This window comes from Ursus maritimus, unplaced genomic scaffold (genome assembly GCF_017311325.1).
Source record: "Ursus maritimus isolate PB19 unplaced genomic scaffold, ASM1731132v1 scaffold_17, whole genome shotgun sequence".
NCBI classification, from domain to species: domain Eukaryota; kingdom Metazoa; phylum Chordata; class Mammalia; order Carnivora; family Ursidae; genus Ursus; species Ursus maritimus.
In genome coordinates, this window is record NW_024424119.1 from 30,758,638 (window position 1) to 30,819,585 (window position 60,948).

At 42.7% G+C, this 60,948-nt stretch overlaps 3 protein-coding genes across 3 annotated transcripts in view; 1 reads left to right on the forward strand and 2 right to left on the reverse strand.

Annotated features, from left to right (window-relative positions):
• The window catches only part of PLPPR1 (phospholipid phosphatase related 1), a 113,624-nt gene extending 92,284 nt beyond the window's left edge, over nt 1–21,340 (forward strand). The window contains exons 4-7 of the mRNA XM_008707888.1: nt 7,152–7,402; nt 10,842–11,018; nt 14,903–15,034; nt 20,509–21,340. Of these exons, the coding sequence (XP_008706110.1) occupies nt 7,152–7,402; nt 10,842–11,018; nt 14,903–15,034; nt 20,509–20,541 (593 nt within the window). The 3' untranslated portion in view covers nt 20,542–21,340. The remainder of the gene's footprint in view (nt 1–7,151; nt 7,403–10,841; nt 11,019–14,902; nt 15,035–20,508) is intronic.
• A 12,256-nt stretch (nt 21,341–33,596) lies between these two features.
• Nucleotides 33,597–38,353, reverse strand: BAAT (bile acid-CoA:amino acid N-acyltransferase). Its single transcript, XM_008708022.1, has 3 exons — nt 37,894–38,353; nt 37,425–37,627; nt 33,597–34,190 (listed from the first exon to the last, which is right to left on the reverse strand). Exons 1-3 carry the CDS (start codon nt 38,351–38,353, stop codon nt 33,597–33,599), a joined length of 1,257 nt encoding a protein of 418 aa, XP_008706244.1.
• Nucleotides 38,354–50,596: 12,243 nt separating this feature from the next.
• LOC103678524 (bile acid-CoA:amino acid N-acyltransferase-like) lies at nt 50,597–57,304 on the reverse strand. Its single transcript, XM_008707890.2, is given in 4 exon segments — nt 50,597–50,752; nt 50,754–51,194; nt 53,515–53,717; nt 56,321–57,304. Coding segments are annotated over 4 exon segments (1,329 nt in total). The 5' UTR covers nt 56,850–57,304.
• Nucleotides 57,305–60,948: the final 3,644 nt, after the last annotated feature.

A 60,948-nucleotide genomic window follows, 5' to 3' on the forward strand; every position in this document is an offset into this window, starting at 1 on the left:
TAAATAAATGAATCTTAAAAAATATGGATTTAGAGCCATACTATTTAATTTCTTTCTTTTTTTTACGCTTTTATACACACATTTATTTTAATATATTACAAAGGAAATATCAATTCTGGAATATACTTTTATACGCACATTTATATTAATATATAATACACATTTTTTTACTTTTATACTTTTATATACTCATTTGTATTAATATATTACAAAGGAAATACCAGTTCTGGAAGCACAAAGAAGCATTGATTATACCAGAAATTCCTGAAATTTGTATCCGAAGCATCTGATTGGTCAACTAATACCTCCTTCCTTACTGTTCTTAGAAGTAGGCGAAACAGCATAATGGATATGTAGAGTATTTTTAAATACACATGTAAATGTCAGTATGTATAGCACATGCCTCAACATGAAAACACATAATACATACTATTTAATTTCTAATCCCATCTCTTTTTGGTCAAGTTAATTGCCTCTCTATGCCTCAATTTCCTCATCTGTGAAAGGTGGACATACTAACAGTGTCCGCCTCAAAGATTTGTGGTGGGGACTGACGGAACTATATTCTAAAGCATGTGGACCAATATCTAGTACACACCAAGCACAGAGTATTAGCTATCCTTTATTATCTTTATTGTTATGACCTAGTTTCCATGGCACTCTTATTCAAACATCTCATCCGTGCAGTACATCCTTGCAAGGAACTGGGACGAACATGGTAATCACAGATAAGTCTCTTCATTAGGAAACTTTCAGTGTGAATAAAGCATCTTAAAAAGAAGACATTGCACCATCTTTCCTTTTCCCAAAGAAATGGTTGTTTCCTGAAAGAACGGTCTTCACAGCTGAATTGAGAGCAATAGCTCAGTAACTTTCTTGACTGAGATTTTCCGCTAAGGATCTTAATGTGGCAAAAGTGAAAGCGAAAAGGAACTCCGTGCATTTCTTTGTATCTTGTATTCCATTTACAGTGGGGGTTTGACGAAAGAGGAGATTTAAAATTAAGAGTTGGTGATGGAATCAGAATGTATGTTGAGGAGACTGAACATTAGAGTTCCCTAGGGGCTCCCCTTCCACTGTGGAAAATGGCACTGGTGAACCCATGCCACTCTTGTACTTGCCTGTGTGGGATAGGATTTTCATCCATTTTCCCACTAAAACAAAGGCTAGGAACTGATGCGTTCCTTGTTTTTCGAACATCATAGTAGGAAAGCTATGACAAAAGATTCACGAAGCTGGTTAAATTTTGAACACGAGAAAATGTCAAGCATTCTCAATGTCACTCAGCACAATAGTTCTTCATTCTTCTCTTTCACTGCATTGTTTTGCTCAACATAGACAAAAGAGCAGCCCTCTTTTAGAAATGTTTGATAAGAGGCTGAGAACATGTGTTGAGGGGGGAGTGGGATTCCCTCCCCCTCTTCAGAGACTACTGTTACCACGCTAACCCAGATAACTCATTTTTATGTCTTTTTCAATATCCTTTTCTTTTTGAAAGTTCTAGATGTTCGTTTTTCCACATGAAAATAGGTAGGAGTCATGATTTCATGTGCTCCTGTGTTAATATTTAAACTGACAACCATTGCAAGTTCTCAGGATCAGAAATGTCAAAGATGCCTGAGTGTAAAACTGTACCCAAGCTGATCGTGATTTCCAGTTTCCTTGCGCTTCACAGATCTCCCTGGAAGGAAGTCTCTCCTGTTGTGGAGAGCAGGGATCTCCATATTCCAATTTAAGCTTCTCTTTTCATTCTTGCTGCACTGAAAATGGAGAATCCTTTAATTTCCAAATGATGACTTACAAGTTTCCTGACTCATAAAACACTTACAAAGCCCCAGTTTTCAATTATCCTCTTTATTTGCTAAGTGCCTAGCAATATGCTGGATTTTGTGAAGTTTATAAAAAAAGAGACCCAGTCCCTCCAATTTACATGCTAAATGGTTGGAAGTCAACCCTGTGTTCAATAGGATCGGGGACGTGAGACACCAACAGGAGCCAGAAAATCTGGGCAAGTGCCTATGCTTTTTCATCCTCTTCTCCTATTATCACTCTGAAGTTTCTTTAGCAGTCCATTAATTGATTCACAAATAAGTATTAAATGTTTACTCTGTGCCTCATTTGATACTAGGTACTTAGGATGCAACCCTAAAACAGGTGTGTTCAGTGCTCTTAGAGAGCTTGTATATTCTACAGTTCCAATGGGAGAGATGCTATCACTAATCACACAAATGTAAAATTCTTCCTGGGACAAAGGGTACGAAGAAGTAAAATAGTATTATACTAGTCTAAAATAGGACTATTTTTTCTAAGACCCCATGTGATACGTGATTGTTTGTTTCACCCTGTTCACTCTTAAGTAAGGCAAGACCCAGCCACAGCATTCATCAGCAGAGAGAAGTGTGGCTTGCTCTTGGCCTGCTCTTCAGATCTGCAGCTTGAGAGCAGGCTGGTGTGCACACTGCAAGTCCGGTCCCCAGTTAGCAGACTTTCTGCCAGAGCTCCTCAGCTCCGGTGAACTGGCATCTCCTTGAACCCCCAAGCTGTGAGCCTGAAGAGCACGCACAACTACAGGGCCCAGCGGCTCTCATCTCTAGAGCACGCGAGAGTGCTCCCGGAAGAGGCTGCTGCCTGTGCCTCTGCACCTCCCACCTAGCTGTCACCCAGGAGTGTATCTCTGAATACATTTAGAAGAATGAAGAAGGAGAGCAGACAGTTCCAGGCAAATTCAAAGAGCAGAACTCATCCGGTAGAGTGACCACAGCCATATTTCTGAGCAATCTCAATCCCGAATCTCTGAGTCTGGACCCTGCTGGTAGGAGAGAAAGGAAATCTCTTCCTAGGTTTTCTCCCCTGATTTCTGTCTTCTAAGGAGAAGTTTGAGTTCTTTCTGAAGTAAAAGTCTGTGTGTGTGTGTGTGTGTGTGTGTGTGTGTGTGTGAGAGAGAGAGAGAGAGAGAGAGAGAGAGAAAAAAAACCCACTCCATGTCACTTACGATAATGGAAACCCCTTCCTGATTCTCACTTTGGGTTGGCATTAGGAGTTTCCATCTTTTTTCGTAGGCATCATGTATACTCTAGTAGACAATTGCGAGATGCTTTACCAGGGGCGATCAAGCAAGGTGCCATTTTAAACTGGAAATTACACATTTATAGTTGAATATAGAATAGCTGGCCTTCAATTTAGAGGTTCCCCCTAAGGTCACAGGACCTTTGTGGCTAAAAGGAATTTAGTCCTTCCCTCACCCCACCAATGCCTCCTCACCCCAATACCACCCTACTATCTGGGGCTAGGCTTCCTAATGAAGGTCACCTGTGTGGAAAGCTGTAGCATCTGCCTTGGCAGCCGGCAGTCTGGTTATGTACTTTGACCAGTTTTTTTGTTTGGAAGGCCTAAAGGTATCCCGCTATGGGTCCTAGTATCTTTTTCCAGCATGCCAATTATCTGTGGCTTTGTTAGTTCTCCTTACGCAACTTTCCTGGTTATGTCACTGCTCCTGCTATGTTCACGGTTGAGTAAAAGGGTTCCATAGCAGGAACCAGGTCCCAGAGTTTTACCTCCATGTCCTAAATTGCTAGCGATCAAAGATCCTAACTTGTCCCGAGACAGACTGAGATCAGATGGACCCAGATAGAATCCTGAGGGGAAAAAATAAGGACTTTTTCATACCTTTGTCTTCCTCTTTCTTCATCCTTTGGGTGGTCTGACAGGTCTCCTATTTAGGCCACAAAGAAGATGCACGCTCAGGGTTCCTTAGCTGACCTGTGTCATCCTGACAGGGACCACAGACATCATCATCAATCTCTTTGTCCTAATTCCAGGCCTTTCTAGCCTCCTGTCCTCTCAGCATTCTAATGCCCGTCATCCCTTAGGGATGGGGGAATTTACAGCCGCTTACTCCATACCACACCAGAATGTATGAGCCTTGTGAGGTGGCCCTTGGGCTCAGCCAATTTGTCCCTCCCTCTGTCCTTGCTAATATTATAAGCACCCTATTCTGATACCATGTGAGGTGTGAAGCTTCTCCAAAAGGCTTGCAGGGAGGGATACCTGAGCTATACCCTGAGAGGGATGGGACATACTTCATCTTGATTTCCAAAAATCTTTCTGGAGGCTTCTATTGCCCTGCCCCTAGGTTTGACAGCCAGTGTGAGGCAGAGAGTATGAGGATGCCTCTTCTCTGCCTCAACCACAGTTCTGGTTCCTCCTTGTGGGTCACCCCAGCCACACCCTCCCCTGCGTTAGGGTTGATTTTAGAAACTCAGTTGTCTCATTCTCCAGACCATGGCTCTTAGTCGTCCCATCTAGCCTTTTTGGAATACCAAACAAAGCAACAACAATATCAACAAGTGTCTCAAGCACATAGCTCTGGCAAATCAAAAGCATTTATTTTAGACTATTGTGTTGGCTATAAATCCATTCATAAATGTGATCAGCTCCCCTGAAGCAAGGAACACTGTTGGGAGCAGATTCGTAAGATAAAGAGAACCCACTAGGGAAGGTTATAGGAATGAAAAATGTATCGGTTAAAATTTCAAAAATATGACCTCACTGAAAGAATTTTTGACACCAAGGTAGGTTCTATAGACATTTTAAAAACATCTCCTTCAAATCATACGTTGCAATGCAGGAGACCATGCATGGTGTTCCACCTGACCCTAAGGACAAAAGTAGCTACTGTGAACTTCTGAGGCTGGGAAAAGACCCATAAGGAGCTCAGGGTTCAGAGCAATGGCCGAAGTGTCTTACTAAAGCCCTGTAGGATCTGACATTATCTGTGAATCGCTGCCGCGGGTTACACCGCCCTTTGTTGGCGCAGCTTGTGTCAGGCAGGTGGATTCCCGTGCTGCCACAGGGTCCTTCTGAAGCTAGATCAAATGCACCGGAATGAAATGTTTGGAAAGCAGGTGCTTGTGAAGCCATCAGGAAAAGCAGAGATGGATGATCCTAAGAAGGCAGAGAAGAAGAGAGGAAAGCCACTTTCTGCAAAAATATCCTGGAACAATAAAGAGAAGAGCTGCCCACGGCAGCATCACCGTGACTGCGGAGCTGGCACCTCAGACACCGATCCAAGGAGCCTGGAAATCCCATCTCGGAAAGGACACACCCACCCTGATCAGAAGCGCTTCTGACAAATAAAATGCCAGAGGAAATTGCTGTCACTTTTCCTTTTTCAAATCATAAATTACCCTAGTTTCCTGGAAGAGTATGCCCAGACAGACTTATTGCCCCCTTGAAAAAGCCAGAGAGACCTGGTCTTTAAGAATCTTGCTTGAAGGTGTAAAAAAAATGTCTAACCATTCAGACTTCCAGAACCTGGGGGTGAAAATCGCCACGAATGATCAATGATTGCATACTGTCAGAGGTCAGACCCTCTGAGCACAAGCCAGCTGATGCTGTTAAAAGAGCCAGTTCTCATTGTGATAAAGCACATTCTGGCAAAGCCACAAAAAAGAAAATTACAGCAATCAATACAGATCAAAATGAAAACCGGACGAAGGTTCCAGCCAAACTTGTCTTCACTTCTGCTGTAATGGATTACTTTTTGGGTGCTGGTATCAGCACAATTTGCAGATCGAGGACATTGAATATGGGAGTCCAAGTTGGGCAGAAATTTAATTGAAACTATAGCAGATCCTTGACATTTACGAGGGTTAACACTGCCTCTCACACTTGCCAACTTCTCCCATAACTGAGCTGCATTTCAAAATCTTTATCCCTTCCAACAACTTGTACGTAGCTCAGCTCCGCAGCCCCTCTTGATATTTTTAACAGACAATAGTCCACTGATAAGCTATAGCTGTACTGTATAGACTTTGAAAGAGTTCACAGTGAAGCTTCCTATAAGGAATTCTGCTTTACCATGTTCAATCTTATTGGGACTAATCCAGTGGAATTTGTCAGAGGACAGATAAAATCCAGGAAAGATAGACTACCCACAAGATTCTCCGCCAAACAGCAAAGTCAGGGTGGCAGGAAGAGTAATGCCCTAGTGTCCCAAAATGTCTGTATCCTGATCGCTGGAAACTGTGGGTTTGATTCCTTATATGACAAGAGGGAATTTACAGGTGTGATTAAATTCATGCTCTTGAGATGAGGAGATGATCCTGAGTTAGTCAGGTGGACCCAATGTAATCAAAAAGTCCCTATAAGAGGGAAGCAGGAGAATCTGTGTCAAAGAAGGAAGTGTGACAACAGAAGCAGAAGTTGTAGTGATAGGATTACTGGAAGCAGGTCGCAAGACAAGGAATGAAGGCAGCTTAGACACTAGAAAAGGCAAAGTATGAAATCTACCCTCGAGCTTCCAGAAGGAGCACAGCCCTGCCAGCACTCTGATTTTACCCCAGTGAAACCTGTTTTGGACTTGAGACCTCTAGAGCTATAAGAGGGTACACTTGTGTTGTTGTAAGCAGCTCAGTTTGTGGAAACTTGTTACAGCAACGGTCAGCAATGTTTGTCTTTAACACTCGTCCCTTCTCATTTTCTCTGCCCAACATCAAATGAAACATCCAATTCAATCAAGGTTTCTGGAAATGGACTTTCTTCTCTCTTTTAAGGATAACTCCCTCACAACTCCATTCACTCTCAGCTGCCATGATGTCATAGAAATCCCCTCAGAGTACTTGCATTTCCAAACAGGACTGGGGAGAATATATTTTCTATGGGAGGGAGGGGGAACTAACTGCTGTTGAGTAGCTACCGGGCACCATAGTGGGTATTTTGGACCTATCCCATGTCATCTTTCCAACTTCTTCATGAGGTATCACTCCCCCAACCATATTGTGACTGGGGGTCCCAAGGTTCGGGGAAGGCAAATCGCTTATACATGGTGAATGAGTCAGCCATGCTGGGGCTGGATGGAACCCAAATCGGTAGGACTCCAAAATTCTAGTTCTTTCCATTAGAACATGCTGCTTCTGCCTTACTTATACAAAACAATAAAATGCGAACAGCAGAATGTCTGCATCAGTTTGGAGGAAATAATGATTGGGGAAGCAGGCACCAGTCCCTGCAAAAAATGGAAGTGAGGGGACCGTTTGACTCTGGTGAGATCCTCTTTGATGGGTTGTTGTGGATTCTCACCGCTATGTCTTCTCTCGGGGACAAAACTGTGCCAACGTCACCATTCCTGATCATTTCCAATCTCCTTGTAGGGGTATTTGCCTTCGGACTTTTTGCTACTGACATTTTTGTAAACGCCGGACAGGTGGTCACGGGGCACCTAACGCCATACTTCCTGACAGTGTGCAAGCCGAACTACACCAGTACAGACTGCCGGGCACACCACCAGTTCATCAACAATGGGAACATTTGTACTGGGGACATGGAAGTGATAGAAAAGGCTCGGAGATCCTTTCCCTCCAAACACGCTGCTCTGAGCATTTACTCCGCCTTATATGCCACGGTGAGTATGACAGTTGTGCTGTCACCCCCAAGACCAGCATCTGGCTGGGATGTGAGTCCCTCTGCCCTCCTCACCTTCATTCTCTCATCGCTGTCACTTAGAGTGTTACATGAAACACATGACAGCGTGTTTCTCCTGTACAGCATCACGCGGTTGCCCCCACCCCCCCAACATCCCAGGGTAATATACCGACCTGCCAGAGGCTAATTAATATGGCAATGTTGATAATCTCTTAGTCAAATCTTCCCATTTTACAGATGTGGAAACTGAGGCCCAGAGAAGAGCTGAGAGCCCACAGTTGGAGCTGGGACCCAGGCTCCTGGCACCATATCTGGGATTCTCCCACTGCCCACAACAACACTCTTTGCCAAAGTTCTCATTGGTTCCAGAACAGCACACATTTCTCACACCTGCCTACAAATTTGCAGGTGTGGGCCTTCATGCGCATGGCTGCCTGGGTAGTGCAGCAGACCCGGGATAAAAACACAGCTTTCCTCTGCTCCTCCCGACGCTCTTCCTCTTCATTTAGCCAGAACAGATGGATGATCCTACAAGACCCCCAACGCCCAAAAGCTCCCTTCTCACTGCTCCCCAAATCATACAGGCTTTGATTGCCCCCACTAGCGTATAATGTTCTCTTTACAGTTTTTGCTTTCATTACAGAAAAAACCTAAAGTGCGTCCCACATCTTAAAATACAAGAAACAATGGCGTCCCTTTTATTTCCTTCTCTTTTTTTTTTGGAAATGACTTCATCTCCCCTTTCTCTGACCTATGCTTCCTTAGAACTAGGAGTATAGAAGTATAGAAGGAATCCGCTCAAAGGCTGGATATCCTATGCCGGTACCTGTGGAAGAGCAACTATTGGTCAAGACCACACCTTTTCCTTACTTGCGCTTGTGTTCCTGGTGTGACTAGTCTAGTGATTCTCAGTGAAAGGCAGGGGAAGGAGAAGGCGAGGAAAGACCCCTTTAAAATAATCCATTCTTCCCAGAGGTTCTGAGCAAGACTCACCCCACTTCCCAGGGGAGCAAGTTCCCACCTCGTCCAGTGAGAGTAACTGCACTCTCAGCTGAGAGTCAGCCTCTGATGGGAGAGTGTCCCTGACATCACCTGGATGCATACATTCAGGGTGGAGGGAAGGTGACTGGCTACAGGGCTGGTCTATGAAGTAGTTTAAAATAAACTGCTGAATATTCTCTTTAAAACATGGTTCCTTTGTGTCACATTCACAGGATCACATCTGTAGGATGAATTTGTCAACCACCAATTACCCAAAATTAGCTTTCCTAGTTATTCCTTTAGGTCTACTGTTTAATGAATATGTGATAAAAAATGATTTCAGCTGCCCCCCCATTAAGGAAACATGCATGTAGATAATAGAGAAGCCTCAACTTACAAAACAGATCAATTGTAGCTTGGTAAGCCTTCTTTGCTTTATGATAGATGGATGATAGATGATAGATAGATAGATAGATAGATAGATAGATAGATAGATCAGCAGGCCACATATTTTTAAAACAGTTCTCAGGCATTCAGCATATTCTTCAACTTTCAAAATATCCATTTGTTCTAAATTATCTAGAACTGAAGTTATATGAAGCAATGTACTCTTGAACCCTTTTCTGTATATTGATCAAACCCAAGTCACTGCTGTATGAAATTTGCATAACACCATTATAAGACTAAATCTGTTACTCATAATAATTGTTTCTCATCAAATGAGATATAAATTTCTTTTGAGAAAAAAGAAATCTCACTCAAATGCTGCTGTATCACATGTTTTCAAGGATTCAGATATAATCCAATTCAAATCATGCCCCACAGACGGACTATAATCAGATAAACCCTGATACAAGATTCCAGTTGTGTGAACACTTTTTGAGCCCCTATTATGTGTGAAGTGCTTCCAGAAATTACTCAACAAGGATCTCCTAAGTACTAGTTAATACTGTGAAGAATACTAACCATAAGCCCATGCTCTTAATAGTTTTTAATCTTATAGGAAGTATTTATAAAGGGTATACCTTAAAAAACCCCACAAAAACATAAAATACTCAAGTTAAACATATCTAGTATAGATGTTAAGTAATATTTCCTATACAGTGTCGGAATTGTGTCACAATGTGGTCTCATTTGTGTAACTGATCTAACCACAGTTTTCTGTAGGGCATCTATCACACATAATAGAGAATCCCGTCCACCTGTATTCACACCACTGTTGTGAATTGTGAACTTAGGAAATTAAGTTTCCATGGTTATACTGTAAAATGCATCCATTTGAACTTGTCTGTGCTCAGACCATACAAACACACTATAGAGTATGAGTAGTAGCATCCTGTTTCTCAGAGTTGCAAACTCATTTGTCAAATTTTTAAAGAAATTATGGGATGGATCAGTAATGCCCTCTAGTGGTTTCTTGTAACCATTGCCAAAGGTGATTAACTTAACTTCTTTGAAAGAGGCGCTAGGCCATGAGACGGGCATTTGATAACGAGCCTCTGAAACTTTAAGAGTTTTGGTGATGGGTAGTAAGGAGGGCACGTATTGCATGGTGCACTGGGTGTTATACGCAACTAATGAATCATGGAACTTTACATCAGAAACCATGGATCTACTGTATGGTGACTAACATAATAAAAAAATATTATAATAAAAAAAAATAAGAGTCTTGCCCCACCCCCCACAATGGACAAGAACAGCCTACATCTCAGGTGTCATAAATTGCATCATCCTTTCCTCAGGTCAGATCTTCCCAACCTTTCGGATGTCGCAGGACCCATAGAAAGGCTCAATATTTTAAAACACGCTAGAGTAACAGCATGGAGCGAGCCCATCCATCCCAGCTGTTCCGAGGAATGAGAATCCATTTCCCAGCACAGCTAAAACCTGTTTGTGTGACACACTCATTTGGAAGTTCTACTTCAGTCAATCAATTAACCCATCGATGCTTTTATATTTGTTGCCTACAAGTTCGAAGAATCAGCTAGAACTCTAGGCGACACCAAAAGTGAAATGTATAGCCACTCACCTACGCTGGCCTTCACCTCCATAAAATTCATTCTCACAGAAGGTTTATTTGGTAACTGAGATTCTATACGGGTTTCCTAATACCGCAAATGATTCTCGAATTTGTTGCGTAAGAACTGCGCGCTCTAAAGCAGATCTTTACTAAGCAGCCATTCTCTGCATCGCTATTTCTCTTTGCGGGTCCTCTAGAATCCAGAGCAACACGACTCGTGAATGGCTCTTTGTGGTTCTTGCTGCACTCGTTTCCTACCCAGATTCTTTCCTAAGTGACTTAGTGGAATTGTTCAACCAGGCAGTGTGGCCACTTCGGCACGACCCGTGTTTGCCTGCGCTGGTGCGTGTGTGCGCGTGCGCGTGTTTGCCGCGTGCAGGCAGGCTGCCTCTCGCTCACTGGTCTCCGTCCGTTCCAGATGTACATCACAAGCACAATCAAGACAAAGAGCAGTCGGCTGGCTAAACCCGTGCTGTGCCTCGGGACCCTCTGCACCGCCTTCCTGACGGGCCTCAATCGGGTCTCCGAGTACCGGAACCACTGCTCCGACGTGATTGCAGGCTTCATCCTGGGCACCGCTGTAGCCCTGTTTCTGGTGGGTCAGCTTCGCTCTTTCTTTCTCCCCTCGCGTGCCCTCTGAAAGGCTGGGGTCACGGTGAGTCAGGTTAGCCAGACCACAGTGTAAGGCCATGTTCCTCCTGCCCCAGCCTTGTAAGTTGCCATTTTTTCCCAAGGACTGTGCATCGTTTTGCCACAAAAAGGACTTCTAAAGTACCTTTTCTTTCAGGAATCTGATTGCATATTCCCAGGGGGGGTCAGGAAGAGGAATGCCTGGGGCGATGGCTTGCCCCACTTCCTTCAACCCTGGGCTAAGGAGTGAGGCCTGGCCGGCTAGTAATTTGGCCGTACCTTCAAAGCAGTGTTCTTTAAATATTTGCGCAGAAGGTATTGACAGCAGAAGCTAAGTGTTCCTTGAGGCAAGAACGGAAAACAAAGACCACGGTGGAAGCAAGACAGCCCCTTCTCAGGCATCCCCAGAAATTCAGCTCTGGTCTACACTTAAATGTCACACTCAGCAGTATGAAAACCCTCCTCTCATCACACCTGGACTTTACCATCTAAACATGGCTCCTGGGCATCTTATTTCCACTCCAGGTGGCTTCTCAACCACATAGAATAATCTTTCTGGAGGAGTTTTGGTTAATACAGTTTTCTCCATATCTTGACATTTCTGATGATTTTAGTTCCTCCAGTAGACGGGGGCCTTGCCACTCGCTCAACTAGGAGACACCTTTTCATCTGAGTTGGATTAGAAGTGAAGAGGCTAATTTTTATTGTTTTTGTCTTTTTATAGTTTTATTGAAGTATGCTAGGCAGATCGTAAATGGCACATGAAGTGTACAGTTTGGTAAATTTTGACATACAGATACATCCTTCTCTTTCTTCCTTCCTCTGATTCCCAAGCAACCACTGATCTTTCCATCACTCCATCACTCTATATGAGTTTGCGTTTTCTAGAATTTCATATGAATGGAATCATAGAGTCTATATTCTTTTTTTTTTTTTTTTTTGGTTTCTATTTATTTATTTGACACAGAGAGAGAGAGAACACAAGAAAGAGGAGTGGGACAGGAAGCAGCAGGCTCCCCACTGAGCAGGGAGCCCAATGGGGCTCGATCCCAGGACCCTGGGATCATGAACTGAGCTGAAGCCAGATGCTTAACCGACTGAGCCACCCAGGCGCCCAGAGTCTATATTCATTTTTTCCCCCTTTCACCTGGCATAATTATTTTGAAATTCATCTATTGTGGCATATAACAATAATTCATTTCTCTTTCTTGCTGTGGAATAATTTATTTCAGAGGTATAATTTTTAAATACTCTTCAGGGATTTAAAATATACGCAGGAGGATTTATAGTAAATCAGTAGGCCTGGAGAGTCATATGTTGTGCAGGAAATGAGTCCCCTAGTCATATTCAGCAAGCTTCCCCGAAAAGACAAAAGCCTTCACAGTCTGGATGTCCCTCCTCCCATCCTGCCTACTCTGGTCCAAACCCCCAATTAAGACTGGCATCGCACATAGATGGATTTCATGGTCCTAATTCTTCTTTGTGCTATCCCTCCTCCTTGCCCTTCCCAATGTACAAAATACACCTATGCCTCTCCCAACCTCTAACTCAGAGTTTTCCAACGTTTTTACCTGCTGAGATACAGAAAATGCTCACATTTACTCAGAACACTGATCTCCCAATGGAGATTAGGAAGCTCCATTTTAATTCAAAATTATTTTTAATGGACCCAGGCTTTCTTTCTAAAGTAAAAGAGAGGACTTCAGTGCAAATTTCCTGTGTGACACTGCAGGAAACACAGTGCTGAGCTGATCCTGAGATGCTGCTACCCCCTAAGGGATGTTTCCCAATGACTGCTTTTTAAAAGAGGGAAAGAGTACAGGAGGCTTCGAGAGAAGAGAGGGTCTTCAAAGACAGATCAGCAGTTCAAATGAAGGCTTGGGCTCAAAAGCCAAATAATTTTGCTGTCCCTCGGTCCTGGAGCCAGCATCCCCAGCTAGAGAGAAAGAGCAGCGCTCACTGTCCCAAGCTACTGCACGAGGTTTTTACAGGACAAAATCTGTGAAATCCTTTGCATTTTCAAAGGACCCATATACAGATTCTGCTTTAGTATTAAACTTGTTTTTTTCCCGTTAACTTGCAGCCCTGTTTCCTACCGCTCAGTTACTGTTTGCTCTGTTACTGGCTTCCAAATTGATGGCAAATGTCAAAACTTGTTTTCCACAAATGGTCTTTACGTAAGACCCAGAACTGAATTGCTCTGGCAAGAGACAGGCCCCACGATCTCCTGCTGTTATCTGCATGTGCCCCTGTATGCACCTCACATGCACTCACACTGAGCTTGGAAATGGGTCTCAGAAGAGACTGGAAGCCCTCCAAAGTGGAGACTTGGAGAGGAGACAGGGAGGCAAGAGTCTGAGAACAGGATACACTTGCAACATATGTGCATTCTTGTTTTGTGTTTCCGATGAAGATGAAATGGAGGGGAGGGGACTATTAATTGAGCAATCACTACATGCCCTACCCTTTATGTACACCAAGTCACGTGCTCCTAGGACAAGCCTACCCATATTCTTACCCTCATTTTATAGGTGAAGAAAGTTAGGCTCAAAAATAAGTAACTTGCCCAATGGCCACCCAACCAATAAGCCATAAATCTGACCTGGGTCTTTCCAACTCCAGCACTCCTACATCTCCCACTTTTCCCATTTCTTGAATGGAGGCAGTTTAAGCAGAGCTGGAGAGTGAGATGGAAGAAAGCCAAGTAGAGAATATTTATACAAATGTTCTGCAGGGTTTGAAGAGTGACAGGAAAGATTGAAAGATGCTGGGTGCCCTGGTGGCTCAGTAAATTAAGCGTCTGCCTTTGGCTCAGGTCATGATCTCAGGGTCCTGGGAGTGAGCCCCACATCGGGCTCCCTGCTCACAGGGAACCTGCTTCTCCCTCTTCTCCCTGCTCGTGCTCGCTCTTGCTCTCTCTCTCTCAAATAAATAAATAAAATCTTAAAAAAGAAAAAAGCTAATATTTCCTTTAAAAAAAAAGATTCAAAGATACTGGCTATAGAAACAAAGATGCAGAACAAGGGAAGAGAGAGCATGGAAAGAAACAGATAAACTCTTCGAGAGCAAAAGAAACAGAGAAGATGGTAAAGACAGACTCAGTTATGAAGTTTGCCTCAGTAGGAAATAAAGAAAAGTGAGTAGTAATTGAGAGGAAGAGTATTTTAATGGAGGCAATAGAAGGAAAGTGACACTGAATTATTTAATCTCAGGTAAATAGTAGTCATATCATTTAGGGATGGTCATCTTGGGCAGGAGGTAAAGACTAGCTCACATTGATTATTTGCTATGAGTTTGGCACTTGTGAAGAGGCAGAATAAGGTAGTGGTATGATTAAGGGGCTACAGAGTTAAAATCTGTGTGTGACCTTGGGCAAATTACCTAACTTCAACGTGCCTCGTCATCTAAGCTCCTATATGATAATAGGACCTCCCTTGTAAGACTGTTGAGTGGATTACATGCAGGAAGGCAAAATTCTCAGGACAATGCCAGACATAGAGGGGCCCTCAGTAAATGTTAGCTGTTATTATGAGGTGGTTCACATTCATTGTGTCTTTTAATCACTACAAATCTGTGAGAGAGGTGTTGTTATTTCCATTTTACAGATGGGGAAACAGGCTCAGTGGGTTGGTTATCACCAGCCGTGTGGTGATCAGTCAGATGCTTTGTCAGCCCTTAGAGGCGTTCAGCAAACACCTAGACTACGCCCAAGGTCGTCCCTACCCACTGGCTCAAAGGGAAAAAGTCATGATGGCAATGACATTCTAGGGGCAAGGCCTGCGGTGCTCCGACATGGCTAGGCATTGATGGCTGCAATCTGACCCCAGGCTTTTCCCCCTCATCCTGCAGGGAATGTGCGTGGTCCATAACTTTAAAGGAACACAAGGATCTCCTTCCAAACCCAAACCCGAGGATCCCCGTGGAGTACCCCTCATGGCTTTCCCAAGGATAGAAAGCCCTCTGGAAACCTTAAGTGCACAGGTATAGTAAAGTGGGTTTAGCCAACCAAACCCACGCGCTCAAGGCCTGTTATCTTGGGAGGTAAACTAATCAGTTCTTCTACTGGAAGCAGGATACCACTGAATCCACTCAGCACTAAGAAAAATCTGGTGTAAAGGTTTCAAGAACTTCAAGCTTCTCTCAATTTGTCCTGTGTTTATTCTAGGGCTTGGCAATCGTAAATCTTCAGGAAGTCCTTAATAATGTCTAACTTAAACCCCAGCTGCTTTAAGACACCTTGACCTGCTACATAGCACCACACTTAGAAATTTGGACCAATTGTATGAGAGGCCAATTTGGTTTGGTAATTAGGATAATATTGGGAAAGAGAAAGGTTTTATTACATTCTTGATAGATATAGACTGAAAGCATTTTAAAAGGTGATGACTAAGTGTCCTTTGGGGTCTATTTTGATGACCACAATCCAAAAATTCAATGTAACCATACACAGTGGCCACTTATTTACATCAGGGCCTTGTTTTGTGTCAGATAACAGAAAATAAGTAGCCACCTAGTCCTTGCTCAAAGAACCCGCCGATAATCAGGCAGGCGGATATAAATGAGGAATCATAATGGGGCATGCTGGATCAGAGGTCCACAAAGTGCTTTGTGAGTGCAAATGAAGAAAACAAGATGTACTGTCTGAGAAGACAGGAAAAGCCATGGGGGCTTGCCACCTGAAGGTGACCTTAAAGGTGACCTCCAACACTGATTTTTGCCCGGACAGTTGCCAGGTGCTTCACAAATACATCCTTATTTGAACAAACACCTTTGAATTCGTAGGAGGATTCCCATTTCACAAATAAAAAATAGGAATCTGAAAATGGCAATGTTCAGTTAAGTCGCCCGAGGCCACATAGCCTGCCAGTGGGAGAGCTGAGCCAAGTGGTTCTTTAGACAGAGAATGGGGATAACCAACAACGAACCAGGATTTTCACTGTCAGGCCACTTGGCTAAAATGTTTTTCTGTAATCATCTATTTACCTTAAAATCTTCTTTATATTTATATCCTTACAAAACCATTTTTATAGATAGTACAATGGAAAAGCAAATCATCTCCCACTGGAAGTCTCATGTACTCCGTATCATGAGAATACAAAATAGTATTTTTATCTGTTTAAAGATCTTTAGCTATCAGTCATCTCTCTGAGATGAACTGTCCTAGTTCTATTTCTTTTCACATTTAATGAAGTCTTTCTAATTTTATGAGCAAGAAAAACAACACAATAAAGCTACTTCTATCTCGGGGAAACTAGGGCTCTCCGTGAAACCCCACGCCAAGTATTTTGTTTGTTTTCCCTTAACCTGTATTAAGGTGAAAATTTGGACTTGGTATAATGAGAAAGAACGCACTGAAAAATGTATTACTGGCTCATTGATAGACGGCCTGTTGATGCAGATTGAATGATAAGGTGGCTAAACCGTGATCCCTAGTAATGAAACAGTGAGACAGACTCCCTCTGGTCTTCCCTATCTACTCATGTTACTATTACCTGATAAGATCAGAGCGGTTCCCTCTACTTTTGAGGTGAAGCAACTGAAGACAAAGGTGAGTTTTAAAAACAAACAAATATTTACTGAGTTCCACAAACATGGCAGCATCTGTGTTCTTTGAAATGCTGCCTACCTTGCCTTGACCATCCTGGCTTAAGGCCACCCCCTTCCCACCCCAGGCTTCTCCCAACACTGCTCAAGCACTACCCCCTGTTGGAAACCTTCTCTGTCTGTTTTGTTCCTCAGAACAATTAATAGTTGACCCTCCAGGTCAGAGAGACATCTGGGCCATATTTTGGGGGGTTCCACTTACATTGAAAAATGAAATGCCAAACAGAGTTTCAAAAACTGATCTTCCACAAAATAGATAAGAGTCCTTCAAAATATCTACTATTATTCACTACAGGCAGTAGGTGAGCTTCTTTCACATCTGTCCATGTGTCTTTATTTCCATGTCTGTCACCCCGTCTGGTTACGATGAGGTCTTCTCTGCATACGCAGCCCTTTGCGTGATTGTCCTGCCCAATGGATGCCAATAGTGTCCCTTCATCTCTGCCCCTCCCCCCAAGAACTTGGAGATCTTTGAGGATCTGAACACTATGAACCAGGTCTTATTTACTCTCCGTACTTCCTGCGGTTCGCTAGGTGTGAAACGAATATTTGATGGATAGAGGCAAGCCAGAACCAAAACCTGAACTAAATACTTGAGACAAAACCAAGAACCTAAAATCAGACCATAGCCACTATCTGAACCTCCAAAGAAAATAGAAATTAATAAGAAACAACCAGACTTCTGCAGGCTCGTCAAAGTAAAGCTATAGGATGCTGGAGAGTACACTTCTCGAGCGATGCCTTCCACACCAACTGTAGAAGACTCAAGTAGCAAAGCATCCGCTTTTAGTATCAAGTGTCTCCACGTGTAGTTAGGATGATTACACTCTTTATTTGTTGGCCAAGAAAAGAAAATTAGCATTTATTGCAAGCGATCACATTCAGTCCTCACAACCATCCTGCAACTGGTATTGTTAATTGTTTTGTAGATGAAGTCAGTAAAACACAAAGAATTTAAGAAACATGCCCAAGGTCACCAAGGCAAAATTAAAACAGGCCCATCTAATTCTAAAGGCCCTACTCAATGTACTATACCACACAGCCTGGCATTCCATTCAAGGAAAATTCCATCTGGAAATCTTTTGTTTTTTATACTTTTTAAAAAAATTTTTTATAATAATATTTTTTATTATGTTAGTCACCATACAGTACATCCCCATTTTTTGATGTAAAGTTCCATGATTCATTACCTGCGTATAACCCCCAGTGCACCATGCAATACGTGCCCTCCTTACCACCCATCACCAGCCTATCCCATCCCCCCAGCCCCCTCCCCTCTGAAGCCCTCAATTTGTTTCTCAGAGTCCATAGTCTCTCATGCTTCATTCCCCCTTCTGTTTACCGCCCCTTTCTTCTTCCCTTTCTTCTCCTACCAATCCTCCTACTTCTTATGTTCCATAAATGAGGGAAACCATATGATAATTGTCTTTCTCTGCTTGACTTGTCTACATCTCTTAGCATTCAAAGGAAACATACAGTACAGGATAGTGTGTTTGAACTGAGCTACTGATCTTCCAAAATAAATATGCCCTGTGTTTTCTCCTGGCGACAAGAACTCTCTGTGCAACACCAACACCTGTGTTTTCTATTGGAAGATGCCTCCTTTGTAATTTCTGGGATAGACCCATCTTCCCAGGAAGAAAAACTTTGGGGATCTGAGAGAAAATATGAATCTTTCTTCAGAGCACACATTCAGACATGTGAAATCCATCCCATTGTTCAAGATACTCAAAGAGAAGACTGGATGGGAGGGGACCTGGTCACCCTCCTTTCCCTCCTCCCAAGACCTTCTTTCTTTCCCTTTTGCCCCATGGAGCCCCCGGAGCTCCAGTGCTTTTTCTTCCTCTCTAAAACATCAACTCAGATTTGAATATTTGTCTTCTGTGATTCCCCTTAGCATAGTCGATTGAGACAGGTGCACTTTCTAAAATCTTTCCCAAGTACTGAAGAAAAACCATAGCATAAGTAAATATAGAATCCAACAAACCAGAAATGGTCAGGTTTCCAAAGCATGATCTTGTGGTCCTGTAGAGTGAGTGTGATCTCACATAGACCCCGTTCCAGGAAGCCACAGAGTCATTGTGATCCTAAAGAGACGGGCGTGGAATTCTCCGTGTTCCGCATCCCCCTGCCCACATGCACCTGAGCAGTCACTCTTAGTGCTGAGCAACTGTGTGCCTGTCAAACATAGTTTATGTTAACAAAGGAGAGGAAACAGTTATATTAATTCACTCTGGGTTGGTATAAGGTCTCTCAATGTCTCCAGATTTGAGGAGGGGGAGACATTTTTTTTCTTTAGCAGAAAAAAAATCCAATTTATGCTGAGACCCAGATGCCTGGGACCTTACTCCAGAAGGTTCTAATTCAGCAATTCTGAGGTAAAAGAAGATTTATAGTTAAGAAAATATTCCCAGAGGAATTCTAATGCCCCCCCCCCTGATTTGTAACTAGTGATACTTTGTATACAAAGTAGACTTTGTATTAAATAGAAAAAAAGACCTGGAAAGTTAAAGAGATCTGCCTGAAGTGACCCATGTAGTTACCTTCAGCTGTTGAATTACTTTATCTTTACCACTTAGTCTCAAATAGAATCTTATACACATGTGAATGACCAAAGTATTGACCATGGAAGTTTTTTCAGAAAGGACGCGTATTATAAAAGTAAAAACACAAAAGGAAAAGTTGTTTTTCACATAATTATGGCAAGAAATACATCAAGCTCTAGTTTTCACAAATACAGCAGATAAAAGTACCTTGAAAAACAAACTACTCCATTTCTAAAAAGAATAGTTGAGCTCTCAGGAATATACTGTAAGTCTCTAGTGTCCTAAAAACAAACTGGAATCAAGAAACCCATGATAATCAAATCTAACACCACAGTTTCTTCTGTTTCTTGTCCCCATGGATTGGGGGTTTTAAGTTCAAACGAAAGAGGAAATGTTGGGTCTGCAAAAAGTGGGTCCTGTATATTCAAGTTATATAAACAAAAGGTAGGGGTTGTATAAACACGCTGTACATGCAAAAATTGATAGAGTTACAAGGGAAAGGGACAAAGCTACAATCATAGTACAAATTGTAACACATTTTTAATTAATAAGCAAACGAAATATAGTGAAGATAGAGATGATTAGTAAGGTTGATCTAATGTGCATTATATATAACCCTCAAAACACGTGAAATATTATGAAAATAAACCACAGAGAAGTCTCAAGAAATCATACAGTATCTGTATCACACAGATTACATTCTCTAGAAAAAAAATTGAAATTACCTACACCTAAAAAGAAAACACTCTATACATTTGAAAATATTAAACTCATTTCTATATAGCTCATGACTCAAAGAATAAATCATACAGAAATTTTTCAAAAATTAGAATCATTTGATATTAAAATACTACATTAAAAATGTGGGATGCACTAAAGTTACTTTGAGATCCTTAAATGTTTCTATTAGAAACTGGTTGAGTAAATAAAATATAAGACAATTATATAGAGACCAAGTTTAGTTGAAGAAATCATTTTATTTTGGTTGAAAAATCAGGGAAGATTTAGGGGCACTGGCTGGCTCAGTCAGTAGAGCATGCGACTCTTGCTCTCAGGGTCGTGAGTTTGAGTTCCACATGGGGTGTAGAGATTACTTAAATTAATAAATAAAAACTTTGAAAAATGTATCAGGGAAGATGTAATAGAGGAGGTGACAATTTGTGGGGCCTTGGAAGAGCATTTCAGGGAGAGGGAACAGCCTATGCAAAGCCGGATATAAGAGCGCAAGGGCACAGCCTGGGAAGAGTGAGCGCGCACGTGAGTCAGTCAGCCCAACTCTGAGACTGCATCTGCTTGTCTTTGCAGAACCACTCTGCCTCCATGACCGAAGTCACCTGAGACAGCTGAGGTGTCACAAGCTGTTTTTTTTTTATCACCCTCCAATTCGATACTTCAAGACACACAGTTACTTGATGTCAAACTGTGAAGACAAGTATTATGTTTATCTAGTTAGAGGCTAATGTTTTGTACATTTTTTGTATGAGGAAGTGATGTAGCTTGCCCTGATTTTTTTTTTTTTTTGGTCAGCTTTAATATATTTATGCCAGAATTTTAAACCAACAAAATTTTCTTCTTGTTCCAGTGTGCATTGAAGAACCACATTGATTCAATGATTGACGTTGTTTTGTGATATTTGTACACAAACCTTCTTTTCTCAGTTTTATAGGCACAGAAATAAAATGGATATAACAGTTCACTTTAACCCTTTATTACCATACTTGTTGCCTCCTCCAGAACTTTTGAGTTTTAATGAAAGTTAACTTTTGAGTTGCAGGGAGGGCAATGTTGGTTAATGGTAAATCTCAAAATCAATGGTGCAGAGAGAAATATTCCTTTCTAAAAGAACTTTGTGTCCTTGTCTCTTAACCTGTTTTGTATTCTAAGTTAAAGTAATATATTAATGAAGTCACTTACTTATCTAAACAAGTGGCAGAGACTCCTGGATTTGAGGGGTGTTGGGACTATATGGTTCTCTCTTCGATAACGGCTTCTCCCGTCTAAGAAACTCAAGGTCTTTCTGGAATCGTGTCCTTGGGCTGGCAGGTGACACTGCAGACTTCTTTCCAAAAAACAACCTGTACCGGTCTCCCCTGTCAACTCAACAGTTTTGTATATCGTATTGTATGGACTTTATATGAAAATGAATATTTTACACTTTGCACAGTATTATTTTACAGAAAGGGTATCCGAGCATCTACAACCTAGAGCCCCAGAGCAACAGCTCGACTTTGTGGCTTTTAATTGTTCTAGAATTTTAACTGCATCTCATTTTTCTAGCATGGTAATAACTAACGTGTACCTCCTTTGAGAGAAGGAGCTCCCTTGTCTGTACCTATCAGAATGTTTTCTTGACACCTTCCATGTTGGCTCTTCTTAGCTTTTTTTTGTACATATTTTTTTTTCTAAAGAGAAGAAAGAAAAATTATCACAAAATGTATTCTGGCTCATGTCGTTTGTTTTAAGCTTTATCCGCTGGGCAAAGGTATTTGAAGAGTCGCAATGAAGTGGACTCAGTAAATGTTTATACTTTTTAGCTCCGTGCCCGCTGAGATGAGTCATGCTAGAGGCATGACTGTAGGTCCTTTCATGGGCGAGTATGTGAGTGAGTGAGTGAGTGAGTGAGTGAGTGTGAGGAGGGGGTGTGTGGGTGTGTGTAGGCAAAATTGAAAAATTCTTGAAATTATTAGGACCCTTGGAAACACAGCCTGCGGGCCTAACAAGCGACCTTGGTTTTCAGCCTGCCAATATTGAGTTGTCAATAAAAAGTTAGTCGTTTTTAGGAACAAAACTTACCTCTGCTAAATAAAGCTTTGCCTGCTCTCTCATCTCATCCTGGCCTGAAGTTATTTACATTTCCACGCACACACTTTCGCATACACCTGAGTGCTGTCTGGCTGATGACGTTGGGCAGGCAAGGAAGGAAAGGGTGCTGAAAGCTCTGTTCATCCCAGATGCTGTGCCACATGCTTTCACGGACATAATCCAGTTGTTCTTGAGACAGCCCAGGGAAGCTGGGACGACCCCGAGGCCATGCTGTACATGTCTGCACTGGCATTAGAATCCGGGTCTTCCTGACGCCTCTACAAGAAGATGCCTTTGAACCAAGGCTGCGTCTTTTCAAAGTTTTTCAACCTGATGCCCTTGCTTAGATGGCTCAGGGGATGGTGTCTGCAGGAAAAGCACAACATGAGAAAGATGCGTTCTGCTCATGAGAAGGAACAATTTGCAGGCTCGGAGCTCTCCACTTTGTACAAGCTACCTAAGCATGATGTTGCCCAATTTCTGAATGATTCATTTTCTTTTCTTTTTTTTTTTAAGATTTTATTTATTTATTTGACAGACAGACAGCCAGCGAGAGAGGGAACACAAGCAGGGGGAGTGGGAGAGGAAGAAGCAGGCTCCTAGCGGAGAAGCCTGATGTGGGACTCGATCCCAGAACACCGGGATCACGCCCTGAGCCGAAGGCAGACGCTTAACGACCGTGCCACCCAGGCGCCCCTGAATGATTCATTTTCTGAACAGATTTTAGGATTTTTTTTTTTTTTAAATAACAGCAGTGAGGGCTTGATTTTATTTTCTTGTTCACGGTAAGACATTCTGAAAAATGCTGGCAGGCTTTATTGATTTTACATTACCCATTTCTCATCACGGTGAGAGGCCATTTAAATGTGTGACTACCAGATGGTATTTCCAAGAACATAAGTCAAGTGGACTTATGAGTGAGGGTTATCCTTCTACTTTCCTTTCTGGTTTCCATCTGGAAAGACCTCTCGAATGTTACAAGAGCTCTAGCCACAGACTCTAGTTTCCTAGTCTTGGGCTTGGGGAGTATTGGCACAGGACTGAGTCAAGCTCCAGAGGACACCACACTGTGACGCTTGGAAATGAGGGGCCTCTCTGGGCTCACATCCCTGGGACTATGGAGCTAGTCTGATTCCTTCCAGTATGCCACGGCAACCTTAGCATTGTCCCTAATTAGCCCCAAGTCACTTCACAGACCTCAAGTTGATCTTTCAAGCCTGCCACTTGAGATCTACTGCTCTGGGCTAGGGACCCCTTCATGTGGGCCTTCTACCAAAGACAAAGCCCTGTCTAAATAGGATGAGTGGTCACTATAACCTCAGAATGAAAGCTGTAATGAGCTTTTCCTCTTTTTAAGGAAAGCCCAGAGGAGCCTGTGCAGTCTGACCCCCTGTGAGAGGGGGAAGAGGGAAAGAACAAAAGAAAGGCTAAGGGAGCCTGTTGACCTGAACAACTTCACAGGGCAAATAACTAAAGTTTGTCAACTAGATGGATTCCAAACACCCTCCTAACTTGGCTAAAGGAGACAATGACTCCTTTGAAGATCAAGAGAATTTGAATGGAGCCAGCAGGTAGTTGAAAGATAAAGTATATTTAGATGAAGGAATGATGAGGAGGAAAGGCACTCAAGAACCTGTGGGTGCCTCTCCTGGACAATGCTGAAGATCTCCCTATCAAGCTGTGCTAGAAGGGCTGTATGTTGCCCTTCTGAGTCAGAAAATGCAAACAGGCATGATACCACACTCCGAAAGAGAGGGAGTGGGTAAAATGGGATGATTTAAAGAGCAGAAGAACAAGGAGTGGCCTTTTTGTTTCAAAATATTGGCTTGATTTCCCTATTCTATGCAACTACACTGTCAAGGGTGCTAAATATCTTGGAGGCAAACACATGAAATACCAGATTGCCCCAGTTTGTTTTAAGGAATAGGGTTGCAGTAAGGCTGTTACACTATGCCTGCCCTGCTGAATTCAAGATGTGTACCAGAACTAGTCTGTCATTTACTGTCATCCTCTGTACTGATTGCCACGGGAATTGTGTAGTGAGCACCAAGGCCCTTGCTTGCATCCTAGTTCTTCATCCAGATGTCCCACGATCGAGCGATACGTTCATGGATATCCCAGGATCAATTGACATATTCATACTCTACTCTCCAGCCCATTGACCCCTGTGGAGCCCGGTTAACTGCACACACAATTCTAAAATTAGAAATGACTCTGCCTTGGAAAGCAGCATTTATACCTCTCGAAGCTGGTGCCTCTGTCCTCGGGCTGGCTTGTGAATTTGGGTATCCTGTGTGTGTTAGCATCTATAAAAGGTTACAATCTAGGGCCTTCCATGAAACCAAGTAAACCCATGTGCAGAGTGAAGAATGAGGTGAATGTGAAGCTCTTTTCCTTAAAGACAGTCTCTTTAAAAAAGAGATGTGCTTACTTTGCCCTATTAACTTTAAAGGAAGTTCCATTTACCAAGTTATCTCAAATATTTTGAAACGGAGAACAGCTCTTCTTTTGGGATAGCAATGTTTAATGTTACATAAAGTCATTTCTCCAGTGAATCATCCTGTAAAATAATTTCTTCCTAGTTTGAAGGGATGTCCTGCAGAATTTCAGAACTCAGTAAATCCAGGCTCACTAGACTCACATACACTCATCATGCATAAATGTGTACAAAACATTTACAACTTCCCCTTCTCCTGCCCCCTCTTTGAAGCCAGAGTTTCTGCCTCTGTAGGGACCACACAGCTAAGTAGTTGCTCACTGGGGCATTTCTTCCATCCTGTTCTTCCGCAGCCACAGGGGTAAAGTGTAAAGCTAGGCAGGTGCACCTGCACCCCAGCTGCCTATTGTCTGGGTAACTTCTCTCTAGTCCAGGTCTAGGGCTAATCAATGAAGTAGTCACCAGTTGTGAATTAACTCACCATTAGAGGGATTTTTAGTTGTTTGACCACCTTAAAAAATAGATTCTTGTACCTTTGGTAAGATGGGTCATACCAAGATCCACTGGATATGTATTAATGAATCTACCACTCTCTGCTGAAATCACTGATTCTGGTGAACTTATAGCGATTTTATCACCATGACATTTGCCTCATTGGCATGAAGTTGGAGTCTGTTTAAAAAACGTCCTTATTGAATGATAAAGCCCAGTGGACTTGATACGTGTTTCTACAGGATTCTCAATGATGTGTCCCTTCATTAGCCTACTCCTTCTTCTTTTTATAGCATCTTTGTTCTAGGAACTTCAAAAAAAAAAAAAAAAACTTTGAGCTGCAGTTCAAATGCCAAAGCTCTGTGATGCCTTCCCTGGATACCGAGGACAGAATTATTACCACCACCACCACCACGTGATCACCACAGGGTTTATAGGAGCTCCAGCACAACTGGTGGGGAAGGGGATGTCAAGGCAAGGAGGATATGGTCTCTGATTCAACCTGATCACTCAGGCAGGATTCTCAGGATGGAAGGTCACCACATCAGGTCTGGACCACAGCCTTGCAGGCCTGAAATCAGGCTCTGACTTCCACAAAGATTATTTTAGTCATTCCTTTGTGACAGACTCTTAGTCATTGAATATAGCAGCATAAAAAATTTAATCTATTTCTCTGCAAAAATATTTTCTAAACCCAATCTGAACTTCCTAATGAGCCTCTCTATTCCACTGAATAGAGGGGGGAAAATTCTATTTTCCAATGAAGAGTAATTTCGTCTCTTCCAGTTAAACCAGGTTCTTTAGGATAAAATCAGTTCCTTTGGGGGACATTAACTCTTCCCTTCTTTTCATGTGATTCTTGTAACAATCCTAAAACTCTCCCAAGGCAAGCAGATGAAAGCACAGGGGAAAAGGAGCAAGGAAAAGCAGAGAAAATCAGGTAAATACGTTTTAAAATATTATTTCTATCGTATTGTGCATAAACTAAAAAATCAGTTAATAATGGTGGAATCATTACTCTCTGGTGTCTAGAATGTGACATCTCCTACCCATACTGCATCTTGTAATTAGGATGTCTAGAAAATCATCTTATTGGTTAAAATGTTGCTTGGTGAGCATGAAATCCCAAACAAAATGTTGACTAGTGGGGGCACCTGGGTGGCTCAGTCGTTAAGCATCTGCCTTCGGCTCAGGGCATGATCCCAGAGTCCTGGGATCGAGCCCCACATCAGGCTCCTCTGCTGGGAGCCTGCTTCTTCCTCTCCCACTCCCCCTGCTTGTGTTCCCTCTCTCGCTGGCTCTCTCTCTCTCTGTCAAATAAATAAATAAAATCTTTTAAAAAATGTTGACTAGTGTATATGGTTATTTCAATAAGACATGAGAAAAGCCTACTAACACAGCCCTACTCTGATAGCCAAGATCATTTTTCTGTAGTTGACTGAACTAGATTTTTTTTCTGTTAGTGGGTTTTCTTCTTTGTCACAGTTTTTCTCATTCAGGGCAATGCTGAACAACATTCACCGAACCTTTCTTATTGAGGCCAGAACACACCTCTGCTTGGTCTGCTCTTTCTTGCTGTATGTGTAATAATCTCAGAGTATTCTAGGCCCTGTGTCTCTGGACCAGGAGTAAGTCTGTCTTTAACTATTATGTGTTGAGCTAATCAAACTGAAAAATTATAAGTACCCTTACCACATCTGACCTCAATTATAGTGGAGACTATAATTGAATTATTTCCTCCCTAGCTATAGCAACCTGTGTAGCTACGGTTGTCAGGTGTCAAGACTAGTTGTCAATAAGAGCTAAATGAGTTTTGAAGGAAGACTGTAAATTCATCCGTATTGTAAAGTCATCTCTACTTGTGTGACCTTAGGTAAGTTAACCTCTCCAAGGTTTAGTATACTCATCTACAGAATGGAAATAATTTAGTGGCTACCTATGCTATGATAGTTAATTTTATGTGCCAACTTGACTGAACTACAAGGTGCCCAGACATTTGGTCAAACATTATTCTGGATATGTCTATGAGGGATTTTTTGGATGACATGAACGTTTGAATCAGTAGACTGAGTAAAGAAGATTGCACTCCCTAGGGTGGGTAACCCTCAGCAAATCAGCTGCAAGCTGAATGGACCACAAAGTCTTATCTTCCCTCAAGTGAGAGGGAACTCCTCCTGCCTGACTTTGTGAGCTAAGACATTGGTCTTTTCCTGCCTTCAGATTCATATTGAAACATCAGTTCTTCTTAGATCTCAAGCCTGTTAACTTTCAGACTAGAACTTACACTGTTATTGGCTCTCGTGGTTCTCAGGCCTTTCAGACTCAGGTTAGAATTACACCATCAGCTCTCTTGGGCTTCCAGTTTGCCGATTGCAGATCCTGGGACTTCTCAGCCTCCATAATTGCATGAGCCAATTCCTTGTAATTAATTTCTTTATATACATTATGTTGTTTCTGTTTCTCTGGAGAACCCTAATACAGATTTTGGTCCTGAGAACATTCTAAAGAAACAGAATTTTAAGGATGAGTTTTCTGCATGGGTTTTGGGGTTTCTGGAATTGGCTCTTTATTCAGATTAGATTCAAAGATGCTAATGACTCTATTTCAAGTACTAAAGAGAATGCTAACAGTCCATGACACAATCTGGCAATAGGGATATGTAAAATATGACTACTGAATACTCCTTATCATCCACTCATAAGAAGCAAGGTACTGAGTGGCATTGTATATGATACTTCTGAACATTTTTGGCAAACTAATGAATATAATGAGAGTGGCTAGCTGTTCCTAATGTCACTGGACAAAGGAGGAGGGAAATGTTGAACTTAGGGATTTAAATTCCCAATGTGCATGCCCCCTAAATGATCCGAAAGTTTCTATGTGCTCTCTGAAGAAGATTCTCATCTTCTGTAGCCATAGGGATGAGATTGCTAAAAATCGAACCCAGAATCTTATCTGGTGACTAGCTGAATCACAACACAAGTCAAACTCCCAGACTCATAGTTTTCTACGATTAAAGTGAGGGCATTAATGGGGAAAGTATGCCATAAAGATTGTGAGGATTCAATTAAATGACTCATAAAAAGCTTTTAGCAGCGTTTCTAGTATACAGTAAATATTCAAAAAGCATTTTTGTGTCTGTGTTTCTGCAAAATAGGTGGCTTACTTTCAGCCCATCTCCACTCAGGAAGTGACTCTACTTACTACAGAAGGTTTCTCTTCTTTCCACTATCCCATCACCGCAAACAAAATATAATACAATCACTTCTAGCAACAATACATGGTCCTCAGGTAATGCACATTATGTGAGTTTATGAGACTTTAAAAGTCTAAGAAATGTCTCATGAAATTCCAGATGGTTATTAATTTTTAATCCATCTTGCCCACCTTTCTTTTCAAAAATTAGGTTGTGCAATTTGTCCTTCTCCACTGCCTCAGGCCAAATCCAAGAGAGGGCGGGCTGCTGTGATGAGGGCGTCCATGATCACGATAGTCTTCAGTAACAAAGAACAGGAAATCCCAATGTAAGTGGCTTCAACAAATAAGTAAATTTATTTAATCCAATAACAAGAAATCCAAAGGTTGAGCACCCATGAAAACATCATAATTAGAGCTGTGGTTCCATTTCTCTGCAATTCGTTTGGCTCAGACCTTGTGTGTTGGTTTTGTCCTCAGACTGGCCTCAGTGTATCTTCAGCATTAGATAAAACAACATCCAAAGAGAAGAGTTGCATTTCTTTGCTTTTTAAGATAAGAAAGACTTCCCCCAAATTCCCAGAATGTCTCTTTCAGGCAGTCTTCATTCTCTTCAGATGTCTCTGACATCCCATTGGCAGGAATTATGCCACATGTCCGTGTCTACCTACTCACTGGATGAAGGGAAAAAAACACCATGATTGGTCTATACCACTTAGCACTCCCCTGCGGGGGCTGGAGTAAGTCTGGACTCACTGAAGCACAAGGACACATTCGGGCACTATTAGAGAGGAGGAATTTTAGGCTACATGCCACAGAGTTTTGAAACCAATGTAACTTTCTACCAGAAGCAACAGAAATCTGTGAAGAGCACATAAAAAGGATGAGATAAAAAATGTTTGGTCATGGCGTAACAATGAGACAGTAGAGTGGCAAGCCTTAGGGATAAAGAAATCCAGAGACTGAGGCATTGCCAGGTCCTGTATTACAAATTATACATATTCAAAGGCACATAAATCTTTGCCTTTGAGGTAGCCTGTCTAACCACCCTAGAAAGGGAATACTAGAGAGTGAAAGTATTAGGACTCCTCATTACACATAAATAGGAAGATACATAGTGTCCCACATATTTGTTTAAACCAGAGGGACATCTGCAGTGTGCCAAAGGACACAAGGAATGAGAGCATAGCTTAGAGGATCAAAATGCCTGGACAGGGCAATTCAAGAGTAATCTTGATCTACACATTCAAGAAAACATTTGGAATGCATCAGAAACCTGAAAAGCACCTTCTCCTGTTCACAATTTTCATTTGTTATGAAAATAGTAGAGGGAATAGGAAACACAAGTGGAGGCAAAATGCTGATTGGCGACTCAGTAGCCCTTACTAATAATTTCATTTTTGTTCACCATCTGCCAAGTGGACACGTTCTTCAGTGATGCTGGGCCTATAAGGTGAAGGCTTGACTGTCTAAGCTGTCATGGTGGTCTCACTTCCCTTGTTTGTGATTGCTTTAGGCATGAGCATGTGACCCAATTTTGGCCTCTGAGACATGGGGAAACCTAAGGGAGATCTTCATGAGATACCAGGGCCGGTGGTCAACATCTTAGAACAAAAGGGGGGCTAGCCTAAGAGAATAAGTTAACCTGTTAAGGATGGCAGAGCAGAAAGATAGAAGGAATTTGGTTCATTGTGACATTGCTGAACTGGTGAATAAACCAAAGCCATCCTTCCTTTGGATTTCTTTATATAAGGGACAATAACTAGTCCATTGTGTAAACCACTTTTAGTCAGATTTTTCTAACCAAATAACAGGGGGGAAACTAAATAGTGGAGATGAAAGCTGAGATCCTAGGAAAGCCTTGATAGAAGACCATGAAGAAGATAGGTTTTCATTTTGCTGAAATCAGATCCCTAAAAAGTAATATCCACATGGAGCTAAGATAAGTGAGTTTTCTTAATCCCAATGGCTTATACTACTTTTTAAATACAATGACAGTATTCTTCACAGAGTGTGGGTGTGCTCATGAAGGCCACAGTTGAAAGCGGGAATAAGAATGGATGATCTACTGATCTATCTGTAAGATGAGAACAGGATAATATACGACATGGTGACTGTAGTTACTAACATTGTATTGTATGCCTGAAATGTGCTAAAAGAATAGATGTTCTCACCATACACACACACACACACACACAAATTGATAACTATGTGAGGTGACGGATGTGTTAACTAACCTAATTGTGTAATCATTTCATAATACATGCATATCAAATCATGAAGTTGTACACCTTAAAATTTATACGGTGTTATTTGTTGATTATATCCCAATAAAGCTGAGGGGGAAAATGAAAACAGGCTTTAAGGAAACAACCCCAATTGCAGATTGGGAAAATTAAAAATAATGATCCTCAAAATAATACCCAAGAGATGAGCTAAACAGCAAGCTGGACACAGCTGAAGCACAAATTAGTGAGTTGAACAATTCAACTGTGAAGTTCTCCAAGACTACAGGGAGCTGGGGAAGGCAGGGGGAGGTACAAAAAAAAAGTATGAGAGAAATTTAATATTCATGGAGGATACATCCAGAAGCTCCAAAATTCTCTTAATTGGAGTTCCAGGAGAGAGTAGAAAAAATGTAAAGGTTAAAGTGATCATAAAATTAATAGAAGCAAATACCTAAAGCTGAAAACAGGGCACCTGGGTGGCTCAGTCAGTTAAGCATCTGCCTTTGGCTCAGGTCATGATCCCAGGGTCCTGGGATCGAGTCCTGCATTGGGCTTCCTGCTCAGCGGGGAGCCTGCTTCTCCCTCTACCCCCACCCCCCATCATGATCGCTCTCTCTCAAATAAATAAATGAAATCTTAAAAAACAAAACAAAACTGAAAACAGCTATGTCTTGAGTTTGGAATGGCCATACAGTACCAAGCAAAATTAATTAAGATAGTAATGATAAACCCACCCCTACTCATAGCTTGAAGAAATTTCGGAATACTAAGAACAAAGAGAAAAATGTAAAAAGCTTTCAGATACAGAGTAAAAGACAAATAAAATGGAATTGGGAAAATCTGAACCAAGGGAGGAAAACACCCCACAAAGGAAGAAGACTCAGACTTCTCACTGACAACAATGGATGCCAAAATAAAAAGATCAAGGTCTGTTAACATCAAATTCTGTGAGTATAAAAGTCATTACTGCAAAGTGAGCAAAATAGAGACATTTTTAAATTTGTTAAGATTCAGGTGAATAGGAATCTTTTAAAATAATTACTTGAGTTTGTCATTTAGGAAATGGCCAAATGGAAGATAAACCCAAGAATTTAAAAGACAGGCTGTAGGGAACTACAAACAGGAAAGACGCGTTGAAGTATGGTTATGTTAAATATGTATTTAGTGTGAAACAAATCAGTAATCTGAAATTGGGGGCTGTCATGGAGAAAAAGATTTGGTATATGCTTAATTCTTGCCTTTGGGGGAAGAAAGGTAAATATATTGATATTGATTGTATCTTTTATTTTTTTAGCTTTTTATATGAAAAATTACAGCCACACATAAAAAATATTATAACAAACTTCACTATAGCCATAATCTAGAAGTAATAATTATTCACATTTTGCCATATTCCTGTAGTATTTTAAAGCAATTCCCAGATATCACAGCCCTTCACCTTTAAATATGTCAGTATGCATCTTTATCTAAAAGTGACTTTTTATAATAACCACAACACCATTATAACACCTAACAAGATAATAACAGTTTCATAGTATCATTTAATACCCAGTCCATATTCAGATTTTTCTAATTGTCCCCAAAATGTCTTTTTACAATTATTTTGCTCAAACCAAGCCTGCAAATTGCATTTGGTTGATGTCTCTTAAGTCTCTTTTAATGCTTGGTAGTCCCGCAGCTCACTCCAATGCAAAGAAAAAAAAAAAGGAGGCGGGGGGGGGGGAATCCCACAAAGAAAAAATCCCAAATTTTTTCATGCGACCAGCTTCTGAAAAAACCGGGTCAGTTGCTAATTAACTTACAATGAGGCCAGGTTATACAATGACGCATAACCTAGATTTGTTTGTCTCTTTGTAGGATTGCTTAACTGGTCTCTAGTCACTGCATCAATAGGAAGTTTGATTTAAAGGTTTGACTAGGTTCGAGTTTAATAGCATTGTTAGAAGTAATCTAGGTAGTGCTAGGCACACCATGTTACATCTCGCCATGAAGCACATTATGTAAAAATGACCATTTTAAGAGCTGCTCAGTTTGATCCGTGGGTTCATGTGGTAACAATCTGATCCTCCACTGCAAAGTTCCTCACCCCTCCCCTGTAGATCAGTAAGTATCTGTAGTATGATACCCTGTACTGTGGTAAAGCTACTGTTGGGCTTAAAGGGGGCAAGCAAATCAGAAACTATCCAGAAATTAACAAAATGAGAACACTGCCAGAAAAACAAACACAAAAATGGCAGAAGGAATGAATTTATTTTAAAACAACAGAAATCAAAGAATCAGGAGGAAAAGACTTGACCAAAAAACAGACCAAAAACCAGTCTTGGAAAAGATCAATAAAACAGAAAAATATTTGGTAAGTCAGGCTGAGAGGAAAAAAGAGAAATCATGCAGATAAATAATAGGGCATATGTGCACAATTATAAGTGAAAAATGGGGTCTAGAAAATATGGGTGAAATTCTGAGAAAATAAGAATGACCGGGTTGGCTCCAAAACAAATTTTAAAACCCACATTAGTCAACATGAGAAAATCATCCAGTAAAATTAGATGCAAAAGCAACACGAGTCCATTAATGAATGGAATTCATATAGTAATTGCTACGTACCTGGACTGTTCTCATCACTTTAAATATATTAACTAACTTCAATAACTAATTTCAATAAATGCTATAAAGGCACCTGATTAAATTCAATCCCATTCCTGATTAAAATTACAAAAAGAAATATATTTTAGGGATAAAAAGAAATCACTATTCTGAGAAAAAAATACAGTATCTATTGGAAATCTATAATGAGCATTACATTTGATGGCGGCATTAGAACGTCTCATCTTAAATGTCAAAAACTCAACTTTAAACAGAAGTTACTTGTTTCGCCCCAAGTAACTTGGAAGTTCCAGGGAATTCATCTAGATTGGCAATACCTGGGTCCAGGGTGTCCCTACCGGGGAAACAAAGACTATCCAATTTGCAAGGGTATCACAGTTTTGAGACAGGAATGTACCCTCATGCATGTACGCTAAGATTCAGTTTACAAAAAATTCAAATCACACACAAATTGGTCAGAAATACTTCAGGTGCACCTGTGCCCTTGTCCCTTGATTTTTGCCCTATTTCCTTCCAAATGATTCAAGATAACTGTGAATCTAGAGAAGTCAGGAGAACCCCCCCCCTTCCCATCATATGCCTGCCATATTGTCATTTTTTTGTCTCCCCACGTCATCATCACCTTTAGCGCTGGCTCAGAGTTTTTTTCTGGTTTGAATAAGGTGTTGCCTGAGGAATTTCAGGATCTCTCCCCAGGAGTGCTCCTGGGCTGCTGCGTGAGCAGCAGGGTCCCCTCCCCAGAGCAGGGGCCAAGAAAAGCTCTGGTTCGGGGACGCGTAACACAGGGGCGCATAGGGCGGCTCTATGAGATGGCCCGCCCCGGGGTACGCCAGCATCCTTCCGTTGTTTCTCCCATGGCTCCGCAGCTGGCGCAGGGCCTGCTCAGCATACTCCTTGCTATTGAAGCATTCGTCATTCTCTCCAACAATGAAGAGGATTGAACCCTGGGCCTTTTCAATAGGAAGCACGCTTTGCTGATTGAGTTCATCCTGGGGGTCTCCCTTGTAGTGGCGGAGGCTCACAGCCCCCGAGACGTGAAACTGCATGCGCTCTATAAACGTGGGGATGGGCGTTATAACCAGATCTTTGTACCTGAGCGGAAATTCGTAGATGGCATTGGTCCCATTGATGCAGATGGTGGCTGCCACCTGCTTCAGGAAGCAGGCCATGGCCAGCCCGATCTCTGCACCCTTGCTCACCGAGATCACTCCGATTCCCGGCATTTGGACCTGAAGCGCAAAATAAAGGGAACCCATCACAAGCCATACTCGAAGGAGCTGCCCCGCAGGCCAGTAAGCTAGTGTCATGGAAACAGAAAATACGGGATGAGTCCCAGCACGCGAGTCTACCAGATTCTATGACTGAAAACGTTACTTCCTTGCCTTCTGGAAGCCTTATTGTCTTATTCGGGTGATAATATTTCCTACCCTGCAGGACTGTTCTAAGGATTTAGGAAACTCCTCATCAGAGGCAGAGTTCCATCAAAGCAAAAAGAGCTTAAATGCACCAGCCACATTCAACATCACCTGAGTAGAAGCAGGTAAACTTAAGAATCAAATTCTTCTCTCCAGCTAGGAAAAGAGGTTTCCCGGGTTCTTTTGAATATTATGTAGGTGTCATTCATATTTAAATAGCATTTTTACAGCTACAGAGGTTTTGCACATCCATTACTCCGAGAGCTAATGCTGAAAGCATTGGGAGGGTAAAGATGAAAGACTTGGGTTCTATAAACAATTGAATTCCAGTGCCCATCTCACAGGAAAAGTAGTAGGTCATAGGAAGGGGTCCTGAATTCTGTGGAAGGCTGAAGGAGCAGAGGGAAGGAAGAAGTTTGGAAGATGAGTAGGGAAAGGAAGGGCACCTTGGACAGAAGAAAATACATAGCAACTGGATATGTTTACTTTGCTTACAGTTGTATGCCCAGCACCTGTCATTAGATCCCCTAAAAAAAAATTTTTTTTTAATTAGAGCTTTCTGAGATCCAATTTTCAAGTTTCTATGTCAATAGGTCTGAGTGGGCCCCAGAATGTCATACCAGACCATACCCCCGGGAAATCCAGTGTGCTTCTACATTTGGGAACCAGCCGCAAGAGGAACGGACTGGTGAGCAAGGGAGGAGATGATGACTAGAGACCCAAAACTACACTATGGCGGTACCACAGGGGCCGGTGGTGAGGGAGCAAACTGAAAAGTGGCAGGGAGGGTGAAGAAGCTGTGATGTATTGAGATAGATTGGGGAATAGACCCTAAAACACTTCGGGGCTGGTTGAGGATGTCGGGAAGGGAGAGGGGGAAAAACAGATGGGCAAGGATGACAAGCTGGATTTATCGAGAGTTTACTGTATGCTGGTCCTCGGCTAAGTGCTTCACACATAAATTGTCTCAGCTTGTCCTTCTAATAGAACCTGGAGATTCAGGAAGTCTACAAGTCTCGCTTAAGGTTACAACAGTATCAAGGGGCTGAGGTGGGACTTGAACCTCTTCTGATGACACAGAATCTAAACTGAATTATGACAACAGCCCTTTCTCCTCAGATAATATCACAAATAGTGACATTTGAAATGAAAAAAAAATTTTTTTTAACTTGAAAACATTTTATCTGGGATTTAATTCCTTCTAGACAACCCTTTAAAGAGAGCCAAATATGCTTAGAAAAATCACACATGTGTTGGATGGTGATGATGGTGGTAACACTGAAGATTGAAGACACTGACAATACTCCAATAGGAGACACGGCCTCACGTGTCCTAGAGAACAGTCAAGGCTCCAGGGAGAGAATGATACAAGTCATGGAGTCAGGATAACCTAATGGTTTGAAGCAAAGCATTGCCACAAGGGCTGTCAAGTTTCGACACATGACTTAATCTGAGTGTGGCTTCTCATCTGAAGAATGAGGATGTCAACAGGACTCACATCACGAAGTAATTGTGAGTGTTAAATAAGAGTGTTTTTAAAGTACTTAGCATAGAGTCAAACAAAGAGTCGTTTAATAAATGTTAGCTGGTATGATTGTTTTACCATGACAGGTTGAACCATAAAGCAAAGCTGATATTTGAACATTTTCAAACTGGAAAACCAGAATTACTGTATTTCAACTTAACGGACTGTCAACCCAGACACCTGACCATGGGATATTTATTCCTATGTTTCTGTTTTTATTTTATTATTTTTTAAAGATTTTATTTATTTATTTGACAGAATGACAGCCAGCAAGAGAGGGAACACAAGCAGGGGGAGTGGGAGAGGAAGAAGCAGGCTCCCAGCAGAGGGGCCTGATGTGGGGCTCAATCCCAGGACTCCGGGATCACGCCCTGAGCCGAAGGCAGACACTTAACGACTGCGCCACCCAGGCACCCCTCTGTTTTTAGTAACTAACACAAACATCAGTATTTTGAGACCTCTTCAAGAGGTCTAGATAATAATTCATCTGATATTTAATTCCTAGAAAAAAGCTGGATTATGGGATGGGCTAGTTCAGTCCTTCTCAAACTTGAACGTGCATCCAGCTGGGGAGCTTGTCAAAATGCAGGTGCTGCCCGGATGCGGCCTGTGAGTCTGCATTCAGACAGCTCTCTGGTCATACCAAGGCCTCTGGACCATGGACCACATGTTCTTTTCTTTTTTTTTTTTTTTTTTAAGATTTTATTTATTTATTTGACAGAGAGAGAGCCAGCGAGAGAGGGAACACAAGCAGGGGGAGTGGGAAAGGGAGAAGCAGGCTTCCCTCTGAGCCGGGAGCCCGATGCGGGGGCTCAATCCCAGAACGCTGGGATCATGACCTGAGCCGAAAGCAGACACTTAACGACTGAGCCACCCAGGCGCCCCATGGACCACATTTTCAATGGGACAACAGTACTTGACAGAGTTCTAAAATGATCCTTCCTTTCTAGATTCCTTTTCCCGCTTTGGGCCTTAAACACTTACTTGGGGCTTAGTTGTGCCCCTAGAGCTGATACTAACTGAAGAGCTAATTCAGCCAGTCTGATTGGTGCGGCCACATCCGTTCTGCCCTGATCCTGTGGCCCGGCTCTGAAACGGAACTTCTGCGCATTCTTAGTCTCAGCACTCTTTCATAGGATTTAACTGCATTCCCCCATGCAGACAATCACTGAAATTTGAAACCATGTCAAGCCAGAGAATTCATCATTTGAGATCAGCCGCTGATAAAAACCGAAGAGCCACTGATGAGTAAATTACACACACTTCAAACGTAAGGAGACTTGGTTTTTTTTTTTCCGTTGGAAATAACCATAATATATGCACCATTTATTGTCTTCTGTGCCAGTAAGCTGATCGGCAACCCAGCAATCCTACAAGGTCAACATTATCAGCCCCATTTTAAGGGTAGCTGTGCTATGCCCAAGTCTAAACAGATTGGTAAAATAGGCAAAACAGACGTTCCTGATTTTTTTTTTTTTTTTGCTATAATGTTGCAAGGTAGAATGTAAAGTATTCTAAATTACCTTGGGATGGGCTAGTAGCAAGTTTGCAGCTTCCTCAAAATATTCCAGGTCGATCTCCTGCAGTGAACTGGGCAGGTCTTCGTAGGCAAAATATGCTAAGGCCAGCACCGCAAAGCCGTGCACAGCCAAAAGACTGGCCCGAAATTCAACCAGACCCCCTCGGCCCCCAAACAAATCAATGACTCCTGGGAAAGGACCTTCCCCTGAAAGCAACAAAAAGAAAAGAAAATGAGATCAGAAAGAGTGGAACGAGGGTCACGTGGCTAAGAGGGGAAGTACAAGGTGAGAAAATGAATTCCACTTTCACACACACACACACAGACACACACACACACAGACACACACACACACACAATGGCATGCTGGTTTTAAACTATTGTGGGAAATACTAGTTCTCCAATAATGTGTTGCCGTTTGTTTTGTTTTTATATTCACCGACATTTCCTATATCACCGAAGATTAGTCTCACCTGGAGGCAGAAAAAGGGCTCCTCGCACCCGACCTTCTCGGATCTGCACCCGCTGTATCCCAGGGGCTGAGAACCAGCGCTGGACCACCTGGCTGGCCATGGGCTCATCTGTGATGAAATCTTGCATACAAACTGAGTCATATAGGTTCAGAGTGACCCAGAAGGGGCTGTTCACATCTCGCTTAAGCAGCCTCCCGAAAGCCTTCTGGGGCTTCAGAGACCAGAAGAGGCCCATGGGGTGGACCCCCACGTAGTCGCCTCCAAACGCAGGAGCCTGCGTGAGGTCCAGCTCACCAACCTCGTTCGCCTTGTAGAAGGCTTTGGACCGGTACACATTCCCCTTCTCATCCTTCAGAGATGCCATTAGGGTCACCAACTGCAACGGGGACAGGCCTGTCACTCGGATGTGCACGGGCTCATCTGCAAGGGCGCTTGCTGGGGTGGCTGTCAGCTGGAACATTGGCAACTCTCAAAGGGTCCAAGTGGTAGTCCCTGCCCTAGAGCGTGAGAAGAGACTTTGAGTTGGAGACTGAAATCCCAGGAGAAAGATCGAGACAAGGCTTGCGTTAGGTCTAGCCAAGCTCTACTTCTAGAGACCTCATGCAAAATATATAGAGCCTTCGGAGGAGGGAAAGAAGTGCAAGAGGACTCATTTTACATATTTACATTCTCATTTTACATATAAGGAAACAGGTTGAGTGACATGCTCAAAGCCTCATAAACAATGAACAGCAGAACTGGAAATTCGAGCTAAGGCTGATAGCGCAGCCTCCTGTCTTATCCACTGTAACTCTGCAGTAAACCCTTGTGTTATGGTTTGGGGGTAAGTCGAGCTTTAATTCCTCAGTTGAGATAATACCCATGTGACCTATTTCACAGAGTGTTTGTTAGGATCTAAGGAGGTAGTGCACGGAAAAGCCCTTACAGGAAGGATCAGTGCTGCTTTTCAAGCCCCACACTCACATGGGGTCGAGTTACACAACAAGAAATATACCACGGGGTTTTTTGGTTTTGTTATTTTAAGTCTCTAATCCCTCCCTGCCATTATAAGACCAACATCCAGCTCTTTCTCGTGTTCCCATTATTTATTCCTTTTAAGGGAAAATAAAACTCCATGATCTTGTCTTTGCTTTTATGCCTTTCTGATGGAGTAATGTCTGATAAATGTGAAAATGTCGTTTGTGGTAAAGAGACTGTAATAGACATTGGATCAACTATTTCATACCCTGCTCCATTCATGACCAAAATTTGGGGTATTTCCTCCTTCCTTACATCCTTTCTCTTTTCCTTTCTTCTCTCTCTCTCTCCTCCCTTTCCTCCTTTCTTCCATACCTCATACTCACGCACTCAAAAAATTGAACCTATTTGCAGATAACAGATGCAGAGTAAAATAAGAATAAAATAGGGGCGCCTGGGTGGCGCAGTCGTTAAGCCTCTGCCTTCGGCTCAGGGCATGATCCCAGCGTTCTGGAATCGAGCCCCACATCGGCCTCCTCCGTTATGAGCCTGCTTCTCCCTCTCCCACTCCCCCTGCTTGCGTTCCCTCTCTCGCTGGCTGTCTCTCTCTGTCAAATAAATAAATAAAATCTTTAAAAAAAAATAAGAATAAAATAGAATTGGGAAAATATGAGCCAAAATCTGGCACCGGTCAAAGAAAACCCAGAGCATGAAAAGTAAAGATTTTGTGGGCTGTAAGTGGCACCAAATTCGAATTAGTAACCACCAAAGGAGAAAAGGTAACTTGGTCAGGTCCGTTGTTCTAATTATTATCATAGAAAAAGTTACCAGGTCCTCAGGGGCAAGGATAAAGGGAGGTCTTTCCAATATTTAGCTCTAACAGAAATTTCTTGTATGAAACTTTGACATAGGTATGCACCATTTTTTGGACAAAATCTTGATACAAATTGTGGTGATAGAAAAGCCTCCTAAAGCCCAGAGATGAAGACTCGGCAGCCATGTTGCTACCATGTGGCCTCAACCTGGGGCCACTGCTGATTGGATCAGGGCTAAACACCTGATTCAAGGTGTGCCAGGGGTATTTTCCCCTTGCCTATTTAGAATGGGCACCCAGAGATCACCAGTCACTCCAGTTTGTCAGAAATTCCCCATAATAGTCACTCTTACTCCATGTGTACATTTTTGCTACTTCCACCAAAGTATTTGCCAGAGATTAGATGAGAGTGACATTTTGTATAAGAAGCGATTCTCTCAAGAGAAGGATATGGATTTGACCAAAATGAAACCATGAAACAAATAAACGAGAGAGAGAGAGAGAGAGACCACTTGACAGGTCAACAGTATGCGCTTGTGAATGCTGTCTCAGGTTTCCCCACCAAAGACAAGGAAGGGACCAGATGATCAGTAACCCCATAGTCATTGCCCATGCAATACGGGCTAAATAAGGTCAGCGTCTTTCACACCTTGTATTTTGTGATAAGTGTACCTTCCTGAGGATTTGGCAGGGATCCAAAGCAAGTTTGACAGATTGCCTTCCTAGAAGTCGGCTGTAAATCTAACAGACCTTGGACTTATCAAGCCTATGAGTCATCACTCTCTTATAGTCAAGAAACAAGAAGAGTCCAGAGTTAAAATACCCACAAACACAGCGCACGCATGAAAGAAGACTTGGTACCTGTACAGCAGGGCTTCTCACCTGAGGTTCTGAGGAACCCTGAGGTTTTGTGAAATGTTACGAGGGGTTTCCACTAGAGTTCTTAATTGAGAAAAAAAAGAAATCATTTTCGACCTTCAAGTGTCCTGTGATTCTGGTGCACATAATGATGGATAGTGATTGAGGGGTCCTCTTAGTGATTTCTTTCCAAGTTTTCATCCCATGGGGACAGTGTGCAGGGGGATCATGTTCATTTGATTGAGTTCATTTTCAGTTTTGGATGCAAGATGGAGGAGGCTGTCGATGGCTGGTGAGCACTACCTTGCACGGAGAGGAGGGTGGTAGGCTGATCACGTCTGTCCCTCCTTCCTGCATTACCTTCTCCAAACTCTCTCTACACTTTGTGAAATGAGTTAAGGGAGTAAACAAACCCTCTTGGTGTAAGGGAAAATCAGACGGAAATTTGCACTCTGAAAAATGAATTCTTACACACTGCAACTCTGCTGCGCTCCGACTCTTTGCTGTTGTTTGTAAGCTTTGCAAAGTGTGGACAGAGGAGGAAAGCATCGTAAATTAGGGGCAGTATAAGAAGAGCACTGTAACAAAGAATCATTCTTAAGAATTTTTCTCTTTGGGACGCCTAGGTGGCTCAGTTGGTTAAGCGTCTGACGTGGGCTCAGGTCATGATCCCAGGGTCCTGGGACTGAGTCCTACATCTGGCTCCTTGCTCAGCGGGGAGCCTGCTTCTCCCTCTGCCTGCTGCTCCCCCTGCTTGTGCCCCACCCTGGCAAATGAATAAAATTTTTAAAATTTTTTTTAAAAAAAGAATTTTTCTCTCTCCATTATTTATTATGCCACTATTTTGTATTTTAGTAAGCATTTGCTTTTTATAAATATGTCTGATGGTCCAATAGGCTGATTTTTGAAGATAAATTTAAAGTGGAAAGAGAGGATTGAAAGAGTGGAGACATGTCTTATGACATCAGAACTGGAGAATTACCATCTTCTGAGTCATTTCATAAGAGACGACACGCCAAAAAGTCTTTCTTTACAATGAAGCTACTAACTGATGGGATTTACGCTAGCTGGTGATATAGGTTGTCCTGTCCCAATGGGCATCTTCTCTAACAAATAATTTTTAAATACAGAGACGGCTCCAGGAAAATCGAAAAGGCAATCGTACACCACAATCATTTGATTAGTAAAGGGCCTGGGTCTTTTAAATGGCTCCTGGAATTCTATTCTCTCCTTGGTTCCCTTTTTTTCTCTACCTGCAAACGCTTTGTTGAACACTTACTAAAAGCTGGTTACTGGGTAATATTAATTCCCATAATAAAGCCTTTCCGCTTTTCAAAGTCCTTTCACGGTCATTGTAAGTTAGGAGCTCAAACTCAGCAAGTTAAGTGACTTACCCAAGTTTGCCTGTGTTAACAGTGCAACAAGAATTTTAACCCATGCCATCTGACCCTTCATTTAAATCTTATTTATTTTCCCCAAATGACAGTAGAAATGTGAACGTGCATTTTTTTTCCTGGCCTCTCCCACCATGTTTCTTTTTTACTACTTTTTTACTACTGTCTTGTCTTCATCTTTTCCTTTCCCTGACTCTGAAGCTTTTAATTACAGATACAGCCTGCTGCATAGTATGGCAGGATTGGTAATGGAAGAGTAGGGTTGAATTTTCATCCATAAACGCAAATGTGCACAAAATGCAATGTTTCCCTATTATTCTAGATTCAGCGTAATGTCTCTTTTGACTCCTTGTTCCTCCAGGTGGCAGAGATGTAATCACAGAATTTAGAGCACTCTGCTTTTCCTTGCAGCCCAAGTAAGTCCCCGTGATTTGTGCAGTGCTAAAAGACTTGGCGGGAGCACCTGGCTCCTACCTTATTATGTGTTCTTTCAAACCCATTTTGCGAAGTATGCCAGGGGGTCCAAATTCAGATACCTGGAGGGGCCAAGCAGGTAATGTAAGTTTGCAGATAAAGGTCAGAGCAAAGGCAATATAAGACTCTAGTGAACTGGAAAAGATCCGCCCAATCTAAAGGCATTGAAATGTATTCTCCTGAAAACAGCACAACACAAAACGGCACATAACACACAACAACAACAAAACCCCCAAGGTGGGTATCAAACAAAACACACAGATTTGTGAGTTTGGGAATTTACATCATCTAATTAGGTTTTTTGTAGGTCAAAGGCCAGGAAAATTTTTTTTTCTCCCTTTGTGTGGTGTCATCCTTTCCTGAGGCACCGAGGATCAACTGACCTTCCTCAAGTAGAAGGACCACAAGGTAGAATGGAAATTCCAAAATAGGGTGGGGGGAAGTGGGACGCAAGGACTCCTACGATACTATTTCCAGCGGTGTATGGCTCCAATATCCAAAGCCCTCAAACTTTCTCCTTCTTACCTCTCACCACGCTAATGTTTGTAACATCTTCCTGCTTTCCTACTTCTATTGTCTTCTTCTCAATTGGATCCCAACTAATCCACATACTGTGATAGGAATTAATACCTTTGTTAGTTAATAAGGCGTATCACCTCTCAGAACCAGTCCCTCACAGATTTTCTAGAACAAGTCATAAGAAGCCTCAAAGCTTATCCTGTCCAATGTTGGATTGTCACCATGATCAATAAAGCACCTACTGCGTTCAGGGACATCCCGCTGAAGACGAGTGTCTATCCTCTGGGCTCTCCCCCTGCCCCTCAGAGCACTTAGGATGTTACTGAACCTTACACTAGAGCCACTGATGCTGTGTTTGCTCTCCTGCGGATCTGTGAATTCCTGAGGGCAGGCTCCTGTCTGATCTGTGTTTGTCACAGTCACTGTGCATGGAGCCCTTCACTTCCAGGTATTTGACTGATTGTTCAAAATTGACTGTGCTGGGGCGCCTGGGTGGCACAGCGGTTAAGCGTCTGCCTTCAGCTCAGGGCGTGATCCCGGCGTTATGGGATCAAGCCCCACATCAGGCTCCTCCGCTATGAGCCTCCTTCTTCCTCTCCCACTCCCCCTGCTTGTGTTCCCTCTCTCGCTGGCTGTCTCTATCTCTGTCGAATAAATAAATAAAATCTTTAAAAAAAAAAATTGACTGTGCTTTCCACTTCATTCTCATATACTCTCATCCAGTTACCTAATTCTTCCTCCCTGTTTGTGGTCTTTTTCACTTCCCAGTCTAATCTCTGCAATGTTGTCAGACAGATCTCAACACAAAAACAATCTAATCACTCTCCTGCTTTAAACTTCCAGTGACTGAAGGGTGAAGGGTGACGTCTAAATCCTCTGGCCTGGCATTGAGACCCTTCACAGGGGAATGGTTCCACTACAGCCCCCTGCAGGGTTTCCCTGCGTCCACAGGCAAAACTTGGACCACCAGGACCTAAATCTGGATGCCATGGCAAGATAGGCAATCTTTAGAGGAGGCTTCACAAGATTGTTTTCTCAACGGTCTCTCTCATCTTTTTTTATAATTGAAATATAATTGACATATGATATTGGTTTCAGGTGTACAACATCCGACAACTATAATACATTACCAAATGATCACCGTGAAAGGTTTAGTTACCATGTGTCATCATACAAAGTTATTACAATGTTATTGACTATATACCCCTACGCTGTACTTTACACCCTGATGACTTATTTATTTTATAAGTGGAAGTTTATAGCTCTTAATTGTCTCTCCCTATCTTATGGGAGGCTGCCGTGGGACAGTTTTCCCATCCACCTCCGAGGTTCCAGAGAGGCACAGGACCTTGGGGCATGGCTGCAGGCTCTGTGACAGTTTGGCTGCAGTCTGCAGTTGGCCCCTCAGCAACAGGGTACCTGCGACGGCGGTGAGGTCGTGGGGCCCCTTCTGTTTCGGCGCCGTCGTTCCAAGGTGTAAGACCGGAGTCAGACAGCTGGCGCCTTTGGCTCCCCTTGCCTTCACTAGCTCAATAAATAATAAACTGTCTGACTCTAACAGGGGCTCAATCCGTCAGTCTTGGACTTGGACTTCCCTTTGGGTTTGGTGCCGTTCATAATAATCTGATTCAATCAAAGTCATTTACAACTAACCCCAACCTACTTACTAGTCCAACCAACCATCTTATAACACTTAGCATATGATATTGTAAAAATCCGCCTCCTTATCTCCCTCCCTTTTTGCTCTATCCAGTGTAGTGGCCTCTAGCCACATAGAGCTAATTAAATTTCAATTTATTAGAAACAAATAAAATCTTAATTCCTCAGTCACAGTAACTACATTTTAATTGCTCAATAGCCACACATAACTAGTGGCTACTACACTGGGCAATGCAGACAGAGAATATTTCCATTATTCTAGAATATTCTATTGATCAGCACTAGTCCGGATTGTTAATTACTCCTCAAGGGCAAGAATTATACCTTGCTCAACACTCTATCCCTCAGTTTCTAGAATAGTGCTAGGCCCATAGTGATTGCTCCATAAATGTTCAAGGAATCAAATGAAAGAATAAAAGATAAATGGAAAGGTTTAAAAAAAAGAATAACATTTCTCAGAGAGTATGAAGAAGAAAGAACAGAAGCCCAACTGAATTTTTATAAGCTATATCTGAAGATGCGAGACTCGTCGAAATCCAACAGAGTGACATCTCCAGGCTTCCTCCCGTCTCTGCAGCAGAAAGCTGCCCACTGCACACCACGTGTATCCATGAAACCCAAGCCACCAAGCCGCCAGAGGGCAAGAAACAAGCTGTCTCGCGGGATTAGCCTTTGAGCGGCTGCAGAGAGAGCCCTCGGCAAGACGGAAGCAACCTCATGGGGGCTGAAAGCCCAGAGCCGGATTACAGAACAGGTGCCTGACACCCCCCACCCCCCCCGGGAAGGTATCAAGGTTACAGCACCGGGAGACCTTGGCCCATCTGGAGAAAAAGGAGTCAGGAACCAGCAGGACGCTAACAGAATAGGTGGCGGGAAACAAAGGATAAAAAGAGCAAAAGGTGCCCCCACAGAAGTTAACAAGAAACAAAAGTGCATTCCCTTTAGGGGCTTTTCTTCCTTCAGCACGGGTACTTCCTCCCCCTCCTCCCGAGCAGTAAGTCCCAGAGAAAAGTGGTCTCAAGTTTAGAAACAATCTCTCCATAAGTTCACATGAGTAGGACCCTGACTTGGCAGCCGAGTGTGCACTTGGCCCCCCAGTCAGTCTCTGGACGGTCTCTTGTCAGGTGGATGGTTCTAGCATGGATCTGCGTGGCCAAGCAATCGGCCACCCACCGGGATGCGATGGCCTTCGCAGGTTCCCCGGCCAGCTGCGCTCCCCCCCAGCATGAGAGGAAGGCACACAGCTGAGTGAAAGCCGCCTTCCCAGGTGCCTTGCCGGAACACGGAGCAGACCTGCAGACCCGGTGACAGCCTGACTGTCCCACACTCACCCTGAACGCAGCAGCTTGCTGAGCCAGCTAGAAGCACTAGAGGCTTCCCCAGCCTACTCCTCCAGCCGAGCCAGCCAGGCGCCCACTAGGCTACTCTCCCTCACAAAGCTGTCAGCTGCTCCTTCCTTTTATGTCCCCAGTGACGGGACTATGGGCCCTGCTGCCACGGGGTCAAGGCAGAGGCTCAGTGCAGCTCAGTCCAGGTGTTTCATAATGGAATCTCGTGTTTCGTCACATAGCTCTGGCTTCTAAGCCCTTCTCTGACTCCTCCTCTCCACTCCTGCTGCTGGTCTCCTTTCCTGCAAACCCTTCTCAATTTCCTCCTCTGCGTCCATGGTCTCCTAGGCAACTGCCTTTTTGATAGTGTCTAACAAGGTCAGTCCCAAATACCTGGCCTCGGAGCAGTGTGGGCTAAAGCTTCACCCGAGGGGCCTGTTATGTAAAGGCTCCTGGGCCCTTGCACCTGGAGATTCTAACTGGAATAAGGTCCTGGGATCTGTATGTTCAACAGGGGATTCCTAAGGCATAGCTGGGTTTGGGAACCACTCTTCCAAGGCACAACAGAAGCCCTCCCAATGCAAAATGCCTCCCCGGGGCCAGAACCTCTGAAATCTGCCCCACTGTTCATCTCCTCCATTGATGTCCATTGTTAAATTGTACAAATGATCAAGTTTCAGATTGTAGACTGTGCCTCCAGGTTGTGCCTTGCTTGAGGGAGGGCACTGTGTCTTTTCATTTTTGCACCTTTTGCAGCAGTGAGGTATAGCAGGGAGACCAGCGGTCTCTGGAACCAGAAAGACCTAGATTGGAACCCGGACTCCTTAACTATCCATGTGACTGACCTCAGGCAGATTGCTTAATTTCCCTGTGCTTTAACTTCGTAAATGGGAGTGAAATATAAATGTATTGAAGGTGAGATCTAGGCCTTGAGGGAAAAGGGCTGATCTTGAAAGTCATGGGCAGATTGGAAGTACTGAGGAAAGAGAATGGTGTCGCAGCACACAGCTCTTACAGTGGATGAGAAGTGCCTTGGCAGGATAGCGAGGCTCCCAGCTGAGGGACTAATTCCCAAGATCAGATCCCAGGTGGGGATCAGTGTCATTTTTATGAAGATTCTGAGAGCAGTGCAGGAAAGGGTGGGCAAGTCAGGATGCTTTGGCACCCAGGTAATAAGGTGGGGAGCAGGTCAGGCCGGCACAGAGCCAGGTCTTCTCCACTCTGCTGCCCAGAACAGAAAACATCAGGGAAACTTGCAGGCCATGGGCCCCTAAGGGGTGTAGCAAATGAGGAGTGGGGACACCAGGCAGTGAAGTGATGACCATGTAGGGAAAAGTCTTTAGCAGTTATCAATAGCGGGTGTGAACTGTGCAGAAAGAACTGAGGCCCCCTAGGGTAGAAGGATATCTACCTGCAGTCTGCCTTCAGACCCACGACTGCAACATCAACTCTTCCCTGAGACCCCAAAGCCTGCTGGCCTGCCCTGAAAATTTGAGCCCCTGCAATCACACAAGCCAATGTCTTAAAATTGATCAATCTCTCTCCCTCTCTTTTTATGCACACCTTCTTAAGGTATATTTACTGGGCCTGAGAGCGTAACCGACATAAGACAGATTAAGAGGTGAAAAGCACACAAAAGTATTTATGAAGTTTTCTGTGGCACAGGAGTCCTCATAAGGAATGAGACCCAAAGTAAAGCAAATACTTGCTTTTATATTAGTTTGAGCAAAGATAGAGACAATTGTGGAAAAGTAACTAAACTATGTGGGCAGTCTAAAGGAAGCTACGATCATTTGAACAAGGTCTATTTGTATAGAGTTCTCTCAATCTCAACTTCCGTCTTTGATGATAAGAACTTTCCTTTCCTTCTGGGTATAGGGAGGACACCTTCCATCTGGGAGTTTTATCTCCTGCTTTCAGGAGGGAAAAAGGACGAGTCAGGGGGCCCTTCTTTTATCTGCTGTTTTTTAACTGCTAATTTTTGTTAAAGAGGCATATCTGGGGGTGATATTCTGGTTTCCTTCTAAGGAGAGAGAAGAAGAGCATGAAGATTAGTGACTAGGGAATGAAGACTATTCTAATGGGTAAAGTCACAGGTGTACGTGGATTTCATCAAGCTATCACACAGCTGCGACACGATTAGTGGAAAACTGACCCCTTCTCAATGGCAGACCCAACAGTGTCCCCGATCATCATTAGAAACTAAAAAATTTCTCCATAAGAAGAGTCAATATAGAAGTTGAACTGTCTCTAGCTCTCCTAAGCCATAAACAACCAAAACAATGCATTAATGTATAGACCCACATTTATTTCAAATTTCCAGAGAATAGAGTTTAACAGGCCATGGGGGGAAATCTCAACACAGTGTTAACAGAGAAAATTTAGAAAACCCAGAAAAAAAGTCCCTGGGTTCTGATTCCAGCCCTGCTATTAATTCATCATGAAAGTTTCTCTGCACCTCTATTACTCAGCTAAGTCAATGCCTAGAGATCAGACCGGTTACATTTCCAAGAGGTTAGAAAAGCTGGCCAAGAATGGGTATTTGATCTGCATTCCTGCCAATCTTTGTAGTAGTGATATGGAAAAGAATATATGAAAAAAAAATTCAAGACCTACTTGGTTCTGAAAATCCACAAAATGTAAATCAAGGGATATATCAGACCAAACACACACATCATATCTCATAAACATAGGCATTCTTCCTAAAGTCCAAAACAGGAAACAAAAATAATTATACCCATTAAACCCACTATGATAGCTACTATATAGCATATGGTATATACAACTAATGATATAGCATCTGATCTATATAGTCATTATGTAGCATATAGCATAGGCGGTATTAGCCATTGCAATTACGTGATTACTAGAGTCAAGCGAGTGACATCATCTGATTGACTGGGTCTGGGAAATGTGAAAACTTGTCTGAGTGAGAAAGGAGGGAGGTTAATAGTCTCACTCATCCTGAATGGAATGATTTTACTCTAAACAGAGGGAGTATCAGAAAGCAGTTGAAAGAAAAAGAGTTTCAGTAGATGCAGTGAAGTGTCTTCATATTATTTCAATTACTCTAATTCCTCATTGGCTCCCCCACCACACCTTCAAAATCATTCGAAACATTTTTTTACTGGTTCATCTTCACTTGATTATCTACCAATCACCTTCCACTTCCTTCCATCCATTGCAATTCAGTAGCTCAGGAATATTTGGGCTGTGACTTGCCCCTTAGAGAAAATATGTCAAATTTGACGTTGGACAAGGTAATTTGGATTGTTCTATACCCAGGGTCATCAAACCATGCCCTGCGAGCTCAATTCAGCCAACAGCCTGTTTTTCTGCTGCCTACGAGCTAAAAATGGCTTTTACATTGGTCAATGCTTAGAAAAAAATAAAAATTACTATTCTCTGACATGTAAAAATGTTATGAAATGCAAATGTCAGTGGCCATAAATACAGTTTAATTGGAACACAGCCAGTATCATTCATTATGACCTCTCTATGCTGCTTTTGTGTTTGTTTTTTTTAAGATTTTATTTATTTATTTGACAGAGAGAGAGACAGCCAACGAGAGAAGGAACACAGGCAGGGGGAGTGGGAGAGGAAGAAGCAGGCTCCAGCAGAAGAGCCTGATGCCGGGCTCAATCCCAGAATGCTGGGATCACGCCCTGAGCTGAAGGCAGACACCTAACCACTGAGCCACCCAGGCGCCCCTGCTTTTGTGTTTGAATGGCAGAATTCAACAACAGTGACAAAGACTTCATGGCCCACAAAGCCAAAAATACTTGCTATGTAGAACTTCACAGAAACAGTTTGCCAGCCCCTAAGGTACACAACCCACACCCTCCTGGCTCCTTTCCTAAATTGCAATTCTGTGAATCTCAGATTGTTTCTTTCTCAAAACGCTGTACATTTTGACACAAATATTACTTTATTTTCTTTTATGAGCATTTGTTGAATTATTGATGGTAGGCTGACTCAATCATGTTACCCCCATATCAACCTCTATATTGCCTTAAAATAATACACTCATTTACCCAGCTCTACTTTTCAGTGACAATGAAGTAACCATGAGCATGAGCATATTTTCAAATGTGAGAAATCTAAACATATTTCATTTGAGTTTTAAGAAATCAGCAAATATCAGCACCCGATTCTACTCACGTCTGTTTTACAAGCCAGGGGATTCTGTCATTCGTTTTGGTCATTTCTTTTTCTACCAGATAATTGCTATAATTATAAACCAGAATATTCTAGGGCAGGTAGAGCCTTAAATTTATTTTTAAAAATGTAAAACTCTCCGTGTATGATATTAGATTAAATGGAAACTATTTTTCCTTTCCAAAGGCAAGACATGACCACTGCTGGGGTGCCTGGGTGGCTCAGCCATTAAGTGTCTGCCTTCGGCTCAGGTCATGATCCCAGGGTCCTGGGATCAATTCCTGCATTGGGCTCCCGGCTCAGCGGGAAGCCTGCTTCTCCCTCTCCCACTCCCCTTGCTTGTGTTCCCTCTCTCGCTGTCTCTCTCTGTCAAATAAATAAATAAATAAAATCTTCAAAAAAAAAAAAAAAGACATGACCACTGTCAAGCTCCTGTTTCTCTCAGTAGAACTTCCCACAATAAGAAATCAAAGACGTTGTTCCATGAAAATCAAGGAAAGGGCTGGTATTATTTCTCTGGTTCTCAGGAGTATCTTCTCTTCTCAGAGTTGACTGGTCACAACTGGAACAAGGTGCTTCCTGAGGAACTTCTGGATCTCCTTCCAAGAATGCTCCTGGGCAGCAGCATGTGGGATCACCTCTCCACCCCAGCGCATGAATAGGCAGAGACTGGAGACCTCTGAGGCACAGCACAGCGGGGGAATAGGGAGGCTCTAACAGGTGGCCCGCCCCAGGGTAAGATAGCAGGGTCCAGTTGTTCTTCCCATATCTTCTCAACTGTTCTGTGGCTTGCTCAGCAGATGCTTTGCTGTTGAGATTCTTATCATCTTCTCCCACAATGAAAAGGAAATGTCCCTGGGCCTTTTCAATGGGGAGGAAAGAAGTCTCACTGGCTTCACGACAAGCTTCCTCAAAGGTGTGCTGCAACTCTGCTAACCCTAAGGCGTTGATGGATAGCAGTTGTGGAGAGAAGGCCAGGAGCTGACTTACCTGACCGCGGTACACCTGTGGAATGCTAGGTACAAAGTTGGGCCCGTTAATAAGCACGGTGGCTGTGACTTGTTTTAGGTGAATAGCCATGGAGAGTCCAATCCCTGCACCTCTGCTTATGGAGACTACCCCAATGCCTGGGCCGAGGACCTAAAAATAATGGAAATGAGATGTTGATTCTGTCCACCATTTAGCAAAACCCTACCATCTCAAACAACCAAAAAACTTGACTGGCCAATGGGAGACAAGCAAGGACTAATCCCACCCACATGCCCAGTTCTAGAGTTCTAGAATGCATAATGAGTGTTCAAAGAAAATACTCCTTCAAGAACATGTCAGGCCTTCCAAATGAAATACTATGGATTCAGCATGGTGTTAGCTGCTGAGTTTAAAATGCCCTAAAGAAATACCAATGTAGTAGGAAAAATAAGAAAGAGGCACATAACTCTTGTGAATGATATGAGTCAGGGTACAGCTGATTGGTAAACTGTGGGGTCTCTAGAAGTTCAGAGGAAAGGGTGCTCTCTAGGAAAAGACTGATCCAGTCCCAGGGGAAAAATTCTGATGGATCTGAACCTATTCCCCTTTGCTACATATTTTTTCAGCCTCTTTGTAAGGCCACTGCATTCTACCTGAGGTCCTATCTTGTATATTAAGAGAAGTAACTGGAATCATCTCCTTTTGAATTAAAAAGACCTTCCAAGCTCTGAAGTTCTATGTCTTAATATAAAAGATATCGAGTCACAGTTTTGACAATGAGAGGTGAGAACTCAGAATGGATTTGGCCAGGGAAGACAAAGTAAAAGGAAGTATAACATGGATGAATGAACAACAACAACAAAATGACTCAGTTATCTGCAAGCTTTTGGCAGAACACTAACTCTTATTATAATTTCTGCCACCAAATTTGGGATCAGCAAATTGAGAATGCTTAGAAGACACTTAAAATCAACAGATGGAGAAATAAGACCTGTAAGGAATTAAAAGATGGGTGGTCGCTCCTCTCACAGAAGAGAGAGCATGAGGCAGGCTTAGTGGAAGTACTAAGAGCCTAGGAGAGAAGTCTGGTTCCTGGGTCTCAGTAGTCATTGACTAACTATCTATGTGACAGTGGTAAGAACACTGATGGAAAAGTCACGCAGCAAGTATAAGTGGAACCAGGCTAAGAAAATGAACAGCAGAATCACATAACCTCCTCATTTCTCATCTAAGCCAAGCAGAAACTCAGCACAATAACATCGCCTATGTGATAGTTCGAAGACAACTCTATCATATGCATCAAAAATAGCTACTTAAAAATTCAATGCATCAATAGATTGTCAGTGATCATTGCTCATCTTATTACTGAAATTCTGATCATATTTTGGTGACCCTTATATGAGATAGGATGTGGTACAGAGACTTAATTTTACTTAGAGCAATTCTTTTTTTTAAGATTTTATTTATTTTTTTGGTAAGGGGGGATGAGCGCAGGGGGAGGGGGCCTGTGCAGGGAGCCCGATGTGGGGCTCGATCCCAAGACCTGCGGATCATGACCTGAGCTGAAGGCAGACGCTTAACCAACCGTGCCACCCAGATGCCCCTAGATCAATTCTTATTAAGAAAAAAATATCAGCAATTAGCAAGAGATAACTTGCAGCAACCCTAACGTAGCAGCAAAGCACATTTTAAAATTTAAAGAAGGTATGGATTGGAAAGTCCTACAGCATTATGGTTAAGTCCTCTCCAATAACTAAAAATGCAGGCCCACTCCTCGAAGAAGACAGATTCTCTGTCTGGAGGAGTCCGGTGATTTAATATTATCAGAGAAGGGGATAATAAAAAGCGTTGCATTTACTGAGGATGTCGTATTACCAGTTACTCTAGCAAGCCCTTTGCTTGGATTATCCCCTTTCCTTCTCACGAGAACCTTACGAAATAGCATCACTACCATAGTATTTAACAGATGAAAAAATTCAGTATTAGAAAGTGTCAGTAGCTTGCCCAGATTCCCACAACCAGATGGGATGGAGCCAGAAAGGCAACCCAGTTCTGTCTGAATCCAAAGCCATTGCATCTTGGGACGCCTGAGGGGCTCAGTTGGTTAAGTGTCTGCTTTCAGCTCAGGTCATGATCCCAGGGTCCTGGGCTCAAGTCCTACACCAGGCTCCTTGCTCAGCGGGGAGCCTGCTTCTCCCTCTGCCTGCCACTTCTCTGCTTGTGCTCTCTCTCTCTCTGACGAGCAAATAAATAAAATCTTTAAAATAAATAAATAAAGCCATTGCTTTCTGATTCCATCATGGACACAGGCTAACTTCCTGCTTTGTCTTTCTGAGCAAAAGACATTGGGTGTGAAATAAATCATGTAAATACTGTGAATATGTCATAGAACTTCAAGTTCACTGAGGAGAATCAGACTTGGAGGTTAAGAGAAGCCACAGGGTGTTATGGTTATTTAAAGACAGGGACTAAAAGAAAAGGCAAACATTACCTTAGGATATCTCAGAAGAAAGTTGACAGCTTCCTCAAAGTATTCTAATTCTGTCTTTTCTGGTTGGGGAGGCAGATCTTCATAGTTAAAGTAAGCCAAGGCCAAGGCCACAAAGCCATGACTGGCCAGGAGACAGGCCCGGAATTCAATCAGTCCACCGAGACCACCGAACAAGTCAATTACCCCTGGGAAACGTCCCTCTCCTGAGAAAGAACAAAACAAAACAGAACTGGGTATGAAGGGAAAGGAAAGAAAAAAGAAGAAAAACACAACAAGAAGAAGAAATACATCACAAATTCTGGAATCAAAGTATAAATTTTCAGTGGAATCCCCAGGTTTTCAGCCTTGTAGCTGGGGCAGAATTAAAGCTGATTGACTGCATTAATGGGACAAATATCAGGAAGGTTGATGGGGAACTATGTTCACCGACATGCTTAATCTCTGTAGTCAAGGGGTCTTGCAGACTCAAAGTGGCTCATTTCTTTAGTATTGGAGTAAAGAAAGCTATTGAAATTAGGGAAGGGCTTTTTAACCTATGAAAACGTACACAATTATTGCTTTAGGAAATCAATGAAGGTCCTGAAACTATATGCAAAATATAGGTTTATATGTACTTTTTTTTTTTTTTAAGAGAGAGAGCATGCACCCTGGGTGGGGATGGCACGGGGAGGGGCAGGGGGAGAGGGAGAGAATCTTAAGCAGGCTCCATGCTCCGTACAGAGCCTGAAACGGGGCTCAATCTCACAACCCTGAGATCATGACCTGAGCCAAAACGAAGAGTAGGACGCTTAACCAACTGAGCCACTCAGGTGCCCCTATGTGTGCATTTTACTAATGAAAGCTTCTATAGATTTAATTGGGTTCTCAAAATATATATAACTCAAAAAAAAGCCTTCAAAAGTATATGACTTAAAAAAACGCTATTGAAATGATTGTGTTAGCTAAGATCCCGACTTAACACTGCTCTGTTCCATTCGTCTGACTATACAGTGATGAAATCTTGCAGCCAAGCAGATGTGAATGATGAGCCCTTCCATGTAATAACAACCTGTTTATTCACTGCAGCTTCGCACATGGTAAAAAGTAGGGATGGTCAGAGTATCACTCTACACTCATGTTCTGTGTAGGCAGCTAGTTTCCTAAATAAAGCAGAAAAAGAAATTATGATGCACTTATTGGGGGCACTGTATTCTCGGGTAAGTGATTTTAATTAAGGAAGACTGGTCCCATCAATGGGGGCACCTGGCTGGCTCAGTCAGTAGAGCATGCGACTCTTGATCTTGGGGTTGTGAGTTCAAGCGCCATGTTGGTTACTTAAAGAGATAAGTGAGTAAGATGATACTTAAAAATTAAAAAAAGAAAGAAAGAAAGAAGAATGACTTGATTTAAAGGAGTATTGGCAATTTTCAAAACAAAACATTGCTATGTTTTCTCACTTGAGAAAAGGAGAAATAAAATGGCACTAAATATATCTGAGCTTTAAAATACCACTTCAGTAAGTGAATAAAGATGCTTTTCATCTCCTGATTGACAGGAAGAGGGAGGACTTTAGAGTACTGAGCCTCTTATCGTGGAAGAATGTCGTAGTTGAGAATTGGTTTGAGACCTGACTCAACCTCTTTTGGCCCCACGCAGCTCAACGCTCTTTCGTATCCCTCACAGAGCAAGCAGGACACGCCACACGTGCGTGTCCAAGAGGATTCACAGACAGCTCCCTCTAAACCAGCGCATCCCGAGGAGGGAGGCCTGCGCTGGTCCTTAGATTTGTATCTGAGGTGGGTGCGTAGATGCACAGACGTATGTGCCTCTTAGTTCCTGATCCCTACACACAACGATGTTGTCTGTATGCTAATTACTGGGTGTAAAGATACTGAGATTTACCCAACCAGCCGCATGGGTCATGACAATTTTGGAAAGGGAAGCTTTTATTCCTTCTACATCATCTATAACCCTGTGCTGCCGGGAACCACCTCTAACACTCCAGGCTTCCTGTACCCATCTCACTTCTACATGGTGATCCTGTTTCTAAAAACAGACAGAGAGGCAATACATCCTGATGATATGATGGCTGTGTCCCAGATCAAAGCTCATGCCTGAGGAAGGGGATCTGAGACACACCTGAAACCTGGACCTGTCAAGGGCCTCTTCTGGGGAATTAACGTGGCTTCATTTGGTCCCACAATAAACCCTGAGAAATGTACCAGTAGATGTTTTGAACCGCTTATTGATGTGTGGAAATCACTGTGGGAAACTGAGTTTCCTGGTAGGCTTTAAAGCCATCAGGGAGCATGTGGCATTAACTGTGGATTGATGGAATATTCTATAAATAGGCAATATTTATGGAACTAGAGGGTATAGAGTCTCTTTGCATCCTCTATATTTGTTGCAATATTTCAGTCCATTATATCATCAGCTTACTGGGTGCAATGACCTAAACCTAAGTTGACACTCAGACAAGACAGAACTCCCAGGAGAGAGTTCCACGATATCAGGATGTGGGTCCTCAGGTACTCGGGCTCAATACAGACGGATTTCACATAAATCCAAAGCTGTGAGACCCCATAATGCAGGGACTCCATAAACTACATGTAGTCGTATCCTTAGACAAGCTCCAGAATTGTTGAGATCAAGCGTCAGTTGGAATGGCGCATCCCCAGATTCTTGTTCTGGCCCAGAGTTAGCCCTGATTCTAAGGCTGGAGAGGACTACACCATGTAGTATACATACCCAAGTTAAACCTCCGCAGGGATTAGGCACTTGAAAGAGGAAGCACAAGGATGACAGCAACCAGGTTAATTCTACTCACCAGGAGGGAGAAAGAGGGCTCCCCAGAGGCGGCCTTCTCAAACTTGGATCTGTTTGACACCCAGTGCTCTGTACCACCTCTCCAAGGTCAGGCTGACTTTTGGAGCAGTGGTGGCGATGTGGGTTAAAAGTAAATTCGAATCACAAAGTTTTATTTGGACCAGGAGGGGGCTATTCATCACATCTCTTTTTGACAATTTCGTTAAAAGTTTTTCAGGTTTCAGGGACCAGAAGAGACCCATAGGGTGGACTCCTACATAGTCACCGCCCAGTGAAGGGTCCCGCTCCAGATCTACCTCCCCAACTTCACTGGCCTTATAGTAGGCTTGAGAATGAAACAGGTTCCCCTTCTCATCTTCCAGTGATGCCCGAAGAAGCACTATCTGGAAGGGCGGCAGGCCCGTAGCTCGGATGTGCACTGGCTCATCAATAAGCGCGCTTGCAGGAGTAGCTGTCAGCTGAGCCATTGTACCGTGCGGCACTCCGGATGGTCCGCAGTGATGGCTGCAGTGAAACCGGGATATACACATAGGAGAAGAAAATAAGGCAGTGATAAGGTTAATGAAAGGTGAGCGGGACCGGGAAGCAGGCTGCTTGGGATTCAGCTCTAACTCTCCAGTTATTTAGCAAATATCCTGATACAATCTTCAAATGCAAGACACCTGAGAGCTTTTGGCAAATTTGTAGAAGACATAAAACAAGTAGATATGTTTTATAGTAATTAGGAGCCGGGATGGAGGAAGCAGCAGCCAGCTACACGAATGGTATCGACACGTCCAAGGAAGATATCACAATTGGCCATCCAGAGCCCTTGAAAAATCAGATGCAGTGGAGGATAAGAGTAAGATGTGCAGTTGAAAATGGGGTTTGTTGGGGTGCCTGGGTGCCTCAGTCGGTTACAGTGTCCGATTCTCGATTTGGGCTCAGGGTCTTGGGATTGAGCCCTGCATGGGGCTCCGTGCTCAGCACGGAGTCTGGGAGTGTGCTTGTCCCTCTCCCGCTGCTCCTCATCCTGCTTGTGGTCTCTTTCTCACTCTCTTAAATAAACAAACAAACAAACAAACAAACAAACAAATAAAATCTTCTAAAAAAAAGAAAGAGGAAAAAAAAAGAAAACAGGGATTTGTTAAACACCTATGTATATGGAAATGGTGCCTCCACTACTGATCCCCTCCCCAAGTCCTGCAAACAGAATGCCTGGCATCTAAGAATTCACCTCTAACAGAGCACCAAAAACAGACAAATCTTCTCAAAAGAATGAGGACAAAATCTTTGGGAAGAACAAGGAGGCTGACATATGGATTACTCCCTAAAGAAAAAGTACTCACAGCGTCATAGTTAGGCTTACCCAGTCCTAAGAAAACCAGATGCTGACAAGCCCTTCAGGGACACAAAAATTTGCTAAGCTTTTCATCATCTCCCTATTAAAGATAAGGATTACGTTTCTCCTTTGCGTTAGTGTGAAGAAAGCCACAAAAATGACCTTTGTTCCCATTCTAATAACCTAACCTTATCTGGATAAATACAAAATCAATTTTTTTTTTGTTTTCTTAAACTCATTAGATTGCCAGGAATCTAAATGAACTGAACGCCGGTGAGTGATAGGTCCCTCCTAGGAGAGAGGAGACTTTCTCTTCTACAAAGTGATTTCATCTATGATAAGATAGCAAAAAAGAATCCCCCGTAAAGAAAAATTAGGAGAGATCAACAGAAAGTTTAATGCAACTTTAACGGATGTGTGCGGGCTGGTTTGATAGAATTCTGAGAAACTCCACCCAGAGTCCTTCTCCAAGTGCCAACCCTTAAGGATTTGGCCATGTGCCCTAGGACAATACATCAAAGCATGAGAGTAGAGACATGAGCTGAGAGAAATCTGTCTGAGGCATTGCAGGTCTTCTTATAAAGCAAAGAAGTTAACTTCCAAAGGATGGGGGAGCACAGCCAAATAGAGAGATTTCTCCAGGCCAGAAAGCCAGGAGTGGGACTCCAGAACAAAGAAATTTCCTTAGTGACCCTCTTTCTAGAAGAATTATAAATCAGAGAGAAATATCTTACAGTTAGAAAAGCTAGCAACATGCCCATAAAAAAACAAAGATATCTCCAGAAGTTCAGCGATGCTTAGACCCCAGTTTCTTCTGATGAGAAGGGCCTAATCCCATACCCAAAAATATCTGAAGGCAGTTGTGTGTGGGATCAGGTAAAGCTGCAGCAAAGCTGAGGCCCAGGTCAACCACAGGCAAGACTGGTTCAATCTTTAATTCTAACATTTTGACAGAGTAGGGCTTCGCTCTTTTCTTGAGGTAAATATTACTTATTCTAGTCATTTCTTTTATATGAAATATCTGGAGTATGATTTTCAAAATTACAAGACACAACAGAATCCAGAAAATTGACCCATGATCATAATGAGAGCAAACGGTCCATAGGAAAAGGCACAGAAATAGCCAAGAGGGTGGAATGATCAGACAGGAACTTTGTTGTTGTGTGGTTGTATGTTTGTTTGTTTTTAGAAGACACAGACTACATCAAAAGCTAATGATGTACTGCATGGTGACTAACATAATAAAAAAATTAATTTAAAAAAAAGAAGACACAGAGAGCACCCCTTCCCCTGCTTGTGCTCTGTCTCGCAAATAAATAAATAAAATCTTTAAAAAAGCCTTTAATATGTATATACACATGTGTGTGTATTTAAATGCGATTGAAAGACTATAAAATAAAAATAATGTCATGTGGGGTTTATAGAATACATAGAAATATAATGACAAAAAGGTGGGAATGGAGTAAATAGAATTATACTGTTTTCAGATTATTATATTACTATTTTTCAAGCAATACAAGATTATTTGCAGGCAGACTGTAACAACTTAAAGGTACTAGTAGGAGCTCAGCTGAGCCCAGGGAGACAGAGAAAGCCGAGCAGGTTAGGTGTCAAGAGTATCTGATGAAAGCAGCAAGCCAAAAACAAGAGTCGAGCCTTAATCACTTACCGTGAGGGAGCAAGTGCCTGGTCAAGACAAGGATCGAGGGTCTGAAGTCGGCAGGTCAGCCAGTCCGCAGGTCAGACAGACGTGGCAGTGGGTTCACTATGAGGGAACCCCAAACGTGGGATCCAGCAGTTCTGAGGTCAGGGTAGAGCGAGGGGAAGGAATAGAAGTGGAAAAGAACTGGCTGCTGAGTCAGACCGAAAGAAAGAATCTTTTTTTTTTTAAGATTTTATTTATTTATTCGACAGAGATAGAGACAGCCAGCGAGAGAGGGAACACAAGCACGGGGAGTGGGAGAGGAAGAAGCAGGCTCATAGCAGAGGAGCCTGATGTGGGGCTTGATCCCACAATGCTGGGATCACGCCCTGAGCCGAAGGCAGACACTTAACCGCTGTGCCACCCAGGCGCCCCCGAAAGAAAGAATCTTCAAGCATTCCTCCTCCTCACATAAAGAGGCCTCAGCACGTGTAACTGGCGAAGACTTTGGATTGTGAGGAAAGGTCTGATGAAAAGGAGATTTATAATGAAGGCTCCTGGGTAAATACGAAAACATGATGGGCCTGACTAGTGACTAGGGAGACCAGTAACTACTGAGCGGCCTGAGTCCTTGCCTCCCAACTTTTTCCAGAGATTGCTATGCACTGGCTGTACCCCAAGTCCGGTGCTGGAAGGGCAGCATTCCACCACGATGCCTGCCGACTAAAGCCTTTATAATTGCCTATAGTCAGTTCTGGAAAATCACACATAAGTTTTTGACCAAGAGCTAGACTTCTCAGGTACCTATTATATTCTCTAGAATAACACACATACACACACATACACACACACATATTTAAGTAACCCCAAAAGAACAGGTGTTCCAGTTACTATGGCTGTGTAATAGACCACTCGAAAACTTAGAGGTGTACAATAGCTATTATATTATGCTCATATGTTCTGTGGGTTGGACATCAGGACAGGGCTCAGTGAGATCAGCCATCAGTTGCAAAGACAACAACCTTTTGGAGACTACTAAACCAGCACTCACAACTGTGTAGGATCAAATCCTTGAGTTATACATCAGCGGGGTGAAGGAGGCTAAAGGAAAGACTATCATCAATTGATAATTTAAGCAAGTTCAAATCTGAAACTGCTATTTGCTATACCATGTGTAAATCCTTGTGCATTTTTAGAGAGGGGAGACTCCCTGGTAAGAGTAGGGATGAGGAATGAATATGACAGCTTCATTACTCCAGAATAAGAAGAGAAATAGAGTGGTAGTTGAAGGACGGGTCAAGAGTTTGCTTTGTGTCCTACCTTGCATTCCTCGAGAAGACTACCTTGAAATAAGAGCTCAAAAGCAAGTCGTGTACTTTGAGGGGTTTCCAGGAAACATGAGTGCACCGGAGCAATGGGAAGTAACCAATAAATGGTTGGTTGAGGGCTGAGTGGTGAGGGAGGAAGGGGCCTTAATTTCCTACCACTTCCAGCCTGCCATGCTGAGAGGGAAAGTGGACTCTGGAGGCCCAAAAAAACTATCAGGCACAGGAATCCCAGGTCTGATATTGTGAGTCAGGCCTGTGCACTAATGCCACTAGGGGAAGTATATACAGGCAAGGTAGTGACAGTATCTGCTAACATTGTATTCTGTTTTTAATGTGTG

Excerpts from the sequence above, each read along its gene's own strand:
- BAAT (XM_008708022.1), bottom strand. The coding sequence starts at position 38,353 with ATGTTCCAGCTGACAGCCACCCCAGCAAGCGCCCTTGCAGATGAGCCC. Across the intron at positions 37,628-37,893 it reads AGCCCTTTTTCTGCCTCCAG|GGGAAGGTCCTTTCCCAGGA; the intron begins GTGAGACTAATC and ends TGTTGCTTTCAG. Across the intron at positions 34,191-37,424 it reads TGCTACTAGCCCATCCCAAG|GTCCAAATGCCGGGAATCGG; the intron begins GTAATTTAGAAT and ends TTTGCGCTTCAG.